The sequence below is a fragment of the Nicotiana sylvestris genome, chromosome 2 (genome assembly GCF_000393655.2).
Source record: "Nicotiana sylvestris chromosome 2, ASM39365v2, whole genome shotgun sequence".
Classification (NCBI taxonomy): domain Eukaryota; kingdom Viridiplantae; phylum Streptophyta; class Magnoliopsida; order Solanales; family Solanaceae; genus Nicotiana; species Nicotiana sylvestris.
Window position 1 is genome coordinate 33,982,024 of NC_091058.1, and position 72,089 is coordinate 34,054,112.

A 72,089-nucleotide genomic window follows, 5' to 3' on the forward strand; every position below is an offset into this window, starting at 1 on the left:
GTTGGCTATTGTGTTCTTGTATTCACTTATTAATATAAGTTGGGAAGAAATTTCTGTATATCGTGTGTGCCTTTATTTACTGTTTTTGCTACCTATTTTCACTCTAAGTGAACGTCCCTAAAAGTAAAACTAAGTGTTGGAAAGGCTGAAGTCAAGGTTGGGCTTGACTGCCGCACAGAGGTGAACCTCGGGCTAAGTTTGGGTGACTCAAATCAGCCCTGTGACACTTAGTATGAAGGGATTTCAATTCCAAGAGTTCATTGTTGACCTAAGTGTAACATTATATTTTTTAAGTGACGTGAAAACCTAAATTCCTATGTTTAGATCAGGCCCCAAGCACAAGAAAGTATGCCTTATCTTCTTCTTTTTTGTCCTTTTCTGAAATGCACAAGAAAATTTGTGAGATCTACATTTGTCTATTACTTAATTAAGTGATACATACTTTGATATTGTCAATCTTTTCTTTTAGTTGCCTTTTAGCTGTTACAGATCGATACCCATTGGCTAAATTAACATTTTTACTAAATTTTAGTGTGTGCGCTTTAGATACGCCACTAAATCATAAAATTATTGCTATGTAAAAAAGCGGAACACCTTAAAGGGTCGTTTGGTATTAGGTATTAGAAGGTATAGTGCTGCTATAAAAATTTAATACTGTCTTAATATATTGTTTGATTAGCAAATCTGGTATAAGTTATTTTGCGATTAAAATTAGTATCGGGACAACTTATACCTTCTTCTTAGAAATTATGCAATCGTCATTTTTCATACAACATACCGAATACTCAGCATAACTAATCCAGGAATAACTTATACCAGCATAAGTCGTATTTAAAACAAACGATCCCTTAAGTTAAATAATTGTAGCTAAATTTTGAAGTAAATGGGAAGGAGAACAAACAATAAATATTAGGCGCTACAATATAGAAATTAATAAGTAAATCTTTTGTGTGTAAAAAAGAGATAGAGTCATAAAATTAAAAATAAGTTTGTAAAACCCCATAAAATCATTTGACACCAAATAGATAAGTAAAGAGAAAATGGGCCTTCATAGTCATTTACAATGTTGAAATTAAGAAAACGTTCTTTTTAGATCTCTTATGTGTACAAGATCAATCTCTTATGAGCAAAAAAAAATCATGAAATTAAAAACAATGTTGTATGTTGTTTTCCTTCACTTTTTAAATAATCGAACTTAAGTCATGTTTGGATCAAATCTATTTATTACAACTAACGATTACAAGGTTATGTTGATCTATAACTTGTTTTACGTTGTTTGGTGCGTGAATAGCTACGATTGGATGACAAAAACAACTCTCCCGATCTTAGAACAACATCTCCCTAGTTTAGAACAAGAAACTAATTCATGGTCATACTCATGCGGTCAGGGAATTAGCGTTGAGGGTTGTGTATATTGGTCTCCGGATCAAGAACTTGACCAGTATGTACGTAGAGCTTATACAATCATATATTTTGATGTGAAGTCAGACGAACTGAACAAGCTTTCAACACCAAATTTTGTCGGTGTTAATGAGTTGTTTCAGTTGACTACTTTTAAAGGACGTCTTAGTTTATATGGCGGCAAATCCAACAACAACATATGGAGTAAAGAGTTAGAACTGGACATCTGGATCATGGAAGAAGACGGTTGGAAATGATTAATGAACTTCGCCACGTACCACAACTTTGCCAGCATTATTTTGTAAAATACAGTAATTTTTTGTGTTGCACAAAGAATGGTAAATTAATTTTTCGAGGACCAAAGAATCGCCGTTTTTCCATTTATAATCCTAAACAACAACAATTTATTACTACTAAAGAATATATATTCCTTGCTATCGGGTATTGTTTAACCAAAAATCTGGGTCTTTGGTCAAAGCTAAAAAGAAATTCGGGTTACTGATAACCAGGAGACAAAAATAAAATACTTTTGAGAACAATGGTAAAGAAGCAAATAGATGTGTATTTCAATAAATTCTCAATAGTATTCCGTGTCCTTACAAATGATGATACTTCTTCCTTTTATAGATAATTCTAGGTAAAGGAATGAAGCATCAGCTTTAATAATATAATCATGAGTAATAAATGATATTAAATAAGCCGTTATACAATCATTCCTATTAAATACCAATTTCATAACGTATCAAGTATTTAATAATGAATTTGGACTCCTTTCTGTCACCAGATCTTTGCTTTCAATGTCTTCTATCTGTTGGCTGTAAATAATTTAAATTGGTACGAGACTCGTATCTATACGTCGTTTCGTGCCTATTTAAATTCTTCTTCCCGTGGCTGTTTCCATCCGTGCCTCTTAGTCAATTGCTGTGCTTTGACCATTTAACTAATCCACGTGTCATGCCACATCATCTTTTAATATAAACTCAGTTTTTTTCCAATACAGATAGTCCCCCCACTTTCCATTTTTTTATCAATTAAATAATTGGGAAGTGGATCTTCATGTAAAAGGAATTTTTGCCACAATTAATGCTCATGACAGTACTAACGTCTCAGCAGTCTTTTCCATTTAATGTTCTGTCCATGTGTTATTTTCTAATTGATTCCGCTATTCATACCCTTTTTCGAGACTTCTTCATTCTCACTATTTACGAAGTGATAGCTGCCTTTATTATATGCTTTTCATCATTACACTTAAAAAGTTGACGGTTCCCATTTTACACATAACTTTGTCTTCCTTTGTCTTTTTCACAAATCTTCAGCACATACTTCCTTCTTAACAATGTCTTCTTCAAACCCTAACCGTAAAAAAGTTCCAATTCTAGATCAATTCCCCAACACCCCTGTTAGACACAGAAGAGGCGGAGGAGGTAGGCTTCGGAACAGGGTTAGAATCTACGCGAGGCGGCTCCTCTGGTTCTTCTTCAAGGAGTTCTATCCCAAAAGCCCCTTCTTCTAAAAGTAGGGAAATTCTTGATCCTTCTCAAGAACCCTCAGTTGATGATATAGTTCCCGGCGATTTGTCTTTTGAAAGTGACAAAACGTCTCTTCAAAAACAAATTAAAAATTTAGAAAGAGCCGATACTTACCCAACAATAGTAACCGAGCTTACAATCCCCACCATAAGAAGAGATTGTAACTGGAAGGATAGTCTCCGAATGTCAATTCCTTCCCCAAATCAAAGAATTTCCTCTTTTAGAAGTGGGTATTCTTCTGTTTACACTTACCCCTTCACTTTAGGTTTTAATCCTCCGATTGACCCAGTTATTCTCGATTTTTGTCGTTTCTTTACAATTTGTTTGGCCCAAATCGGTCCATTGGTGTGGAGAACAGTGGCTTGTTTGAGATATTTATCCTCCAAGGCCAATGTCAATTTCACCTTTTCTCACCTCATTCATCTATACCATCCTAACTTAATACGCCATGGGGTTTTTACCTTAACTGCAAGGAGCAAAAAAGTTTTGGTAAATCCTGAGGATGACAAAGATCGTGGATGGTATATCCGTTACGTTGCTGTCCGTACAGTGGACTTGATTGGCGAAACAAATATTCCCTTCCCTGAGAAGTGGAATTTTGAACGTAGGTTTCCTTTTATTTACCGTACCTACTTTTGAGAATTTCAAAAGAAAGTTGTTTTTAACCTCGTCCCTTCTTGGTTTTTTGTAGCAACCATGGGAGATGTGGAACCTATTCCCAACTTTCGTGGTTGGGTAGACTCACTTTTGAAGATTGCTTCTAGGGAGCAGAGAACTTGGAAATCAATTTCTTCCTTACATGGCTGGAAAGTCAAAACACATGGTATCCCCCTTTTTATATGAAATTTTTTTTTTACATGTTGAGCACTTTTTCCTCAACTTTAATCATGTATATCCATCCTTTAATCAGGATTTGGCATTAGAGGAATGACGGCTGAAGTAGCTATGGCCATTCGCATGTCTGCGAATGCTGCTCTTGATTTGGATAAGGCTCGAGCCTTGCTGCCTAAAAGGAAAGCTACAAAGGAAAGTTCTGAAGAAGAAGAGGAGGGTACCTCCCTAATTACCAGGCCAAGGGTCAGGAGATGAATAATCATTGATGATGAAATTGAAAACACTCCTGCTCGTACCTCCGGCACCGAGCCTGTTTTGATTCAATCTGATGAGGACGCCGAACCAAGAGATAATAATGAGTCAATTCAGCATCTTTTTGACAGTGGTTTCGGGAGTGGCGAGCTCGGCCCTGTTTTTGATGAAGCTCCTCTTTCCTCCATTCCTCTGCCAGCCGTAAGTATTTCTTTACCAGTTTTGACGACTTCCGTTCTTTTGCCAGTTTCTACCGCTCCTATATCCGTTCCCTTGGCTGTTTCTACCGCACCTGCTTCCGCTCCTGTGTTGGTTTCTACATCTTCTCCTTCCATTCCTTCCACTACTCCTCTTCCCTCTGTTCATCATACCGAGACAGGTTCTAGTAGTGGAAGTATGACTATGAGAAGTGTTACTTTGGAGGTTCCTGCCAATCATAGCCTCTTGAGGAAGACCGGCAGAGCTGATGTTTGGATCGAACCTCTAATTGGAGATATCGAGAAGAAGAAGATGGAGAGCCATAGCTGCTTAACTCTGATGAATGACGTAGTTCATTCTACTTTGAAGGTATTTTTACCAACAAGTTTTTGTTTAATTATCTTCAATCTCTCATTTCCATGACTTACCTCTGTAGGCTAACCTTATTGGCACAGAATTAATGGGAAGAATTTCCCTACTGGAAAGAAAAGCTCGTGAGTCTGAAAAGACTGTCCACGAGGCCGAGAAAATAGCTAGGGGAGCCCAGCTTGAAGCAACCAATTGGAAGGAGCAGTTCAAGAATGCTCAAGGGACCATAGAGGAGTTGCAAGAAGATAAAAATCTAACGGAGCAGCAAAACCGTGGTTAAACTTCTGAACTGGCAACTATCAAAGCCTCTTCAAGCCAATTGAAAAGAGACAAAGAGCTTTTGGAATGCTCTTTGTCAGAACAATTATCCAGGGCTAGTGAAGAAGTTAGAGAGTTGAAGGCACTTTTGGTTAGGAAGGAAGAATATGCAGGAGAGTTAGTGCGAAGCTTGACTCAAGCTCAGGCTGACTTACAGACTTCTTCTGACGAGATTCATGCCTTGAAGAGTTCTCATGCTTCTCTTGAAGCTTCACTTGATTCCCATTTAGCTGAATATCAAATCTTAAAAAACGATCTTGCTATGTGGGAAAAGGAATATGGACTTCTAGAGGAAAATTTTAACATAGAAGTGAGTTGGGCTTTCCTGAAATCTCGTCGTGATGCTTTGACGGAAGCTGCTCAAGAAGGTTTTGACTTGCAGTCTGAACTGGCCAAAGTCATAGATACCATCGAGAAAAGCCAACAGTCTACTGATACTCCTTCTCCTGCACTTGAAGTTCCTGGAACAGAAGAACTTTTAAATGAAGAAGTGAATACTGCAGCAATTGGGATTACAATTCCTGCTTCAGCTGAAAATGTTGCAATTCCAGCTTCAGAGGGTGAAACTTCTATGACCCAGTCTGTGGAAGTTGAAGCTTCCGTGACTCTTGTTTCCCTCATTGATCCTAACATTTCAAGCTCAGCTGAAATCGTTCCTGTTGCTGCTTCTTCAGAAGTTGCCACCGTGCCAGTGGCTGAAAGTGAAATAAATATTGCAACTTCTGATGTGCTAACCCCTTCAATTGGATGATGGTTTTATCCCTTAGTTTTTAAGGGATTTTTTGGTGAAAGTCCCCAGTTATCATAATGGGGCACTTGTATAAACTTTTATTGACTAAGTTTCTACTTAGTCTTTTTAATTATATTAAGAAGTTTTGTTAGTACTTCAATGTGTTCTATTCTTGCCTTTTCCTTACTTATTTAGGACTTATAGAATAGTTTAGCATTTTTATCCTTTGAAAATGCTTTATGATTCTTCTCATGACTTATTAACATGAGGCTTATAAAAGAGGGCCCTTTTATTTTATCGACACTTAATGAAGAAGACGTCTCAACTTCATAATGGTGTTATAATACGATGAAAGTAATAGGAAAACACACGTTTTATATGAAACAACTTTGGCAAGTTTTTATTCATAAACTTTTAACAAGTGTTTGACTGTTACATGTATTACAATACATCTACAACTTTCTCGTAACTGTTTTTCTTGTAACAGATTTGTAAATAACATAAAATAAACAAGGTTTTTCTTCATAACCTGTTTCAGTACATAGTCATGACCCTATCTTTACATGTTAAGAAGGGTTTGAGAGGTGACTTTGTTTATGAGTTTGAGAGATGACTCTGTTGTTCTCATGAATGCTGAAGACTTCGTAACTTTTTCTCAACACTTGCTTCTTTGTGGCCGATTTTTGTTCGATACTCGTATCTGTTTCTCTACACATATCTGTGTATAATATGTAGTCCCCCAAGTGTTTGAGCGGTGAAGTATGAAGCCTCGAGCACTTGTTTATTTCTTTTACTTTGGCCCTTTTCCTGAAACAGAAAGATATACGGGACTCGACGGTGCGATTATAGATGAAGACTGCCTAACTCGTGTGTATTTCCATCAGATTAATTGTAACCCTGGGCTAGGAATTTAAGAATACTCCATTTTGCCTTGCAGGTTGTGACTCATCATTTGGCACGAGTTAGGATATTTTGCCTAGCATCTAAAATCGTTAGTAAAATATTAATAAACCAAGAGAGAAATTTTAACATGATGATACCTGACCGTAGGTACTTTCTTAAAAGTAATATCTTTTTAAGTGGACAGCATTCCAATGTGAGAGTAAAACTTTACCATCCATTGTTTCCAACCGGTATGCTCCTTTTCCCACAATGCCACGGACTTTGTATGGTCCTTCCCATGTTGGACTTAGCTTTCCTGAGTTAGCAGCTTTTGCAGATTGGAACACCTTTTTAAGCACGAAGTCTCCAATTTTGAAAAATCTGAGGCGTGCTTTCCTATTGTAATATCGTTCTATTACTTGCTTTTGTGCTGCCATCCTTATCAAAGCAGCTTCTCTTCTTCCTTCAAGTAAATCTAGGCTAACCCGCATTTCTTCATTATTAGATTCCTCCGTTTCCTAATCGTATCATGTGCTTGGCTCACCTATTTCAACTGAAATTAAGGCTTCCGTACCATAAACCATCGAAAATGGTGTTTCTCCAGTGCCTGTTTTGGTCGTTGTACGATAAGCCCATAGTACTCTAGGTAACACCTCAGGCCAATTATCTTTTGAATATTGTAACCTCTTTTTCAAGTTATTGATAATAACTTTGTTAGTTGATTCTGCTTGTCCATTCCCCACTGGATGATATGGCGTAGACGTTATTCTTTTGATCTGCCAACTTCGAAGAAATTCTGTAACTTGTGCTCCAATAAATTGTGGTCCATTGTCACACACGATCTCCTTTGGTACTCCAAAGCGGCATATTATATTTCGCCATATGAAGTCTTTAACTTCTTTTTCTCGTACCTGTTTAAATGCCCCTGCTTCTACCCATTTAGTGAAATAATCTGTAAGTACAAGTAGAAATTTTACCTGACCTTTTGCTTGTGGAAGTGGACCTACGATATCCATTCCCCATTTCATAAAGGGCCATGGGGCTAAAACAGGATGTAGTAACTCAGCTGGTCCGTGCATATTATTGTCGTACCTTTGACATTTATCACATTTGGACACGAAACTGGTTGCCTCTTCTTCCATCTTAGGCCAATAATATCCTGTGTGAACTAACGTTCTTACCAATGACCGTCCTCCTGCGTGATTCCCACAATGTCCTTCATGTACTTCTCTCATGACATATTCGGTTTGAGAGGGACCGAGACACCTTGCTAGTGGTCCGCCGAACATCTTTCGATAAAGATTACCTTGATATAAACAATATCGTGCAGCTTTTTTGCGAAGCGCGTAAGCCTTTCCTTTGTCATTAGGCACGGTTCCGTGCTGTAAAAAGGCAACAATTTCATTTCTCCAATCCCATGTTAGATGATTAAAATTTACCTCGTTTTTATCAGGTTCAAGAACGGAATGAAATAGATGTATGACTGAAGCATCTGTATTGTTTGTCACGTCTGCTGCGGATGCAAGGTTTGCTAAAGCATCTGCCTCTACATTCTCATCTCTTGGGATCTGCACTACTTTCCACATTTGGAATTGCTTTATTAACTCCCGTACCTTTGCGAGGTATTCTTGCATTCGTGACTCTCTGGCTGTATAAGTCCCCAACATCTGATTAACCACGAGTTGAGAATCACTCTTGATTATAATATGTGTTATGCCGAGTTCTCGTGCCAATTCTAAACCTGCAATTACAGCCTCATACTCTGCTTCATTGTTAGTTATAGAATGATATTTTATAGCCTGTCTAATGGTCTCACCCGCAGGTGGTACGAGGACTATTCCTAAGTCTGCCCCCTTTTACATTAGATGAACAGTCAGTGTTTAAAACCCAAGTCCCTGGGTTCGCACCATTAAAAACTAATAATTCTTTTTCTACTTCTAAATGCATCCCCTGGCTAAAATCAGCCATGAAATCAGCTAGTACTTGAGACTTTATAGCGGTCCTGTGTTGATAAATAACTTCATACTCACTTAGTTCTATAGCCCATTTTGCTAATCTTCCTGAAAGTTCGTGTTTATGCAAAATATTTCGAAGTGGAAAAGCAGTAACTACTACAATGGGATGACATTGAAAATAAGGTCTTAACTTTCTAGATGCCATGATCAAAGCTAATGCTAATTTTTCTAGCTGTGGGTATCGTGTCTCAGCTTCCAATAAGGACTTACTTACATAATAAATAGGAGATTGTTTACCTTGGTCCTCGCGGACTAAAACAGCACTTACTGCGACTTCAGATACGGCCAGATAAATGAGAAGTTTTTCCCCCACCTTCGGTTTTGCCAACAACGGTGGTTTTGACAAATAAGCTTTCAAATTTCTAAGGGCTTGTTGACAATCTTCATTCCATTCAAAATGATCTTGCTTTTTAAGTGCAGAGAAAAACTTAAAACACCTTTCCGAGGATTTGGAAATAAATCTCCCCAAAGCTGCAATTCTTCCCGTTAATCTTTGTACTTCCTTTTTATTAGTAAGTATATCCGGGATTTCTTCTATTGCTTTGATCTGAGAAGGATTCACTTCAATACCACGATTAGAAACAAGAAAACCCAAAAACTTACCTGATGCAACACCAAATGCACATTTTTCTGGGTTGAGTTTCATATTAAATTTTTGCAAAATTTCAAAAGTAACAGATAGATGAGAAATATGGTCGTGAGATTGCTGGGTTTTGACGAGCATATCGTCTATATATACCTCCATTGTTTTCCCTAAATGTTCTTGGAACATTTTGGTGACCAACCTTTGATAGGTTGCCCCAGCATTTTTGAGGCCAAAGGGCATTACTTTATAACAGTAAGTCCCCCTGTCTGTGATGAAAGAAGTTTTTTCTTCATCACCAGGATCCATTTTAATTTGATTATATCCTGAGTATGCATCTAAAAAACTTAAAAGTTCAAGACCTGCGGTTGCGTCAATTAGTTGGTCTATATGCGGTCAGCTTGAAGCAACCAATTGGAAGGAGCAGTTCGAGAATGCTCAAGGGACCATAGAGGAGTTGCAAGAAGATAAAAATCTCCTGGAGCAGCAAAACCGTGGTTTAACTTCTGAACTGGCAACTGTCAAAGCCTCTTCAAGCCAATTGAAAAGAGACAAAGAGCTTTTGGAATGCTCTTTGTCAGAACAATTATCCAGGGCTAGTGAAGAAGTTAGAGAGCTGAAGGCACTTTTGGCTAGGAAGGAAGAATATGCAGGAGAGTTAGTGCAAAGCTTGACTCAAGCTCAGGCTGACTTACAGACTTCTTCTGACGAGATTCATGCCTTGAAGAGTTCTCATGCTTCTCTTGAAGCTTCCCTTGATTCCCATTTAGCTGAATATCAAATCTTAAAAAACGATCTTGCTATGTGGGAAAAGGAATATGGACTTCTAGAGGAAAATTTTAACATAGAAGTGAGTTGGGCTTTCCTGAAATCTCGTCGTGATGCTTTGACGGAAGCTGCTCAAGAAGGTTTTGACTTGCAGTCTGAACTGGCCAAAGTCATAGATACCATCGAGAAAAGCCAACAGTCTACTGATACTCTTTCTCCTGCACTTGAAGTTCCTGGAATAGAAGAACTTTTAAATGAAGAAGTGAATACTGCAGCAATTGGGATTACAATTCCTGCTTCAGCTGAAAATGTTGCAATTCCAGCTTCAGAGGGTGAAACTTCTATGACCCAGTCTGTGGAAGTTGAAGCTTCCGTGACTCTTGTTTCCCTCATTGATCCTAACATTTCAAGCTCTGTTGAAATCGTTCCTGTTGCTGCGGCTAACCAAGTAGGATATTTTACCTCACGGATTGATCCGATTTTTAATAATTTTTGGATTTCCTCCTGAATCACCTGGTTCTTGAAAGCACCTTGTTTTCGTTTCTTTTGCTTTATTGGTGTGAAAGAAGGGTCCTCATTGAGTTTGTGAGTCATCACATTTGGTGGTATCCCTGTCATATCAGCGTGGGACCAAGCAAAGCAGTCTAAGTTAGCTTTTAAAAATTCGATTATCATACCTCGCATGTTCGTGCTTAAATTGGCCCCGACATAAACCTTCCGTTCAGGCCATTGATCAAATAACATCACTGCCTCAAGCTCTTCAATTGTCGTTTTGATGCTTTCATTTTCTTCAGGTTCTTGAATTGTGTCAGGTCTTGAGTCCAAATCCGTCTTTTCCTGTTCATTTGAAGTTTTTTTTTTTTTTACCTTCAACTGTTTCTTGTAATTGCTACTTTTCTTTATTTTCGGCGCTCGTACTTGTTACAGCGTTGACACTTTTAGCCATTTGCTGATCCCCACGAATTTGGCAAATTCCCCATGGTGATGGGAATTTAATAACATGATGTAGAGTTGATGGGACAACGTCCATATCGTGTATCCATGGTCTCCCCATGATCATATTGTAGGCCATTTCCATATCAACTACCTGAAATTTAGTTTCCTTCACAACACCCATAGCAAAAGTTGTTAGAAATACCTCACCTTTTGTTACTACACTTGAATTGTCAAAGCCTGACAAGGTGTGCGCCTTGGGTATCATTTTGTCTTCAGCTTGCATTTCTCGTAGTACCCTTAGTAATATAATATTTACAGAACTCCCTGGATCAATCAAAACTCGTTTTACATTAGTATCATGTACAAGTAAAGATATTACCAGTGCGTCATTATGTGGAGTTGTCACTCCTTCGGTATCTGCGTCATCGAACGAAATACTTTCATTTTCAAGGACCTGCCGCACCCGTTTCCCATGTGTAATTGTTACCTTAGAAACCTTGTTGGAGGCTGTGTAGGTTACGTCGTGAATGTCCTCTCCCCCGCTTATGACATTCACTGTCCTCTTGGGTGAAGGAGGTTGTGGTGGCTCTTGTCTGTTTTTCATATAAGCTTGTTTTCCTTTCTCACTAAATAACTCAGTGAGGTACCCTTGCTTCAATAAATGATCCACTTCACTCTGCAGGAATCTGCATTCTGAAGTTTTGTGCCCGTGATCGTTGTGAAATTCGCACCAATGATCCGGATTGCGTCTACTTGGATTTGACCGCATCTCTTTTGGCCACCGTACCTTATCTCCCATGCTTCTTAAAACAGCTACGAGCTCGGAGGTAGAGACATTAAAATTATATCCACCGAATCGTGCCTTTAAACTCCTGTCATCATCTCGTGATTCTTGTTTGTTCCGATCATTCCTGAACTTTGAAGAAGAGCCAGAATCCCGGTTCCTTGATTTTTGATCATATTGCTGGTTATCTTGCTTCGACCGTGGGTCCTTTCCTGCGGGTCCCATATATGGATCGTACCTGTTTTTACCTGATCTTTTTTCGGAATCTGACCTTCGGGTACCGCCCCTTTCTTCATGATGGAGCTTAGGTACGGTATCTTCTTCGATTCGCAGCTTCGTGCTATACCTGTTGTAAACATCATTCCATGTGGTTGCAGGAAATTCTCGAAGACTTTCTTTGAGTCGTCTCGTGGCTTCAGAACTTTTGTCATTTAAATTACTTGCAAAAGCTATAGCAGCCCAATTGTCAGGCACACGAGGTAGAGTCATTCTTTCACGCTGGAATCTATCAACGAAGTTTCTAAGCAACTCCGAATCCCCTTGTTTGATTTTGAAAATATCTTCCATCCTTTTCTCAATCTTTTGTGCTCCCGAATGTGCTTTAATAAAAGAATCTGCAAGCTCAGCAAAAGAATTAATAGAATTTTCAGATAAAAGAGAATATCAGGTTAATGCACCCTTGGTGAGTGTTTCTCCAAATTTCTTGACCAATACTGATTCAATTTCTTGTTTGGTCAAGTCGTTGCCTTTTACGCCGGTTGTAAATGCAGTCACGTGGTCACGTGGGTCTGTAGTACCATCATATTTCGGGATGTCAGGCATTTTGAACTTTTTCGGAATTGGAAGGGGAGCAGCACTAGGCTTCCATGGTTGTTGTGAGTATTTGTCCATGTCTACTCCTTTTATTACAGGTGGAACTCCAGGGATTTGTTCAATACGCTCATTTTGTTCCTTAAGCTGTTTCTGCAAGGTTAGTACTAAATTTTGCAAATACGAATTATTTAAATTACCTGGTCCCCCTTCTTGTGGTTCACTGGGGGTTGCTCCGTTTCCAGAATTATCAAGACCAGAACGGGGTTCTCCAATGTATTATTATTAGGAGTTGGTGTAGGTGGCGCAACAGGCAATCGACTAACAAGTGCCTGAAGAGCTTTGCCGACCTGTGCATCAATTAGCTTTTGCAAAGCTTCAGTTGTAACTCCTTCAAAATGTTCAGATTGCTCTTGTTGATCAGCACGGGATTCAGTAACAGGAGTGCCTTCACGAGATTGACGTGGTGAATTTAGAGGAGAGGGAACCACGTTATCTTGATTTTGATGTATTTGATTCTCATGGTTTCCCAATGTGTTATTACTATTGTTGTCGGCGTTGTTGTTTGACATGGTGACGCCAATAGGATAAGATATAGCTTAAAAGGAAAGATTATCAGATTCCTGGTAACGGAACCAATTTGTTTAACCAAAAATCTGGGTCTTTGGTCAAAGCTAAAAAGAAATTCGGGTTACTGATAATCAGGAAACAAAAATAAAATACTTTTGAGAACGATGGTAAAGAAGCAAATAGATGTGTATTTCAATAAATTCTCAATAGTATTCCGTGTCCTTACAAATGATGATACTTCTTCCTTTTATAGATAATTCTAGGTAAAGGAATGAAGCCTCAGCTTTAATGATATAATCATGAGTAATAAATGATATTAAATAAGCCGTTATACAATCATTCCTATTAAATACCAATTTCGTAACGTATCAAGTATTTAATAATGAATTTGGACTCCTTTCTGTCACCAGATCTTTGCTTTCAATGCCTTTTATCTGTTGGCTGTAAATAATTTAAATTGGTACGAGACTCGTATCTATACGTCGTCTCGTGCCTATTTAAATTCTTCTTCCCGTGGCTGTTTTCATCCGTGCCTCTTAGTCAATTGCTGTGCTTTGACCATTTAACTAATCCACGTGTCATGCCACATCATCTTTTAATATAAACTCAGTTTTTTTTCAATATAGGTATGTGTATAGTCTTGTATATCCAACATGTTTGGATAGCTTATGTTTTCCTAAAACCAATGTCATGCACAAGAGGAAGAGGAAGCAACTCACTCTATCAGAATGATGGTCATAGCTCGATTTAGAAAAGACACTTTTGATATCAAAAGACCGACAGCGAATTTATCAAAATCTGTCACGAGTAGAATCCTTTCCCCCTTGTGTCTCGAATTTGAACCATGGGTATGCCTGATAAAAGCATTTCCCTCTTTAGATTTTACGTGGCGCGAACCCAAGTTAGTTATCTACTCTTTTTATAACGATTGTTGGACAAAGAAAACAAGTTCCCGTTTCAAGTAGTGGCACATGATTTCTACTCTCTGGAGATTAACACCGAGGATTGTATATATTTTGGTCTTTGGATCAAAGACTCGTAGGGCCAAGCTTCTCAAGAGGCTAGAAGAGTGTTTTGTCTCAAAAGCATTTTTTTCCCTAACATGAGGTGTTTGGCCAAGCTTTTTTGAGAAAAAAGTGCTTTTGGGAAGAAGCAGAAGGAGATAAAAATAGTTTCTTCCCAAAAGTAGAAGCAGTTTTGACTTTTCTTCTTATCAAAAATACCCTTAACAAAATATAGTAGATACCAAAATAATCGTTAAACCTGATACTTAGGATATTATTGTACAAGTACTTCTTCTTATTTTTAGAATAGCTTTCTAATATATAGTGACTTTAGGAGTGAATGCTTTTATATTTGTTTAATGATTTTTAATATATTTAATTTATATTAAAAGAATTAAGTACTTTTTAGTTTTAGTTTTATATTTTACGTAAATAAAATGAAAAGATTTAATTATTGCTTGTAATAACAATTTTTTGAGAATATTTATTTACTTATATATTAACAAGTAAATCTATTCATGTCCTTATTCGTAATTTGATATTTAAAAATACTTTCTGAAATACTTTGTCAAATACAAATTATTGCTCAAAAGTGTTTTTCAAAGTGATTAGCCAAACACAAACTGTTTCTCTTCAAAAGTACTTTTTTCAAAAACACTTTTAGGAAAAGCACTTTTCAAAATAAGTTGATTTCTCCGGGCTATTTATCGATTTGTAGGTGAGAACTGTTAGTAGAAGATTAAAGTCTATTCTTTAGTGGATTTTAATTAGCTTGTGTACTTAAATTACAGCTGTGCATCAATTAATACATTTATTGAAAGCTTGAATTTAAAGTATTATTTGAATGTGCTAGCAACTTGTAATTGTTAAGTATTATTTGAATGTGCTAGCAACTTGTAATTGTTAAAGGCTGATATTTATTTGATTGGCATTTTGCCAAAGCATGAAATAAATAAAAAACCAAAGATAATCTTTCGACCTGATCTGCTGCCCCAAAGACAAGCTACAAAGACGTAAACTGGCCAGATCTCGTTAAATCCTTATGTTAGTTTTTCTCCATTTACTTTGTGTGTAATTATGTGTTAGTTAAACACGATCTTCCGCAAGAATTGGATTTATGTTATTTATTTTTATCCATTTACTTTGTGTGTGATTATGTGTTAGTTAAACGCTTCCGCAATAATTTCCAACGCCAAATTTTATACGTGAGATAAAAGTAAAGTCCGATTCTATAGGTATATCCTAGTCTTTTGCAGAGTAGTTTATCATGATTTTGTAATCTAGTATTTAGGAGAAAGCTCTGTGGATACTTCCTTAAATTTGTTATGTTTTTGGCTTATATAAAAACTACAGATGCAGAGTTCTAAATAGATTAGTAGAAGCAGTTCCTTGTATCTCATCTTTGTTTACTCTCCCGACTCTCTGTTTCACTTACAAGAACGAGTTATTTTGTTGGACTACTTTGCAAAGATGTCTTAATTAATAGGCTCAGTAATATTAACATTCTTGGCAGCATATTAATAAGCTTCAATTCCAATTTAATATCTAATAGCCAATATACTACTGTCCATTCATTCGTCAACTTAAACTCTATAAGGAGAAAAGTAATATAGTAACTTCTTTAGTAGTAAGTAGTAACAAAGTCCTCCTGATCTAAGATAAAGGTCCAAATTCAATTGAAACCTTGATGACTTCTATGCAGCACAACTAGGAGCGTACAGAGAAAACCGACAAACCGCACCAACCCGATAATCCGAGTCAAACCGAGAAAAAAAACCCGACTATGATTTGGTTTGGTGTTGAAAAAAAACCCGACCGTAATTGGTTTGGTTTGGTTTTAACTAAAGAAAGTCAAACCAAAACCAAACCAACCCGACATTACATATATAGAAATTTTAGATATATTTAATATATAAATATAATTATTGTGATGTAATTTATAAAGATTTCTTAAAAGATTTCATAATTTTATCTTTTGAGAAATTATTTTAAGGTTGGACTTAGAACTTTTGAATGTTCCAATAAGTTTTTTAGCCATTAACATTAGTAAATTAAGTAGTGCTAGCAAAAGCCCAACCAAAATCAAATCAATACTAATGCTAACAAAAGATATTCAATTCAATACTACGAACGAGAATGTATTAAATATCTATTTTTTGTTTTGCAATAATTTAGATAAAAATGCATAAGCTATTTTTATTTTTCCTTTAGCGTTTAATCATATAATTAATACTCCCTTATTAGTCTACTTATTTTAGCATGACTTAGTACTTTTAGATTATGTTTATTTTTATTATAATATTTTAATTAGCAATATTTATATTACATAATTTTATAGTCTTTATTGTTGAATATTTTAGGATAATGCCATGACTATCTCATATTTTGTTTAGTAGGACTAAAAAAATATTTTGAGCACAATTTATATGTTTTATTCTACGAAGATTTTACCGGGAAAAAAAGAACCCGAAAAAATTCGAATAACCTAAAACCCCGAGGAAACTCGAAAAAAACCAAGAGTGAAAACCCCGAGTTTTATTGGTTTGATTTAGTTTTTAGATTTAATAACCCGACACAATTGGTTTGGTTTGGTAATTGTAAAATCCGAACCAACCCGACATATGTACACCCCTAAACACAACAATAAAGCTCTATTTGGATTGTTATTTTTAGTCATAACTGGTAGCTCATATTCATCAGCAATGGATATTGAGACTCAGCCATTTCATTCCATATACATCAGCCGAACATTTACAGATAAACGTCCATACGTGCATTCTGCGAGTGCCTGTAACTGCAAGTATGCAATTTAAGAATTGCTGAAGGAGCTGGGGCTAGGAAACAGATGGACCTTAAGGGAAGGGTTTCATTCTAAGCTCTATGATTTCACAAAATAATTTCTCACACGGAAGCTGAAGTGCTGAGATCTGGTGGTGGCGAGCATTTTGCCTGAACGGCCAAATTCTTCACAACATGTCGACATGGATCTCCAAATACAGCATTGGAAATGCCGATGGTGCAACTATTTCTTCCCTTACAAGCCTGTAAAGAGATGAAACTTTGATTAAGAGACTTAAGTATTTGACAGATGAAATGAACACCTTCTGCACCAAACTCAAACCACCACCCGTCCTGTTTTACAAATTTAACAATGTTTTGCAGTCAAGCAGTAAACATATTGCTCTAATACGAAGGAATATCTCTAACTCAAAACAGTCAAGTTATCATACATCCTTTGATCGCAGAGTTTGGATTTGAAGCATACTAATGCATACAAGAACTGATAATTTATAGACAGTACAAGTACAAATATATAAGCAGCAAAAACTCTAAGTACATAAGCACATGTACAATTTACAAAGCGCAAATGTTAAACCTATAGCTGCATATTTATATGTGTACTAGAATTGCACATCAACACTAACATATAATTCCCAGTGTTTTAGTTTACTTTGTTATTGTCAGAATATGTCCTAGGAATAGAATAAAGTTCCTAATTGGGCACCAAAAGAAAACCAAATGTGCCTATTTTTTCTTTAATTTGAGGACAATAGTTTCTAAAGATACAAACAGAGTATTTAGGCACTATCTACATGCCAAAAGTTCACTTTTGGCTCACCAAAAAAGTTAACAGAGAGGAACTAACCTAAGCATAGTTCTCTAATAGCAAGAATTTACAGAATTATATTCCAAAATCAGTAGAAGAACAATACCCCTCTGCCGAACTCCAAATAGTGACAGGGCTTGTCTACTAAAGACAAAAAAGCCATAGGATGATAGATCTAGTGAAAAGGTAGGAAGGCTTGCAAAGTAAGGTTTCTACTCATCTGAGAAGAGAAAATAAAGCACACGAATGTGTAATTTTATGAATTGTCTAAAAAACTCTGGATTATACCAACTGATCGTAGAATTGATTGTTTGGACCTTCCAACTCATAGATGTAGATCCTAGACCCAAGAATAATTACTGCTTTTGAACATTTTGAAATTAGAGTTATGCTTTGTCGTTCTCTTTAAAGTCAAATCAAATTCATACAAATTTAAAAAATCTAAGGAATGTTGAACATAGGAATGACTCTGAATCCTCATTTTTACAGTTGTATCTATTCTAATAAGTTATTAAAGAGCACCGGTAGATCAATTTGATAGAACGTGGGTCTCCAAATCCCAATGTCATAGGTTCACAATTATTTACTTGAGCGAGCAGTCCAAACTTCAGTTATATTATCTTGCACTAGAGGATCTTTCAAATTGGTCAAACCCTCTAGTTTATAGCCACTTCTTTTTGGTACCAATTTTTGCTTCGCTCATAATTTCTCTATTTACAGAAGTATTTTGGTGGTATGTTTAGGACGTTATTTAGCTTATCAACATAAATGTAAAAGATCTTCCTTTGGTGGTGTTGGGTCACTTGATTTTCAGAAAATTTGTTTTTTCATCTGTTAAGTCTGGCATATTCAGCATTTGTGTCCCTCACCATCCACTTAGCATATAGCTATGACTAACTAAAAAAATTCATCCGGTGATGATCAAAACCTTTTGAAGAAACTCCTATGCTATTTATAACAACAACATACCCAGTATTATCCTACACCGTGGGGTCTGAAACTCCTATGCTATTTGCAGCTTTTAATTGTAAGGGTTGACCGACTTGTCCAACTAACTATAACACAATCATGAAATTATTTAATATCTGCAAAGACTGCAGTTTATCTACTCATTCGCAGTCAACATATTGTAAAAAAGACAGGTGAACGTGAAACTCAAAATTTTTAAAATGAAAAAAAAAAAAACATACCTGAGACACAATAGACAAGGAATTTGCAGCATGGCATTTGCCTTGAGAGAACTTTTGACAGCTGCCTTTCGGATTTCCATAGCTCGCAAATTCAATAGAGGAGATCATATGGCCTTCATCACATTGCAAGTGCATTTCTGGTGTTTTATCCATCAGAGACAATTTTCCATCGAACTCTGAGTGAGACCACATACGTAGAGGCGGATAGTGCTTTTCTGATACTTGAGCACATATGGTTTCAGTAGAACGCGTAGCAATGGAAATCTCAAATGGAGTCTTATCTGTTTCTTCAAAGATAACTAGTACATTATTATAAGTCTTTAGCCATGATCTAGGTATGTGATACCTGGTTCGCCAAAAAAAAAAGAACTTTATAAGCAACAGAATGTACCAGCTCAGATCCATTTCACAGAACCTACACATGACTTGATGCCAGGTGTGGCCGGAACAACCATGAAGCCAAAAATCCTTCAAACGTAAAATAAAATTTCAGCAAGAGGTCCATACCAGGCCTGAGTAAGCTCTCCACAGTTTGTCCTACATTTATCAGAGTTGTAAGCACCACGATAATCACAAGTTCTTCCACATCCATTTTTTGGTGCAACCAAAGTCCAATATCTTCCTATATGGTTACCATTAACCCATGCCTGACCTTTTCCCATGCTACTGAAATCAAGGGCAACTGGATCTGTCCCGCCTGGTGCATCAAACTTCGTCTACTCAACCAATGAGACAAACCACTTAATATCACTCTTACACCAGCGAAGACAATCATCATATATAGAAGCAAACATAGAGAAGCACCTGTTCCAAGAAGTAGCATACAAAAAAAAAAAAAAAACGTGAAAGGGTCGTAGAGAGTTCCTTCTGTATGAGCTATTAGGGACCTATTCTCGAGAAGGAATGCAAGGGCTGATTTTCCTTTTTCCTAATAACATCTTAATCTACAACTAAGAAATAGGAGCATCTAACCATTAAGTAGCAATCTACAGGCGGAAAAGTCAAAAGCGAAATTTTCTTTGCTCCGCTCTTCGTCATAGAGGAAGTAAAGGATCCATATATGCGATACCAATTAATTGGGATTAAAGCTTAGTAATCATTAGACACATCTCAATTTATCCAAAAGTAGTCGTAGTTGTTACACTTACACTTGGTGTGGTGTTTATTAAAAGTCCTTTTATTCTGGTTAGAGACTTGTGTCGGTGTAAAATTGGGAGATTTTGATAATCTTTAACTTTAGAGAACTCCTAATTTTCCTTAGAAGATATTGTGAGAAGGCACAGGAGAAAATATGATATATTGATATTGTGTGTTCAATACTATACAAGAGGTCCTTATTTATAGTTATACTATACAAGGACATACTACTCCTATTCCAATGTGGGACAATACTACATTATGTACATATTTAACACTCTCCCTCAAGCCGGTGCATACACATCATATGTACCGAGCTTGTTACACATGTAACTAATACGAGAACCAGTAAGAGACTTAGTGAAAATATCTGCTAGTTGATCATTCGACTTTACAAACTTTGTAACAATATCTCTTGAAAGTATTTTTTTCTCTGACAAAGTGACAGTCGATCTCAATGTGTTTAGTCCTCTCATGGAACACTGGATTTGACGCAATATGAAGAGCAGTTTGGTTATCACACACTAGTTCCATCCTGCTGATTTCTCCGAACTTTAACTCCTTGAGCAACTGCTTGACCCAAACTAACTCACACGTTGCCATAGCCATGGCCCGATATTCCGTTTCGCCGCAACATCGAGCAACTACATTTTGTTTCTTGCTCTTCCACGAGACCAAATTACCTCCTACTAGAACACAATATCCAAATGTAGATCGTCTATCAGAAGGTGATCCTGCCCAATCAGCATCTGTGTACCCAACAATCTGCTCGTGGCCTCGATCCTCGAATAGTAATCCTTTGTCTGGAGCTGACTTTATATACCGAAGAATACGAATAATTGCATCCCGGTGACTATCACAGGGAGAATCCATAAACTGACTTGCAACACTAACCGGAAAAGAAATGCCAGGTCTAGTCACTGTGAGGTAATTCAATTTCCCAACCAACCTCCTATATCTCGTAGGGTCTCTAAGAGGCTCCCCCTGTCCAGGCAGAAGCTTAGCATTCGGATCCATAGGAGAGTCAATAGGTCTGCAACCCATCATTCTAGTCTCCTCAAGAATATCTAAGGCATACTTCCGCTGTGAAATAACAATACCTGAGCTAGACTGAGCGACCTCAATACCTAGAAAATACTTCAGTCTGCCCAGATCCTTAGTTTGGAAGTGCTGAAAGAGATGTTGCTTCAAATTAGTAATATCATCCTGATCGTTGCCAGTAATAACAATATCATCAACATAAACCACCAGATAAATACACAGATTCGGAGCAGAATGACGATAAAACATAGAGTGATCAGCCTCACTACGAGTCATGCCGAACTCCTGAATAATTGTGCTGAACTTACCAAACCAGGCTCGAGGGGACTGTTTCAAACCATATAGTGACCTGCGCAATCTGCATACACAACCACTAAACTCCCCTGAGCAACAAAACCAGGTGGTTGCTCCATATAAACTTCCTCGTCAAGATTGTCGTGGAGAAAAGCATTCTTAATGTCTAACTGATAAAGAGGCCAATGACGTACAACAGCCATGGACAAAAAAAGACGAACAGATGCTACTTTAGCCACGGGAGAGAAAGTATCACTATAATCAAGCCCAAAAATCTGAGTATATCCTTTTGCAACAAGACGAGCCTTAAGTCGATCAACCTGGCCACCGCGGCCGACTGTGACTGCATAAACCCAACGTGTATTCTCTTCTTGAATCAACTTTTGTGTGCATGTTGGTGTGTAAACATTTGTATTTAGCCTTGACACTCTAATATACATGAAGGAGGTGCTGATTCTTAGATTAATCATAAATAACAACATGATGCCGAACTACGATCTAGCAAGTACCATGTCGTTTCTAGTCTATCTCTTTCTATTTCTTTTCTATATATGGAAAGTTCAAAAATCATCATATAATAATCCAGAAATTGCAATAGAAAAGAAATAAGGGAGGTTTGTGATGATTTTTCAATCTTTTCTACTAGGTAATCTAGTATCCTTATGCATGAAGATAATCAATTCGGTCGTTGTGGTCGGACTCTATTATGGATTTCTGACCACATTCTCCATAGGGCCCTCTTATCTCTTCCTTCTCCGAGCTCTGGTTATGGAAGAAGGAACCGAGAAGAAGGTATCAGCAACAACTGGTTTTATTACGGGGCAGCTCATGATGTTCATATCGATCTATTATGCGCCTCTGCATCTAGCATTGGGTAGACCTCATACAATAACTGTCCTAGCTCTACCATATCTTTTGTTTCATTTCTTCTGGAACAATCACAAACACTTTTTTGATTATGGATCTACTACCAGAAATTCAATGCGTAATCTCAGCATTCAATGTGTATTCCTGAATAATCTCATTTTTCAATTATTCAACCATTTCATTTTACCAAGTTCAATGTTAGCCAGATTAGTCAACATTTATCTCTTTCGATGCAACAGCAAGATCTTATTTGTAACAAGTGGTTTTGTTGGTTGGTTAATTGGTCACATTTTATTCATGAAATGGCTTGGATTGGTATTAGTCTGGATACGGCAAAATCATTCTATTAGATCGAATAAGTACATTCGATCTAATAAGTACCTTGTGTTAGAATTGAGAAATTCTATGGCTCGGATCTTTAGTATTCTCTTATTTATTACCTGTGTCTACTATTTAGGCAGAATACCCTCACCCATTCTTACTAAGAAACTAAAAGAAGCCTCAAAAACAGAAGAAAGGGTGGAAAGTGAGGAAGAAAGAGATGTAGAAATAGAAACAGCTTCCGAAATGAAGGGGACTAAACAGGAACAAGAGGGATCCACTGAAGAAGATCCTTATCCTTCTCCTTCCCTTTTTTCGGAAGAAAGGTGGGATCCGGACAAAATCGATGAAACGGAAGAAATCCGAGTGAATGGAAAGGACAAAATAAAGGATAAATTCCACTCTCACCTTACAGAGACAGGCTATAATTGTAATTGTGAATTAAAAAAAACAGAAAATAAGGAATTTGATTCACAAAGTTGAAAAGAGTAAGTAATAAACTAATAAAAAGATTGAAACATAAGCTAAATACAAGAAAAGATAAGAAGAGATGCGTCCGCCCCCTATATATTTGATACCTTCTCCTACAATGAAACTAATAACCCCAGCTACCCCATTTTGTTGAGATGTGTACGGACAAGATGTTTGATAAATAATCCCATGAGATTTCATAAACTGCTGAAATGGGAAAGACAAATACTCTCGGGCATTATCACTACGAAATGTGCGAATAGAAACCCCAAAGTGATTTTGAATTTCAGCGTGAAAGGTCTGGAAAATAAAAAGCAACTCAGATCAATTTTTTATCAAAAATATCCAGGTGCACCTAGAATAGTCATCAATGAAACTAATAAAGTAGCGGAATCCTAAGGTAGAACTGACCCGACTAGGACCCCAAACATCTGAATGGACTAAAGTAAAAGGTGACTCTGCTCGATTATCAATACGTCGAGGAAAATGAGAGCGAGTATGCTTACCGAGCTAACAAGACACACTCTAGAGCTGACAAGTGAGATAAACCAAGCACCATTTTCTGAAGTTTTGACAAATTAGGATGTCCCAACTGTTTATGTAATAAATTTGGTGAATCAGTAACAGGACAAGTTGTTAAAGGAAGACAAGATGTGAGTCCATGTGATTTAGCAAGGATAAGGTAATAAAGTCCATTTGATTCACGTCCGGTACCAATGATCCGCCTTGTACTGCGTTCCTGTATAAAAACATGGTCATCAAGAAATAAAATGGCACATTTAAGTGATTTGGCTAGGCGACTAACATATATGAGATTAAAAGGACTATTAGGGACATAAAGAACTGAATATAAAGGTAAGGAAGGAATTGGGCTTGCTTGACCTATTACAGTTGCCATGGTTTGAGACCCATTGGCCATTGTGACTCTTGGAAGAGATTGAGAATCCGAAATAATAGTGAAAAGAGATTTGTTACCAGAAATATGATCTGATGTACCTGAATCAATGACCCAAGACTCAGAGGATGAAGATTGAGAGACACAAGTCACGTTATTACCTGTTTGAACAACGGAAGCTATCTCAGAAGATGTCTGCTTACCTGCTTTGTACTGAAGAAACTCAAAATAATCCACTAAAGAAACCATCCGACTATTCAAGTATTGGTTCCCATGTCGCTACATTAATAGTAATAGGGTTAACTTGAAATAGTGAAAATTAGTAACTCCTTTGGGAAAACTGAAGAAATCACTGAGAAAACACTGTTTACAGCAGGAAAACAGAACATTGTTATGCGCCGGAAAACACCGTTCAGGCCAGAAATACTGTAGCTCTCGGAATATTACTGTAGCAGCCGGAAAAAATTCAAATTGGTCAGAATGAAATAAAAACAGTAGGGGTAGGATCGAAATTACTAGACGACCCAACTGTTCTGAAGAAACTTTTTCAAAAATTGGCCGGAAGTCCATTCACGCCGGAAAATATAAAAGTGGTCGGAATTTGGTGTAACCTGGATGGGTAGGCTCGGAATTGCAAGGGGAACAATCTGTCTTGAAGAATCGTCGCCAAAAAATGGCCGCAAAGTGGCCCACGCGACGTCAGAACTTCGCCGGAAAATTTTCTTCCGACCGCTACACTACCGCCGGAGATTTTCAGTGGGGTTTGGTCGCCGGACAGTGACTACTCTTGTGGTAGTATTGGATTTTGCACAACACTAACCGAGACAAAGCAGACGCAAAACAACTTTGAAAAGTCGCCGGAAAAAAAGGGTTTCGGTGACTGATTTCACTTCCCGGAATCGCTGGAATTTATACATAGAGATAAATCTTTCACGATAGCTCTGATACCATGTGAGAAGGCACGGGAAAAAATATGATATATTGATATTGTGTGTTCAATCCAATACAAGAGGTCCTTATTTATAGCTATACTATACAAGGACATACTACTCCTATTCTAATGTGAGACAAGACTACATTATGTACATATCTAACAGATATCTTATCACATATTGTAATGAAATGGACCTGAATAGAACAGAATGGATTCAAAGAATTACTTATAGCCGACTCCAACTAATTTGAAATTGAGGCATAGTCAGTTGATTGATTGAAGTGAGAATGACAGGTCCTTTATTGATTGAGCAATTTTCCATTTTGTACTCCCAGATTTCCGTAACAAAAATTGAAGGGAAGTCTTAATAAAAAGTTAATCATAAGATTCTTAATATAGAATGTAATGAAAGACTTAAAATACGATCACAGCAATTGACCAAACAATACTGAACATCTCTTCTAGAGCAAGTCTTTCTAGTAGTATTGAATATGGTGCTTCCTTCACCCACAAATAAAAGATAGCTTAAGGAAGACAATAAAGGACATTATTCATTCAATAATTAAGGCATCAATGTCATAGATATGTAACTTGAGTGACTGAACAATGGTCATAAGCACATCTAAACAAAACAATTGAGACATTAATTTTAAGAAACGATATTGCCAATAATTAGCAAGTTTTCCTCTATGCTAGTGACAGCTGAATCTGGAATGAGTTTTGTCAACTTACCCTGTACCAGGAAAAGACTGATGGAATTGCATCATTCGGCAACTCAGTCCATCCTGCACTTTCAGTACTATTGACATCATATACTTTCAGGAATTCACCTTTGAGCCCCACCTGTTGAACAAATAACTAAAATCAGGCTTCCTATATTTCAGTTGTATAATGAAATGTCATTGTGAAGTTTAACGATCTCCAACTTCACATGATGATAATTTTTCTTCTTGCATGTGGAAGAAATGGTACTCTTTTGCAAGTTGATTCTGTGTGCATAGCCTGAATTATATCAAGTTTTGACGTTTCACAAGCAGAGAACAGACGGATAGAGAAGCCTTGGGATTTTTAATCTTTTAGTTCATTTAGTAGATATAGCCTGATATTCACTGAGAAAGGATGCTTATTAAAAGGCTTATGGGCAAAATCTACCAGGAACTTTTTCTACATCTTATCCACAATTCTATCATCGATTTGTTCAGCACCATGAACACTCTTCAAATACCACTAATGAGTGAAAAGTAAACCCACTTGTCCTTCCAGTCTAGAGTAGTTTCTCATAATTTGGTTCTTCTAATTGGTCTATTATTTCAAGTTACTTGCATATGCACATAATTAGAGCATGGGATATCAGCCTCTGCAACACCTCCCATAAATGAGAAGTTTAATCTTTTATCATGTGTGAACATCGAGATTCATTTAAGGTGAAGAAAATGAGGTACCTGGTAGGTCCATAAGGATGTTGTGAGATTAATATCCCCATTTCTGCATCCTGTAAGCTTCAGCTGACCTTTAAAACCTGCCCCATCCTTCTCTAAGAAGGCACCATAATTCTGAAATTGTGGCAGAAAAGTATTTTCAGCTTAGAGGTCAGTTTGATGAAGCTGAGCAGCTTTTATGGGTACAACAACAACCCAGTAAAATCCCATAAATTAAAAATTTGGTAAAGCGTAAAGCGAATGGAAATTAGTGAGTAACATGCATCGTCACCAGTGATTCAAGGAAGGAAAGAAATAAGAAAGAGAAATGGAGGTAAGGGTTTCAAAATATGGAGGTTGGATAATGGGAGAATTTATCTCCTTTTTCCCCCCTCTGATGAGAGTATGAGATGACAGAGCTTTAGGTTTCACCCAAAACTAATATCACCTTTTCCAAATTTAAGATAATACTTCAGATTTAACATGGTCCTCATTAGGGTAATTCAACTTCTAAACTAGCTTTACCTGCAATCCCACCGTCTCAGACAATAGCAGTATGTCATTGTATCCCTGAACCAGCTTAACTGGTTGAACCACCTTGATCCATTTTCCTTTCATACTACCTTCACTTGCAACAGACACATAACAGGGTAAAAGGGTAAGGAATTGGAGATATAAGGAGAACACGGGAAAGAAAAGACTTCAATAGAATGACCAGACATAGGGACCCTCTCAAAGCTAGCTTGGCTGATGTTTTAGCCTCGTGCACTATAAGCACAAGATTAGCATCACATGACCTGTAGTCATAGTATTGCTTCACCTGACATTCCTAGCATACCTACAGCCATCCTATTCACCTCACTGCTCTAAGTGCGAGATGGTGGGAAGAAACCAGTATTAATTTCCTTTGTTTCTGGTGTGAACAGTGTCAGAAACAGGGATTTTTGTTTCAGTTCTAGTCTGGGTTTATGGTTTGTGATCTTCATTTAGCTATAGCATACAGGTTGCTTAGCTTTAGGCTTGTTATCACTTTGCTGCTTTCTTAATCCCTGAAATTCACTGCACTATATTTGGTCTCACTTTGTCCATTTAGCAGCTCTTTTCGTGTTGTCGAAATGACCTAGTTGTTGTTCAAATTTTGACAACCCTATTTTAATTCACTCTTATTAATTTCTCCCTTTCTACATAAGATACCTTCATTTTTTATCTTTCTGTGGCCAATTCCAAGAGCCTTCAAAATAAACTGAGGCAATAACAGAATTTCTACTCGCTATTAACTGATCACCCTGATCTATTTAATATGTCTCCATCTAGTAGTGAGTATTTGACAGGTATTCAACGACAATGCATCAGACCGTCCCTATGCTCGGAGATGAAAATCATATTCATGCAAACCAAGAAAAGTTCAATGGTTGAAGTAAACTTTGACAATGCCAGCTGAACTGACTGCTAACGGAGGATTGAGTGCTAGTTAACACAAAGAGCAGAATGCATAATAAAGATAGCACAAAGTAAATCTAACCAAATACCTGCAAGCTGGCCATTAACAAATATGCGAACAAAGTCACGCATGCTATCAATATCAATTGTTGGACTAACATCATTTTCCTCCCAAAATGAGACGTCATCATCAGAAATATATATCCTGCATTCACCAGAGATTGCAGAGTAAATCATCACAAGTTCAGTTTGCAACCAATGACAAAGGTTATGAATAAATTTGAAACCAAATCTTGCACAGTGTTTCTGGTGTTTGTGTTCTGTGCCTATTCACTTGTTAAAGGAATATAAAACACGATCTGAGGAGAACCGGGAGACAACAGAAAATTAAGAGAGTGACATTATTACATGCGGCATCATTAATATAGTTTCCTACCAAGCAATTCATCTCAAAAGCCAAAGGTACCAAAAAGGTTTGTAGATTTGTAGATTCTCGTCCAAAGAGGCTTGACATTGTTAATGCCAAACTATTCACAAGCAGACTCCGAACCAAATGCAAGGATAACAAAACTGGAAGCTCAGAGATATTATGCTCTGTATGTCCTCAAACCTCAAAGGAGTTCAGTTTTCTTTATTTGATATTTTAATATTCCCTTCAGTCCTCAAATTTGAAATCCTCAGACTAAAGGTTAAGTATCACATTTCTCTATTGATTCAAAACCCAAAGTAAAGGGTAAAAAGGGAAAAGAGCAAACAAACACACAGAGTCACACACAAACAGTGGCAATACAGGGACAGAGAACAGTCTGGTTAAACCAGAAGTGTCCGGCCTGTAATTTTTGAAGTTAGTTTTACGTCTAATGTTAAGTTAGCAACCAGCAGATACCAGAGTGGTCATGTAAAGTGCTTGGCTTCTATGGGTATTTTCTCGTGTTTGAAGTTGGTCTCAACTCCAGTACAGATGTCATCCTGAGAATGTGGTATAAGCGGTGAGGTTTTAAAGCTTTATCCTGAGAATTGGACAAATCCTATTATCATGCGGTTCCAAATTAAGTGAGAGTGAATGGGGATCAAGTCATTAACTTGCATTATATTCATTTTAGTTTAGATCAAGCTCCGCATCCAATCGAATACTGTCATATGAAATGGGATGGAAAGAGTGTTAGACATTATAAAGGTAGTAATCACTGTTCAGTCTGATCCTAACCTCATTTACAAGTTTGAAATACCTGGTCAGATACCACAGGTAATCAGACTCGTCTTTTGTCACATTCAGATGCTCCAGTATCCCTTTAGAAGTGAAATTCTTGTCACCCCACACACCAAGTGGCTCCTTCAATGTCATCCAAGATTGTGAAATACTTCTGAGTTTGCTTTTAATCCTTAATTGCGGAAACAAGGAATTATTCCCAACTGAAACAGAATCAAGGCCCACTGTTTTGATTGAAGTTTGTGCCCCCACCTGTTTAAAGAATGCAAGAGAAAAGAAATTAAATACATCATTAAAATTAATCACAAAGTACTACATCGTTTTAGAAAGCGTTCTGGTGATGGGGTCACTATGTTGTACTTGAAAGAGAGTGGATCCTTGTTAGTTACTATATGATGATGAAGTTACTAAAGCAAGAGTTTAGCTTTAGTAACCAGGATAAATTTCTCTATCAAATAACTTGTGGTAGTAGGTGAACACTGTAGCTAATTCACAACACATCTCTAGGTCATATACCGACAGATCATAATTTACACATCGCTAGGTCATATACCGACAGATCATAATTTCTGATGAACTATTTGCCAAAAGGGTGGTAAACATTTGCTTTTCAACCATTTTTTCAGAAGCTATAAGACACTATTTAGCCTGCAATGGAAAATCAACAATCTTTGTTATCGACCATCATCCACACAGAAATGGAATGATTGCAGCCTCAATTTGTGGAAGCCACACATATGAAAGCATTATCAATACAATATAACAAGCTGGGAAATAAAAGAAAATACTGAAACAAGTAGACATGCAAGCATTGACAGCAATCTTTTGAAGTTCAAACTTATAATCTTTCACCTGTGGGAACATCGACAAACCTTAGCTGTGTTAAAAGCTGTGTTTCTGCAATCTGGCAGAATACTCACTGACCATGGAGGTAAAGTATACTCTTGACCATAAAATTTCACAGTTGCTGATTCATGTTCATCAATATTTGCAATAAATGCTGAGCACAAGCTCTCATTCAAGGACAGATATTGGCCATTGTTGTGGGGTGTTCCATGATAGACATGTGCCTGAAGTAACATGACAAGCATCAAATACAGAGGTGTGAAAAGGGTAAATAAGAATTACGATGATTCACAAAATAAATTTTAAGGTGAGAAGAAGAGAGTAACTTTATCCTAAAATCAAAAGATACAAAATCTCATTCGTAATTCACAAACTTTCCCCAAAGGAAGGGATTATGAACAAAAACTAAATAATTCTGCAGATTAGATTGTGTTAGATTCTGTAAATTACTCAATGGTAATTAATTTCCTGATCTGAAAGATAAACTTCTTTCCTCCTCCATATTAAGAAATCAAATCAACTAGATTTATCCATTGACCAGATTAATTTCCTGGTTAGAATGACAGATTTTCCTCCTATGTTTTTTTGATTTGCACCGGGTGTCCGAGTCTCTTCGAGCCCCGACTATTCCCGGGGGTGCATAGGCCCTCGGCAAGGAGTTTCCCGCAAGTACACCACGGTTAATTCAGGTTTTACCCAGTCCGATGGCCCTCAGAAATTGTTTGCACCCAGTGGGTTTCGAACTTGAGACCTTGAAAGGGAGCAAACCCCAAGGCTCAAGTCAATTGCCACCAGATCTTCCTCCTATGTTTCTGCTATATATGGTGTTGTAAATAGCTTGTGATGATAAGAAACAGTACAGAGAATTTTCTCACTGCTCTTATAAGCTTTTCTTCAGAAGGACGATAAAAATAGGTGGTATTTTTTTTAATCAAGTAATTTGTAAATGTAGGTGATATATTGTTCGTTCTGTTAGCAACAGATGACTGCAACCTCCTCAAAAAGCAAGAATAACAATAACTGTGCTGTGCTCCATCAAAGACATTATTAAGTGAAGCATCATAATAATAACTGATGGAGTTTTTGAATTATGAGATATGTCAAGGCATTTTGTAGCTGTCCCAGAACAAAGTAAAAGCATGATGCGCCTTTCGAAGTTAACAAAAAGTAATTGATACCTCTGTAAAGGTAGTCTGGCTAAAATATATTCAACAAACGACATTTTATTTTACATTTAACGACACGTGGGTGGACTTACAGCAATACCCACTGGGATTACTCAAGCCCATAACTGACCTCTTGTTTTGGTCCCAGTTTAATATACTGAGGTGAATCAGCAGCAACAAGAGCAGGTTCACAAAGCTTTATAGCAGCATGCAGATCCTTCAAGTGGCCCCATTTAGGTTGACGCAGTAGTCCTATACAGTAGGGTGACCATGAGAAAACAAGAGAGAGAAGAGATGTTGATTATTTGATGATTATAATACACCTATTTATAGACGTAATGTGGGACAGTATCTTATTTAAGAACTCGGCACTTCTAATATTTTAACCTTAAGGATGATCCTACCACTAACACTTTAACATTCTATCAGTGAACATTTTAACAGAGACATTTTACATAAGATAAATATTAATGTAGTTATTAAGGCCTACTTAATGATTACTTATTGAAAACAAAGATAAGCACCAATGTACACCTGGCTATCGATTTTTTCCTTCGTAAGAATGTTCCTAAAGTAACAATACATAATACTCAAAAGTTACCATATTCATCAAGTGGAGCATCATAATCATAGCTAGTGATTTGAGTTGGGCCTCCTGCAGTCCGGCCAAAGTTTGTCCCACCAAAATACTGGAATTACAAGATGAAACAGCCAGTCAGCGAGTAACTGATTGTTGCCTGGAAATGAAACGGGAAGGGCAGAGATCTAAGTTACCAGTATTTTTGCGTCAAATTACTGTAGTAACAGTTAAAGAATTTCTTACCAGAAACGGATTTCTTGCAAGAAGTGTAGGAAACTTGAAAGGAAATGGTTCCTTCTTATTTAAACTATCATCAGGCTTGAAAGGAAATGGCTACTTCTTATTTAATCTATCATTTTCCTCTCAAACAAACACGTGCAAGAAAAATGATCTCTTGTTTATTTTCCAGCAATTTCCTCAAGAAATACACTTTCTAGTGACTTTCTTGACATTCAAACAAACTTGAAGATTTTGCCCAGTACCAGTGAGTAACTTCAAGCCTCTCCAGTTCACATAAATTGGTAATCAACATTTAGCCAGATAAGTAAAGGGTCTGTTCCTACTTCCTAAACTTTTCAACAAACAAATACTGGATATTGAACAAATTATAGTAATCAAGAAAGAGATACAAAGGCGGAACAGGAGAATCTGCTATCAGTTTAACAAGAAAATTTCCAAAAACAATGCAAGTTAGAAAGGTCAGCTGGAATAGGAGAGAAGTATGTTTAAGGCACATGCCTTATCTATATCAGACTTGGAAAGTAAACTTAGAGCATCATAGGTATCAAAATTACCATATAATAGTTCTGCAAGCTGCCCCCACGCTGAAAGAAACGAGCAATTGCAAATGCAATGTCCTCGGTAGGCCTACGCGGGAGTCTTTCCCCCCAATTTGCAAACCTGCAGGAAAGAAAAGAATAAAATTGTCTTTGTTTTCCTTTTTCTGGATGTTATTGACTCCTCAACTTAATTCAAAGAGTAACTAACTGATCCTGCTTTCTTTTTTGCAATTGTATACACCAGAGAGAGACATAGAAACATCATAAAGAGCATTATATTAAGGGATATGAGCTCAACTATACCAGGCTTCCTGGATCAGATTTCTTGAGTTAGATTTCAGTAGAACTATAGAGACATGATCAATATAAAGATCTTTAGCTCACAGATGAATTTCTAATACCAATTTAACTAAACAATCCACTGATCTAAACCTGACAAAGAAGCACTGTTCAAGATCTAACAGCATATCCTAAGCAAGCAAAGCACTCAACCACCATCCTTTAGCAACCTAATTTAAGACTTAAAACTCGTTATCCTCCACCTTGTATGATTGTCTATCTTTCATGAGAGTAACAGATTGATTGAGCAGCGGACTCTGGGCACCTTATCTTTCTTGGATGATCTGACACTCTCAAACTAAACACGTTTCTGCTGATCAAAGGCATCCATCATTGCCCTTCTGAAATTATGATGGACCTCATATGCAGAGGGACAATTACTAAAGGGGAGTAGAAGGCTTCCCTCATAATCGTAGAACTTTAACAAATCGAGTGCTTATACTTCATACATTACCGCATTTATGATTATATACTGGTTCATATCATTCTTTGAAGTTCTACAATACCTTTCTAATCACTTCTCTAACATTTGTGTCTTGACTCTTGTTAATATTCTCCTTCCATTAAAAAGTGATTTCACATATTTAAGCCAGTTTCAGGACTTCAAACATTATATATGAGAGAGATAAAAGGAACATTCACTTATGAGATGGAACACTTATATGTCCATACTGCCTTTCACGTAGATTTGCCATTATTCTAAGCTTTCCGAACGGAGGAAACATGAAAGAATAGAAAGTTAAGCCCTAAAGGTCAGAATCTGCAGAGAACAATTCTCAAAGTAGGTGCTTCTGGCAAGCAAGGAAATGTAGATTTTTAGTTCGTGATCCATCCAGAAGTCAAGTCACCTATAAGATCAGATCATATAATCATATTCATATCACTAACAAGAATCTAAGGATTCCCGGAACCATGCACATACTGGTTCAGAATTCAATGAAACGAGAAAGGACCTAACAAACAAGAAGCGATTATCATACCATCCATCCCAATTCTCAGTCCAAATTTTCGGTTTCTTCTCAGAATTTGGCCTGAACCCATCACAATAGTATGCATTGCAAGTATCTATCTGTCAAAAAGAAAAATTCAATAATATAACAGGATAAAGAAAAAAGTACCCCAGCCCTTTAAAGGAGGACTAAAACAGAAATAAATAAAACAGAGAGAACTCTGCTTCTGAGTTATAAATTTAATCCAAAAAGCTTGAGAAACTATGGCTTCGTCATTTTAGATCAGTTTACCTCACTTCATGAGTTCGGTTAACTTGGAAATTCAAATACTTTATTCGTTCTGTATGATAAAGAGTTAAATTTGTAAGTCAAATCAATTTGTTTAAAGAAGCTCAAGAAACATGATCGCATATTCGCACATAATTCTATGCACTGGTATTGTGCAACTGCTTCAATGAAATAAATTGCATTTAAATAAATTATCAAATAAATCTATCTTTATCAAAATTATCAGACACTAACTAGACCAGTTGGTCGTAATTAGAGAAGACCAGGAAATCAAGTGCATTACAATGTATTCTGGAGCATCAGCTTGCTTGCACATGACCCATGGAACACCAGCGCCAAGACCAACTGCCATTTCAGCAGCCCATGTCATATATTTCTTCCCGTTTGGACCAAATGAGCTTTCAATATTTCCATATTCATTTTCAATCTGACAAGAAAAAACATCAGACGAAGACATAACGTCAGTTTAACTCTACAAACTTACATGCAGAAGCATGAACAGAACATATGCAGAGAGAGGGGGGAGAAGGGGCTAGAGAAAAGTGACAAATGGATCAGTGGCTGCAAATTTCATCCAGAAACTGGACATCCAAAGTCTCTGTCAAAAAACTGGACATCCAATAATCATTTCAAGAGGAAACTCCTCACTCTCAGTTGTAAGGTGCATAATTCGTTCAATAATTTCAAGCAGTCTTTTTAGAAATTTTCCTATTTGTCTTACAAATAAAGTGCAGATGTCAGCGTTACAGTAATACTGATATTCTAGTTAGTGATTTAGAGTAAGAAATTTCAGAACCTGCAACAAAATGATCGGACCACCTTGCCATGAAAAGAGTGACTCTGCCATCATAAGATCAACTATCTTTTTTACAAAGCGCTCCATCTCCTCCTGGGAAAAGTGTATGAATTTTTCAAATTACAATCCTCTGGCAGCCAATTATTTCTTCAAACTATCATAATGCAATTTGAGCAACGAAGTGTTGGGAAGCAAAACTTAAAGTTAGCTTATTCAATCATCAATCAACTACGCCGCAATCCCACATGAACATTAGCTAATACAGATAAAAATTTCTACATACAAGGAATGCATCCAAAAATGCATGGAGTAAGCCCTTTAATTAGTGATCCCGATAATAACAAGGATGCACTTTCCCCAACAGAGAAACAAGTTGATAAGAGCGGCCTAGCCATTTGCTCCTAGGGAATATCTTGAGGGGGGAGGAAGAGAAGGACAGAACTAATTGTCTTCTCTCTACTTCTATAGTAACTTAATTCACTTGAATTACAAGAGACACCTAATTACTGGTGATAAAAATATTGTAGAAAAAAAAAGTGCATGTAATTAAGAGAATACTAAAGATCCGAGTCAACAGAATTTCTCATTCTGACAGGGTATTTATTAGATCAAGTGTACTTAGTCGATCTAATAGATTGATTTAGCCGGAGAAAAACTGATACCAATCCGAGCCACTTCGCTAATAAAACGTGACCAATTTACCAACCAACAAAATCTTTTGTTAAATGTAAGATCGTCATTTTATCAAAAGAGATAAGTGTTCTATATTACCTTGAATGGTGCATTATCCGTTCGAAATTCTATTCCAGGTATGTCACGAAGCCATACAGGGAAGCCCCTGCAATACAGGCAGTAAATCACCTAGTGAGATCAACAGAGAAGCACTCATTCGTAACACGAATGTGTTAATGCCCTTCTACTAAATTCTGTTATTGACTGCTCTACTTTGTTTCTTTACTTTAAGGGATCTTCACCTTGCTCGGTGCTACCTAGTCAGCTGTTGAATTACTAAAAATTCTCATTTCTACATAGCACCCTTCCCTGTTGCTGATCACCTTGTGAGGTCAAAACTAGTGCATTTATCCAAAAGTTGTTAACTTTTTGCTTTGAAATAATAGACTAGATTGTGAAGCATGAACAAACACATTTTACATGAACTAAGGATAAAGTCAAAACTGAGCACAACAATCATGAAAGAAGAACATTACCCGAAGTTCCACTCCGCGCAAGCATAAGGACCTATTCGGAGAAAGAGATATAGTCCATGAGACCCAACTAGCTTTGCGAACTTGACAATATCATATCTTCCTTCAAAGTTATACTGAAAAGGGAAGCATCGAAAGAGAGAAGCAGTTCAGAAATATCAAGAACTAAAACTAATCAAGGTTAAAGAAATTATATAGCAGAACATACTAAAGATTCAATTGAATACAAGACCGACAAAGCAACAAACACCAAAATGCAGGGTCTTTCAGGAAACGAATACCTGTCCTCTCATTGGCTCATGGCCGTTCCAAAATGTATAAGTCTCAATCACATCTGCACCACCTTCTTTGCTCCTAGATATCAATTGAGGCCACATCTGACATATATGACATGCAAAAGGCTTATATAAACTCCAAAGATATTGTAAAGGATATAGTGCTTTGAAGTTCGTACACTATATTCTTCAAAGGAATATAAGCAAAACCAAATAGATAAGTTCCGCTAACATACATCTCTTTTGATTGTTTTATTTCAGACTTTTATGAAACATTAAACTTAGATTTCTATTAGGTTCTCTAAAACTTCAGGAAATTACTGTTCCAAGAAATGCAGAAACTCTAACAAGAGCATATCTTTCGTTTGATCTCTGTCAAGATATTAGAATGATTTTTAGCGGAGGTAAAAACAATTGGTGATCTCTTCTCATCTGTCCAAGCCTTGGTGGACAGAGTTACCCGGTTCTTGTGCTGGTATACTTCGCTTTAGATGAGGTGCGTGCGAGCTGGCTCGGACATGACGGTTATCAAAAAAGATATTAGAATGATTATCTCCTCATTAGGGGACTTGAAAGTTCAGATGTTATCTCATTGAAGCACAATTTTAAGAAATTTGACAAAGCAAATTAATGTTTCCCTTGAAATTTATTTCAGGAAAATGTTTTAAGAAAAATGTTTTTTACCATTATTTCCTACTTAGTTCCCCATGATTCCAAAGAATAATCCACATAGCAGCTACTTTTTACTTAATCTTTTTTATTCTTTTCAATTCCATGGAACTATAACTCATCACTCCAATACAACATACTCCACATTTCTTTGTTTTCTTTCTTTATAATCGTGGGGTCAAGGCAAGCTTGCGCGCACCTACACTAATTCTACAGGCCGCTACCTCTCACCAGTACAGCACTCCACATTTCTTTATTTGGAAAGTATTTACTTTTTTAGTTTCCATTTTAGCTCTTGATTAATATTCTTAATATAGTTATGAGATAGTATGTTGAAGTATGTTATATATATATTTAAACTATGTGCCAAATGTTTGCTTCTTTTTTTTCTTTTTCTTTTTTTTTCTTTTTTCTTAAACTCCGTCTCGGTCAAACAACACAATAGAGCAGCAAATTCAGAGAAAAAAATTAATAACAAAAACCAAATAAATTTAGGGAAATATTAAAGACCTCAGGAGTGGCGCGAGGGTAGTGAATGCCAGCGGAGATAAGAATACGGCGTTTGCCGGCGATGAGGAGAGCACGGTGATCGTAGGTAACATTGAACGGCTTGAAATACTCGCCGGCGACAATCACGAGGTGTAGAGTTAACGCCGTTAACATCCATAAGAGACTGAGAGCTGCTTTTCTTCTGATCACCATTTTCTGTTTTGATACTAATTTTTGTCTCAAATGAGAATGGATAAGAGTAAAGCAAAGTTTTGGCCAAATACATAAACATGCCATTAAACTTTCCCAATTTTTCATCCATCTTGGCCTTCCAACTCCATTTCTTTTATTCCACTTTAACAAAAGCCCACTTAAATTCAGAATTTAAATACTATGAATTCAATTTTAATATTTTTAACATTGAACCCATTATATTTTTAAAGTTATGGGTTCATATATATTATTTTTATAATTTTACAAAAATTTTACATATAATTTTTTACTCCGCGTCGAAAGTTATGTGTTCAGTTGAACCCGTAGTTATTAATGAAAATATATATATATATATATATATATATATATATATATATATATATATATATATATATATATATATATATATATATATATAATATTTTTCTCCGAGGGAGGGAGGCAGAAAAACGAAAAAAATAATAATTTTAAAATTACAAAAAAAAGTTTTAAAAAAATATTTTTTTGGGGGAGGGGACACGGGTGGGGTGGGGGTAACAGCTGGGTATTTGCACGCGCTGCATTTTTACCCTGGGATAAAAGTTTTTGTGTTAAAGTGGAACAAAAGAAATAGGGTTGGAGGGCCAAAATGGAACAAAAAAAATAGTGTTGGAGGGCCAAAATGGAATAAGACTGAGTTAAAGTGCTAAAATAAAAAATTAGGCCAAGTTTAATGATCTATCTATGTATTTGGCCTTTTTTTTCTTTCTCAAAATATATATACATTTGGGCCAGGGGGTGGGGTAGGTGTGGGGTGTGGGGTGTGGGGTGTGGGGTGTGGGGTGTGGGGTGTTGGGTGAGGTTGCCACGTTACTATCATAGTATTCAGCCGAAGCAAGATTTCAACCTTATGAAAGACGGGGGTTCTAAAATTAATATTTTTTATACGTATTTAATGAGTTTTTAAAATACAAATATATTAAAAATTACTGAGTTCGGCTAAATTCGTAGGCGGTCTAGCCTGTTCTCACGAATTGGGTTTTTTTGGTGTTCCATTATTTATTTTGAGACTCGCTCCGAAAAGTCTTACTTTATAAAGTAAAGTATTCTTACCAAAGACAATTTGAGAAACTTAAATTCGAGCTTACTTATGAAGAATAAAGGAATGCATATTATAATTTCAGATAAAATTTCACCCAAAGTACTCATGTCATACTCTTAAACACATTATTTAAATTTGTCGCTAGGTGTTAAAAAGTTGGAGCGTAAATGAAAAAATGTTCAGGCAAAAAGTGATTTCCTCTTTTAATAGAATTATTTCGAATTAGTCTTTGATTATGATATTAAGTTCAATACCCAAAGTAGAAAAAGAGAGAGCAAAAAATTAGAGTTATGGTGTTTGAGGGAGAGAAATTTAGAATCCAGTTGAAAAGGTGGTTAATATCTTGGGAGTTATTTGGGTTGGTTTTTGATCAATTTTCACTCTTTCTTTAATTGGATCAAATTATTATATAATCTTCAAAGGAAAGAAAACAAGTCGAATAAACATATCAAACTTGCATATCAACTGCCTTAATGAATTATCGTGCTTCATCATATAATTTTTTGTCATTTTGGGATCTTAATTATCCGTCACGTAAATAAGCTTTGGAAATAAGTAAATTTAGGATTTCTTAACCTAAAAGAAAAATCAAAACCTCTTCATATTTAATACTAGCCGCACTTTTAAATAGATACTCCTAATTGATAATTGTGGATCATGCACAAACTTGTTCTAATTTATAACTACAACAACAATAACAAATTCAGTGTATTCTCACAAGTGGAATCTGGAGAAGGTAAGAGATATGCAATCCTACCTTTATAGGAGGACGGAGAGTTTATTTTCGATAGATCCTCGGCTAAAGAAATAATGAAAAGAAGTAATAACGACAATTAGTAACAATAACAAGATACTAAGAAGACTGAAGTCAAACCAGCAAGTTATTACAGCTTCTTGCTTTTCCTTAACTTTTTCCTTTAAAAGCAACTATTTTTTAACAAGTCTATTTAGATAACATTTTTAGTTTCATTTCTCCAAATTTTATTTCAATGTTAACCAGCTTATGAAAGTTTTAGCATCACTAATAATCTAATTAACCTTCCTACGTGGACAATTCCTACCAGTCGATCTGACTAGATAAATATTTGTTGAACTCGATCTTTACATTAAATCAAATAATCTTAATTAGCAATTAAAAATTAGTGTAAGAATATATATCACTAATTAATTATTGATCTCTAATTTCGCGGTGTCAACTAACTCGTGTCATTTCTCCTTCTCTAACTTTTTTCATAAGTTGGTTAAGGTCTTTCTGTAAAATAAAAACTTTCAAGGTCCAATACCTAATTTTGGAGCAAATATCCTGGTAATTTTGGAAACACAATTACCCAGACCTTGTGAGCTACAATTGTAGGTTACTTGCTACTATAGATAAATATAACTTGATAATGAAAAAAATTAAGTCCATTATTGGCATAGTAAAGGAATCTTAAGTGAAAATAATTAAAATAATCAATTAATAATATAAAGATAATTTCATTTGTATCTTTATAATTAGTGCTAAAAATGGTAACGAAATAATATCCACCAAAAATACATATACACTGAAAATTCAGTTATTGTTTATCTTTATATTACAATTTTCGTACTTTACTTTTTAGAAATAGTAAGTATAAATTGTCGTAGTTTAATGTCACGACCCAATTTAGGATCGTGACCGGCGCTTAGGAGCTAGTGCTCCCAAGTAAGCCTCATCGGAAATTTTACAGAAAATCGGACAAAGTTTCCTTTGTTTTTGGACCATCCTAAAAATTTTCTTGTCTCAAATCAGCAACCAAACATCCTAATAACAATTCAAATGACAATGACTTTATCAATTAACTAAAATAAATATCTACCTTTAACAGTCCACCCACTAACAACTAGAAATACTACTTTATCTCCAAATTTTTATAAGAATGAGCGTTACTCAACATAAGTCTATAATAACAAAGACTACTCAAGACACTAAAAGAATGACCATGGAGCGACTCTAAGAGTTCAAAGAAAAGACCATAACAATAAATAAAATCTTCGCCCACGCGAACAAGTGCGAGGCTCACCAAGAATTCTCAACATGTGCGCTCTAATTAACGAAATCCTCGCCCGCGTCAACTGCTGTCTCTGGAAAAAATAATTAGCGGGGAATGAGTCGCTAGCTTAGTGGGTAATAACACTTAACCACAACCGTTTTTATTGGGGACAAGCCAGAAAACATGCTAGTAGCTCAAACAGATAACATCAAAATGCCCTTTCAGAAACAATAAATAATTTTCAGTCTCATCATGCTTTTCTTGTAGTATAATACAATTAACAGTTGAGTCATAAGTTCGGTAACCACTGTATAATATCAATATTCACATTTGGGAGGCTTCAATGAACGGATCATGTAATCGGTATAACTGTGGACTTCTTCGCAAGAAGTCAAATATAACGGTAGTCTCTACTCGAGGGAAGTCAGTAACAGTATGCTAGTTCTACCTTCCCACTAGCGAGGGCTATAACGGTAATCTATAATTACAAGGTGCACCAGGTCTAACGAACCCGCCGTTAGCTACGGGATTCTTCAATGTCTACTCCCATTTATACTTGTCTCTGTAATCCGTATATACTCGTAGAAAATATTTTAAAACAATATAGGACATTTTGGTTCTTATCAAATCATATAATTTCTTTTCGATAACAGTAAATTCAAGTAACGGTAAAACAGATCTAGTGACAATGAAAATATTTAAAACCACGGTATTCATCTCAAATAACTATTTCAGTATCATATCAAGTAAAAGACTTGTCCCACATGCAACTCAAAACAATCGGTAACATATTCATATTAAAAATCATGTGTAAATCATGCAAGTTATGAAAACACAAATTGCGGTAAGATTACTACTCACAGTACTCGTGCCGAAATACTAAATGTTTCGCCTCGAGCAATTCGTACAAATTCCTCCAATCAATATATAATTACATAATATCGATCTCATGTTAATTGCCTCATTTAGGCTAAATCCATCACTAATTTAGAATACCCAATCATCGGGGTTCACGTTTGAGTCTTAGTTTGTGGATTTATATTTAATCCTAAAACTAGTCCATAATTATATCAATTTCAAACTATTTGGTATAATTTATTCCTCTAAAATTAGACCTATTAGTGCTTAAACCAAACCTTTATAGCCTCATTATCTCCATAGTAATTTTATATTTCTTTTTATATAAGAGAAAGTTGATATTGAATTCTTTTGTACTACATGAAATTGCATAGATGCGGTGAAATAATTCAATAGATGAGGGGAAGAAGGTTAATCTCTTGAGCCAAAGGAGAGCTTTAATACTTTCAATTTCAACTCACAATTCTTCTTAAGGTCTTTGTCCAAAGCTTTCTTCTTCTTCTCTTTTCCACCTTTTTCTTTCTCTGTGCGTTTTTCTTTTGTTTTGTCGTTTGAAGCTTTCTGCTTCTTTTCCTTAGAAGGGTGCAGATAACCTTTTTTAAATCTTGTATGAGTTGTAATGGGCTTCGGCCCTTTGTCTTACATTCCTTACTTTTTTTTTATTATTAGTTCTTATTTTATTTTTAATAGATGGTTGCTTATATTATATTATATTATATTATATTATTATTATTATTATTATTATTATTATACTAGTGACCAATACACTCTTATTAAAAATATAGGATATTACATCCTCCCCCACCTTATGAAATTCGGTCCCCGAATTTAACTCAAGTTCGTACCTGTAGACTGAAACAAATGGGGATACTTCGCTTGCATATCTTTTTCTACTTCCCAAGTAGCTTCTTCAACGGATGATTTCTCTATAAAACTTTAACGAACACAATTTCTTTTGACCGTAGCTTTCTTACTTGTATATCAACAATTGCCATCGGCTCCTCCTCGTAAGACAACTTTTCATCAAGCGGTATAGCAGGTGCTTCAATCACCTGAGATGAGTCTGATATACATTTTCTTAGCATTGAGAGGGCCTATGTTGTGAGAAAATATTTGATACTGATTATGAGGCCGAGGGCCTAAGATATGTACGCCACGATGTGGCTTGATTGATATGACGCTGAGGGCCTAGTGATGATGCCACGGTGTGGCTAGATATTGGGCTTGGGCCGTAAGGGGCCCCTCTAGGAGTCTGCACACCCCCAGTTAGTACAGGTACCTATTGTAATGTAAGATTGAGCCCGAGGGGTTGGTATTATTCTGAGATGTTGCCCGAGGGGCTGATACTGTTCTGAGATGTTGCCCGAGGGGCGGATTTGTTGACACGGTGCCCGAGGGGTGAACCTTTATGTGTTTATCTTTTCTAAATTGCATGTTAAATTACCTGTTTAATCGTTGAAAAGGCTTTTCATGAAGTTAAAGGATTTTTTTACCTATCTTTCACTAGTTTATTGTTTTAATGGTTTTACTGCTTCATTATAACATGCTTTGTGCCTTACGTGATTTCCTGCTTTCAGTCTTTATTTATGATTATTACTCACTGAGTTGGAGTACTCACTTTACTCCCTGTACCCTGTGTGCAGATTCAGGCATATCTGATCCCGCTCCCGAGTGCTGATTATTTTCGGCTCAGACGGATTGAGGAGTCTCTAGGTAGCTGTTGGCGTTCACAGCCCAAAGCTCTTCCCTATCTTACTTCTTCATGTTCTTGGTTTTCTGTATTAAACTCTGTAGTTGATTTGGAGTATTCCATTTTGTTAGATGCTCATGACTTGTGACACCCCGATATCGGGCTGTGTTGGGTTATTTTCCGCGATTTATGTTATTAACTGCTTAAACGTTGGTTTATTTGATCATGCCTAGTCTGTTTCTTAATGTTTAACTGTTAAATATTAAAATGGGTAGTATCGGCTGACCTTGTCTTTACGAGAAGCGCCATCACGACCGGGTCCGGGTTTAGGGTCGTGACAGTAAAGTACCTGGTCCTCTATGAGGTTATGTTGAGAATGCAAGTAAAACTGTAAGTGTATGAGACACAGGATTTTTACGTGGAAAAATCCCAAGTAAAGATATAAAAACCACGACCTACACCTGTAGGCTTTCAACTTCACTAACTTGTAAACACCTATTACAAGCCACTTTGTAATAACTCTATTACAAAAGATTCAACTCAACTAACTTGTGGTACTCTCACCATAAGCCACTTTGTCACTCTCTAGTTACAAAGACTTTAACTAACTTGTGATACTCTCACCACAAGCCACTTTTTTCACTCTCTACTAATAAAGACTTTAACTTATGACTAAACCTAGTCACAACATAAACTCAGAGAGTTTACGGATTTTACAAGATAGTTCCTAATCAACGCTTCTGGCTAAGCAGTTTAGGAGATACAATAAGAACAATCACAAAGTTACAACTCAACCAAGGACAACAAAATACTAACTTTAGGAACTGGTCCGTAGTAGCATTTAACTTTGTTCTTCAAGCTCGTGAGAATTGATTTCTCTATTTTGCAAAAGGCTTGAATGAGAAACAGAAATGTTCAAGTGATGTTTTGATATAAACTCATTGTTAATACACCTTGGTGACATCACTTGAAATGATGTAAGCACTTTAGTTGGTCAAGGAATAAGTGGGCACTGGTACAGTGCAGGCAGAAACAGTGCAGTGTAGGCAGAAACATTGCAGGCAGTCACGTCGCTTCCAGCTGTGTCTAATTGAGTTTGTACTGCTATGGGGGAATCCCAAGGGTATCAGGTCCTTGTTTGGTTTCCTATCTCCTGAAGCTATAACAGTTCACATTTAGCTGGAATTCGTTAATCTTGCAGTATAGTCCAAGCGTGTCAGGTTCCCTATCTGGTCCTTGACAGTAAGTTTGTGAGATCATCAAAACATGAGGCAAAGACATTTAGAACCTATCAATTTCCCCCTTTTTGATGGTGGCAAACTTAACATTGATAATATGGATTTAGAACAAGGAGAACTAGATTAAGTAACAGTAATAGGAGAACACAAGTTCCCCCTGACTTTAGAATCTTCTCTCCACAAGTTCCCCCTGACTGTATGCCTTCCTTATTTCTCATTATCTACACTTTATTTGTTCCCCTTTTTGGCATCATTAAAAAGACACAAACAGATAAACAACATAAAGAAGTCTAGCCGAGCTAACTCATGCCACATATGTGCACACAACATGATAGAGAAGAGAAGCATAAAATTTAAGCAATGTGATAATAAAAAAGGATAGATTTTATATTAATAAGATTTAATATGCCTTTGCTTCAACATTGGACTGTTAAGGCGGGAGTAGTACTGTTTCATCCCAACCACATAAAAAAAAAAGAAAACAAAACATCTGCCAAAAAAACAAAAAAAACTTAAGAGAACATTTCCAGAAACTGGTCACTTAAGGGGTACTTAGGGGGCACTAGGAGTAGAGGGCTTGGAAGCTGCATCAAGTGTTTGGAGAACAAGGCCTATTAGGGCATTGACCGACTTTTACTCATGGAGCAGTTCTGCTTTCAGGTTCTCTACTTCGCCCTGAGATCAGCATTCTATTTTGCCAAACGAGCTACTTTATCATTTGACATCGGAACCCCTTGGGCTTGCTGACCTTCCAGGATAGCATTCCTAGCCTTCAACCGACGAATCTCCTCAGCTGCATTATTTTGAGCATTAATAAGTTGTGAGACGGTTGATGTACTTCCTACCCCCATTCTTTTCTATGCACTCACATTCTTCCAATGTTGTATGTGAGAAAGTCTGCTTCTTAGTCCCCAACTTGGCTTGCCCCAGTGGCACCTCAAAGAACTTAAACACTCGCGTAAGCAAAAACCCATAGGGAAGGCCATGATTGCCATCTTTGAAGGTGGCTACCTTTTGCATGTGTTCAATCATAATAGCAGGCAGGCTCACAGGAGTAAAGCTATCCAGTTGCTCCATTAAGAACAGGTCAGACTTGGAAGTTACTGACCTCTTCTCAGCTTGAGGCAATAGAACTTTGTTTACCAATTCGAAAAGCAGCTGATAGATAGGGAGTAACACCTTTTTATGGATCTGGTCCCCCTTTTGGTTTGCATTTCTGAAGTTAAACTAACACACATCCTTTACAATGGACACACCAACTGAAGGAACTTCAAGAATTTCTCCAAGCAACTTTACATCGAATACGACATCTACTCCATTCACCAAAGCACATATATGATCGGTCTCAACAGGAAAGAGGCTAGTAAAGAAGCTTTGTACCTCATCCTCATATTCCTTAGGTGCATCTGTTTGGAATAGGTACCCCTATTGTTGAAACTCAAACATTTCAAGAATTTGTCGCATACCAGCCATCTCAGAGATTGCTGGGTCAAACGTACGACCCAACAAAACCTTTTGGTGTCTTAGGTGTTCTGAACCAAGGTTGACTTCACTTCTCATCCTCTTAGAACCAGGTTCTTGAACAATTTCAGACTTTCGTTTGCCGGAATTCCTACCACTTGATTTCTCCTTTCTCTTGGATTTGACTAACACATCCTCATCAGACATCAAAAATTCACTCACAACATCCTTTAACTTGGAACTAGGGGTTGAAACTATTTCTACTGAAGCAGGCTACTTCTTCTTCTGGGACCGTCTCACCAATGAACCAGGTTCATCTGGTGTTTCCTCTTCCACCTCTACCACAGGGATCGCCTTTTCATTTACGGGAACACCGTCTTTCACCAGCTTCCTCATTTGCTTCTTACTACCTTTTATGCTCTTTTAAAGGGGCAGAGTCGTAGGCCACCTTAGCTTGCAACCTGGTAGCAGGTCATTTGGTAGAAGACTCAGGAGTGGACACAACCCTCCGCTTAACTATGAACGCATCGAGAGCCAGGTTATCTAGGTCCTCCTCATCACTGGACCTCATCTCAAGTGCCTGTATGTCCAAAGGCACAACAATGAATGCATGAGCAAAACTGTCATAGGAATGAGAACCCTGAATTGGGTCCTCCAGAGAGGGGTCAGGTTCCTCATGTGAGGGCCCAGTAGTTTCTGCTAGTGCAACGCCTTCAACAGTTACAATGGCCCTTTCATCCCCATACCCTGTACCTTGTTTTTCTGAGAGATGATCTCATGCAGTACACCATCAACAGACACCACAAAGACGGTTACAACATTTTCTTCCTCAATTGGCACTACTGCCACCATGGAATCTGTAGCAACAATGGCGGAACCCTCTGTGACCTCAGGGTTTTGACCTTATTCTCCACTTGTTCTTTGATTAGTGGGAACCTCAGAAGATGGAGAGGACAAATCAACAATTTTAGGGGTTTCTGAAATGGAGAGAGATGGGAATCTGGGTGAGGTGTGATTTTAGCGGGAAGGGTAAGGTTGGTTAACGAAGGCTCAGTAGGGGCGGAGGACTTCCATAGATTTTTTAGTAACAGGTATGACTGAGGCAGGGAGGTCGGAGTTTGTATCAGCCATTGGAAAGATGGAGTGAAGGTGCTTTGGAAAGTTCTAATAGAGGACTTATGGTTTATGGAGAACAGAGGGGTTTTTATTTAGGAATGGATAATTATGAAGAGAGAAAGATAGGTACCGGTTGTGAAACGGCGGTTGGGCGTGCAGAAGTGCAATGTTTCAGAGGGAGATGGAACGATTTGAAGTGAAGAGATGTGACAACAGAGTTTGAAAAGTTGGATGACATGGTAGTTATGTTTTGTACCTTTTTAAGACGTGTATTAAAGAATGCACAAAACTACTAACCTTTGGTACAAGAACCAGGTTATTGACCTATTATTTGAAAGTATCAATCCTTTTTTATCATTCATGCACTACATCTACAACTTCTATACTCATCATGCGTGTTTACCTGCAACGACATTGAAGTGAGTTACACATGGCCAGAAAACACTTTTAGCCAGTTTTTCTTGAAGGTGATTTTTCATAGCCAAATAGTGACGAATCTGGTTCTCAATTGGGCTTTAAAAGCCCAACTTTACTCTATTTCCTTCAAAATGTTCCCTACTTAATGCTTTGGTGAAAATGTCTGCAATTTCATCTTCTGTGCTACAGAACTTCATACATATCAACCCTTTCTCCATATTGTCCCTCAGAAAGTGATGCCTCACATCAATATGCTTGGTCCTTTTGTGTTGAACTGGATTCTTGGCCATGTTGAGTGCACTGGTGTTGTCACATAGAAGGGGAACACTCTCAGTGAGTACCCTAAAGTCCTCCAGTTGCTGCTTGATCCATAAAAATTGTGCACAACAGGATGCTGCGGCTACATATTCTGCTTCAGCTGTTGAAAGAGCCACTAAGTTTTGCTTCCTTGTGCCCCAATAGATGAGACATGAACCTAGGAAGTGAGACATTCCAAAAGTGCTTTTCCTGTCCACAAGATAATCTGCATAGTTTACATCAGCATATCCAATGAGATTAAAATTGTCACCTGAAGGATAATAAAGGACCAGGTCCTGTGTTCCTTTAAGATATCTTAGAATTCTTTTGGCTGCCTTCAAATGAGATTCCTTGGGATTTGATTGAAACCTTGCATATAGCCCTACACTGAAGACAATATCAGGTCTAGTGGCAGTAAGATATAGAAGAGGCCCAATAGTGCCTCTATACATGGTTTGATTCACAGGAGTCCCAGTTTCATCCATGTCCAGTCGAGCGACCGTAGCAATGGGAGTGTCAATCACCTTTGATGCTTCCATGTAAAACCTCTTCAAGAGCTCCATGATGTATTTTTGCTGACAAATAAATGTACCCTTTGGGGACTGTTTTACTTGAAGACCCAAGAAGAAGTTCAGTTCCCCCGTCATACTCATTTCAAACTCACTTCCCATGAGTTTTGCAAATTTTTCACACAGAGAATCAGTTATTGCCCCAAAAATGGTATCATCGACATAGACCTGAACAATGAGCAGGTTCCTTCCCCGTTTCTTTAGGAATAGGATATTGTCAATTTTCCCTCTTTTAAAGCCATTTTCCAAGAGGAACTTTGACAGTCTTTCATACCAAGCTCGAGGAGCCTGCTTCAGCCCATACAATGCTTTATCCTGTTTAAACATATATTCAAGGTGTTCATGACATTCAAACTTTGGAGGTTGCTTCACATAGAATTCTTCCTTAAAAAGTTCATTCAGAAATGCACTTTTGACATCCATTTGGAACAAGGTGAATTCCATATGAGATGCAAAAGCGATTAGAATTCTAATAGCTTCCACGCGAGCGACTGGAGCAAACATTTCATCATAGTCAATCCCTTCCTCCTGATTGTAGCTTTGGACCACTAGCCTGGCTTTGTTCCTTGTGGTATTCCTATGTTCATCAAGCTTATTCCTGAATACCCACCTGGTTCCTATAATGGTTCGATCTGAGGGTCTGGGTGCCAGGTGCCAGACATTATTCCTTGCAAACTGATGTAACTCGTCTTGCATGGCGTTAATCCAATCTGCATCTTTCAAGGCTTTCTTGATATTCTTGGATTCTATTTGGGAGAGAAAGGCTGAGAAGGCAAGTGAATTTCTGGCTTTTGACCTGATTTATACTCCGGAATCTAGAGGGGTAAGTATGTTGTCAAGAGGATGAGAGCTTTTGTATCTCCAGTTAGACGTCTGAGGTTCATTTAGAGAGAATGTGGGTATATTTGACTGGTTTTCCCGAGTTCTTCTCTCAGGTGCTAGTGGAGTACCTTGAACTGCATTAACCACTCTTTCTTCAGCTTCAGTGGTTGTAATTGAAGTACCTGGTTCCATTGAAGATGAGACAGTATTTTCTTCACTCAACTCTTTTACTTGACTCATCATATCTGCCTTTCCATTTGTCATGTCAATAACTTCACCAGGGATTAGTAAGGGTTCTCCATCTTGATCTTCTTCAGCATTCTTCTCACATGGATAAGACTCATCAAAAATAACATGAACACTTTCCTCAACACATTGAGTCCGTTTATTATATATCTTGTACGTTTTGCTTTGAGAAGAGTAGCCCAGAAATATTCCTTCATCACTCTTGGTATCGAATTTACCAATCTGATCCTTTACATTATTAAGAACATAGCATTTGCACCCAAATGTTCTTAGGTGAGTCAGCTTGGGTTTCCTTCCATTCAGCAGCTCATATGGGGTTTTATTCATGAGGGATCTGATCATGCACCTGTTCACCAAGTAGCAGTCAGTGTTGACCGCTTCAGCCTAGAAGTTCTTTGCAATTCCACTGTCGATTAGCATTGTTCTTGACATCTCTTCTAGAGTTCTGTTCTTCCTTTCCACTACTCCATTTTGTTAAGGAGTTCTGGGAGCTGAGAAGTTGTGGGTGATTCCATTTTCATTGCAGAACTCATCAAATTTGGCATTGTCAAATTCTGTTCCATGATCTGACCTAATGCATGTGACTCTAGACTCCATCTTTACCTGGATTTTCTTCATAAAGGCCATAAACACCTCAAAGGTTTCATCTTTAGTTCTAAGAAACAGAGTCCATGTGAATCTGGAGTAGTCATCCACTATCACAAAAATGTGTCTTTTTCCTCCTCTACTTTGCACTCTCATAGGACCACATAGGTCTATATGCAAAATCTCTAGTGGCTTTGAGGTGCTCACGTCCCTTTTAGACTTAAAAGAGGACTTCACATGTTTTTCTCTAGCACAGGCATCACAGATTTTTTCCACCTTGAACTTTGACACGGGCAGACCATGGACCAGGTCTTTCTGAATTAGTTTGTTCAAAAGAGAAAAACTTGCGTGCCCCAGTCTTCTGTGCCACAGTTCAGCATCATCATCAATAGCTTTGAAACAACTCAGATCACCACTTTGTAAGGACTCGAAATCAACAACATAGATGTTCTTGTATCTTTTGGCCACAAGTACCACTTCACCAGTTACTAGATTAGTAACTCTACATATCTTGGACAAGAATTCAACCTTGTTTCCTTTATCATAGATTTGAGAGACATTCAAGAGATTGTACTTAAGGCCATTGATATTCCCAACTTTTCCAACTCCAAGAATGTACCCCTTTTTCCCATTTCCAAAGGATACACTCCCTCCTTGCAGGGCTTTTAGTGAAAGAAAGTCCATGGTGTTCCAAGTCATGTGCTTTGAACACCCACTATCCATGAACCATTATTGCCGCTTCCTTTCACTGTTCCTTGCACAAGAAGATCAAAAGTTAGTTTTAGGAACCCAAGCAAGTTTGGGTCCCTTGTAGTAGGCAAGAGGATGAATAAGAGCTCTTTTAGTCCATGCAAGTAAAGTGCGCTTTTTGTGAGTGGAACCTGGTCCCTTTTTTGTAGTCACTTTTTCAACAAACACTTTGTTTTTCTGAACAGATTGAACCCTGCCTGACAATTTTCTTTGAAGTGCCCATTGTTCCCACGGTGGGTACAAAGCTAGTTATCAGAAATAGTGATGTATTTGCTGTGAGGGTTGTAAGGAGTTTTCTCCCTTTGGAACCCTATTCCTTGCCCATTTTCACCATTATTAGTGTATACGACAGTGATAGCTTGTTTACCGTGAAAATGGTAACAACAATTGAATTTGTAAAGGGGATTCTAAAAATAAGTGATCTATTTTTATGCTAGTTGTTAGAGTAGATGATGCTAAGAATATGAAGTTTGACGATAAAATACAAGCTAAAATGGGGCAGTTATCAAACCGAGGGACTTGCTGGCCTGGCTTTGGAATGGTCGATGGAGGACCTCGAGGTCGATATATAGGCTCGATCTCGAACTATTGGGGGTAATCGGGAATGTGATAACAGTTAAGATATGATTGAACAAGTCTCTTTATGGCTAATACCTAGCAATAAATGAAGAACAAGCGAGAGAATAGTAAATGCTAGAGCGTCCTCGAGCTAATAAGGATGAGCAAGTTAGAGAGAAGAAAGAGAGAGATATGTTATTGATCTTATGGAGAAATAGTTGGAGCAATATCAGTCATTTACAAAGTAGTGTAGGTTCCTTTTATATAAGAAAGGAACCCGGTTATAGTACAATATGCATTAATTGTAAAGTATGGAGATGGGACGACGAGATGTGACGCTTCAGTATGGGCTCTGGATAGTCCGGCTCTATCATACTTAGCCGTGTGCCTTGAGAACTTCCCCTTCCGTTCTAGCCTAGACCTTCGTCTTCTTCGAGTCGGGCCTCGACGAGCCTCGAGGGAGGGAACTCGGCAATAGCTCCACGTCCTCCAAGTCTCGAGGCATTCTTCCAAAATGGCTAAATAGCGAGGAATTAAATCCTTTGATTTCACCGCGTACAGATAGTCTTTACATTTCCTAGAACGGAGCGATGGGAAATGATCCTGACGCCTGACTCCTCGAGCTTCTTACGGTGACGTCATACCAATGATGCAACCTGTGGCGTGAGCTTTTGTGGCACCGGGGTTCCCCATGGACTTGTGCATTTTGACATTATTTAATGCACTGCCGATTCCCATTTTCCAAGATGAATGTACCTCCCTTGATTCGGTTGCTCAAGAACACAGTAATTGCGTCCGCCAGTCAATCTTCCAAAACCTCGATGGCTATGTTGTTACCCCCTATAAATGGGGGTGCCTTGGTGTTGTTTTTTTCTATCCCAGTGCCTTCGTTGGCCATTTCTTCCAATCATCTTCCTCTATCCTTGAACACTATGGTTGGGGCTCATGGCCTCAAGGTCGTTTGGTAGAGCTTCCGTAGGCTGTGTTGTGGATTGTTGCCGGAGCTTCCCTTTGTCGAACATGACCATGATGTCCTGTCGCTGCTGTGGTTGTTATTATGTTTGCCGTTGTTGTTGCCGTTGGCCCGAGACGATGACGGACGGGGAGTCGGTTTTCCCCTTATATAGACAGTCATTCGGACTATGCACCGCTGCTCACTCTCCTACCTAGGCCTGGTGTGGAACTTTATCCCTTGGGGTTTTCCTTTCTCAAGGGATAAAATGGCACTACAGGTCGTTGAGGCTGGGGCCAGCTGAATCTTCAACCTTTGGCTTTGGCAGGTCATTTCTCTTTTCTCTGCCTCCTCTACATCCCTTCCTTTTCCTCTTCTTCATCTTTTCCCTTGGCGGGGGTCCACCGGGGGATTGAGTTGGGATCCTAGAAGAGGTGGCGGTCGAAGGAATCGCTCTCGAGGATGTGTACTCGAGGGGGCGACGCTCGGGGATGTTGGCACCGAAGATGGACCTTCGAGGATGGACCGGGCTCTCGGGTTTTATCACATGTACATCCTTCTGTTCCTCCGCTTCTGTGTAGAGATCCTTTGTAGGCTTTTGTAATTATATGTAAGGACCCCTCGAGGGCTGTTGTACATGGATATTTATGAATATGAAGATACTTTATTGATTTCTGTTTTTGATTCTTGCCCCATTATTGTACGCTTTCGTGCCCTTCGAAGCCTTTGAATGTTCCCTATTAACTTGGATTCGAGCATTCTTTTGGATCTTCTGCCGACTGACATAGCTCTTTTCCGAGCCCATTGTCGCACCTCAGACCGAGCCTGAATTGATCTGATAGGCTCAAGCTGTCGAGCCCTCCGAGTTACGTGGAGATAGTATGCTGAGTTTTGGAGCTTTCGAGAGTGGCATCCTGAGCAAAGGTCAGCTTCGGGTACATGGGGGTCTGCTTTGTACTTGATGCAAGTTGCCTTTTAAAGCATAGTAGATAGATTTCCGTTGAGGGGTTGCCTATGCTTAGGCGATGCCTCTAGCCCTCCTAGGGCCTTCATAATCGGAGCTTCACGCGCTTTGTTTTCTTTTGAGAAAGGGAAACTATGAGGTCGTGTACCGCCTCAAGTTAAATGATGGCGTTGAAGGCATCTTAAAGCTTGGCTTCTCTTTTGGCGGACATCCTCGAGGTCGGGCACTACCTCAAGACTGGAGACATTACAGTTGACTCTTTGAGGCCTAACTTCTTGTCTATGGATGCCTCTAGGGTCGGGTACCGCTCCAGGATCTGTATTGAGGTCGTTGGCCTCCCGGGGCTTATTCTGGACAGGTGAATCGTCGCTGTTTCCTGCATATATGTGGGGTGGATTTTGTTTCTTTAGGAGATCTCATTGTTCTAGATAGCTATCCCTCCGCCTTGGCATTGGGTCCTTCATCTCTTCAGGCATAAAAAAGCGTTGGAGCACATCTTTGCCTTAGTCTGTCAATTCTATCTTAGCCATGGTAGCTACTTCGGGGCCAGCCCGACAGGGAGGGGAAAGTTCCACTCTCAACGTTCAGGATCCGTGGGAGTTCACTCTAAAGACTGTGTCTTTGATAATAGAGGAACACCTGGAGATGGTGAGGAGATACTGCAGATGGAATAAGGCGACAGCGCTGCAGGTGCTTTCCTCGGATGAGAGTATTACGGACTCTGCTGATGGATTTTTGAATGAATACCTATATCCCTTCGCATTTGGCCCCCTTGACAGGGTCGTGCTTGATTTCTACTTGAAGTATCGGGTTGCTTTGGTGCAGATACACCTGTCGTTCTAGAGAGTGGTGATGATGATGAGGTTCTTTGCGGAGAAGGCTGGGCTTGAATTCACGCTCAGCCACCTCGTCAGGCTGTATCGGCCCTTTCATCATCGAGGCCTGTTAACCTTGCGGTGCCATTCGTCTATGCCCTTTGTTGTCGATGACGGAGAAGATGGGGATCAAGAGTGGGTCAGTCGATTCACCCGGGTCCGAACGACTGACATTATCCCTGTAGAGCTCTTGCCGTTTCCTGAGGGATGGAATTATGCGCGTGAGTGGGGTGTCTTGCTCCTTTTGATTTGCTTATAGTAAAAGCCAATTGGATAATCGTGCCTCTTCCTGTTTTGTAGCAACTTCATGGACGCCGGGCGAAGTTCTCGATTTGCTCGGGTGGGTCCAGAGGTTGGCGACCCATTCGACTTGCGATGAGTGTAAGTGGCGAGCTGTGTCCCGTGATAGATGGGAAGCGAAATACCAGGGTATGCGCATACGCTACTGCTACCCTGGTCTTCATATATTTGATATGACATTTCCCTCTTTATTTTGTACCGGCTTTGCCGTTGTAGGTGTCGGGCGGTTCCTTGGGGCGAGGCAGTGCTCTTCCAGAGAGGGGAAGGTGTCATCGGCCTCCTAGCCGAGGGGTGATGGCGATAAATAGGATTTGCACCCGCAGTGTGGTGGAGCTTTTGATGGGGCTCAACGGGCCCGTGCCTTCGAGGAGAGGACGTCGCCCGAGCCTGTTGTTCCCGAAGTGTTTGATTCCAGAACGGTGGTTCCTCCTAGTAAATATGCTTTGCCCGAGGTTGGTTCTTCCAGGGTCGAAGGGGCAGGATCAACAGGAGTGTGCTCCTGCTTCGAGGAAGTCTGTCGGCTTCACTTCATGGTGAGTTTCGGCGCAGTCCTTCTGTATTTCGTGCCTTCCTTTCTTTATCGGGTTTTTCTTTGCAGGCCTTTGATAGGATCAGGTCTGAGCTACTCCATTACGGGGCCAGGCTTTGGAAAGCTCTGGACAAGGGCGAGTCCCTTAGGCTATTTAGCAAAGAGAAGGAGGTTGAGTTGATGTACTGGCGATATGAGGCGTATCGGGGCTCGAATTACGAATGCTATTTGCTGGAGCAAGTAACCTTTCATAGTACGCACTCCGCTCTTTTTGACCCTTAAGGTTAACCCTTTTGCCTTTCCTAGCTGCAGAAAAAGAAAGAGGCTTTGGAATACCGTAAGGGCGAAGTCGACCGCGTCAGGAATGCTTGTGGCGAACTGAGTGCTCAGGAGGCTCAAGCTTTATAGGAGAGGGTTGCCTTGGTCAAGGTTCCCGCCTTCGAGGCCCAACTCCGCCTGTCTCGTGATAACGCTGCGGTTCAGGCGGATATGATCGGGAAGCTCGAGTCCGATCTCTCGAAGATCAGGGCTGAGATAATCGATGCTCGGGCTGAAGCATCATTAAGTCGAACCAAGGCTGATCAGGAGATGGTGATTTGTATGAAGGACGCTGCTGATGTACATGCCGAGTTGAGCGGACCCTCGACCATGAGAAGAGGATCGAGGAATATGTTCGTTGCCGATCCCGAAGAGAGGTACTCAAGGAGATCGGCGCTAGGGGTTTCGTTCTCTCTGAGGAGTTGGCTCGAGCCAAATCGGACGCGCACAATGCTTGGTCCCTTCTTGCTGACGTTATAGAGAGTAAATCTGGGGCTGGCAGGCTATAGCCTTTTGAAACAGAGTTTAGATTTCGTCGCTTTTCCATTTTGTACTTTGATATTTGCAGAGCATGTGTTGTAGATGGAGAACGCGTCTTTTGCGAATGTAAATAAGAGAAAACTTGAAGTTTTGTCTTTTTTGTATCTCTTTCTTCATTGCTTTTGACCAAGCAGGCTGGTATTAATGTTTGGCGGGAGCCTTGTGGATCCGGAGCTTACTAGATAGGACCGGAGGCTCTTAAGTGTGCTTTCTAACATGAGTAGGCGTCAGGGCCTTTGCGCTTTGCCCAACTGTTTAGGCCTAGTCTCTGAGTTGGGCCCTTATTTGAGCTTACCTGTCCTTCAATCTCTCGCGCCTGCCTGGGCGGATGGTAAATGTCCTTATTCCTTGCCCTTGGGCATTTATGTTCCAACTATCTCGGGTCCAATATCCGAGTTGCGTTGCGACTTGAGCTTTAATTGATCCTCAAGTTTTTTCATGCCTGCATGGGTGGGTGACGATGGCCCTGGTGCTTCAGGTCGAAGCAACCTTTTAGGTGTATAGCCCGGAGGCTTGTTCGGCTGGCGACAATGGCTCTTATGCTTTTTCCCGTGGGCATTTTGTAGTTAACTATTTTGGATCCGGTCTCCGAATCGAGTTATGACTCGAGCTCATTTTAATCCTTAAGTTTTCAATTTTTAGGCCGGCGATAGTGGCTATTACGCTGTTTGGTCATTGAGACCTTATAGTGTGTGGCCCGGAGGCTCGTTTGGCTGGCGACAATGGCTCTTACACTTTTTCCTGTGGGCATTTTGTAGGATTTGTTTTCCTCTCGTTAACGTCTTTTTTGAAATGATTTTTCCTGACCCATCGTCGGTTCTGGAAAAACCTCGATTTTAAGTCGTTAGCGGCTATGTTCAAGCACCTCAGAAGGTTCTTAGCTCGTAGGCTGAGTAGCTCGAAGCCTTGTGATTTTTGAAGCTAACATGGTCAAAGCTCATTTGCCTGTTGAGAGAAGCCTATTTTAACCGGTTCTTTTCGAAGTATATTCGAAGTAATGGCCTGCGATTTTGTTAGCGATAGTCGGGCATCCCCGAGTCTCGTTAATTTGGCTGGAGGAGCCGTTTTGACCGTAGTCATATGTGTTTAGCTGGAGCCATTTTTGATCCCGAGTGATAGATTAGGCATCTACACTGAGGGTATGCCCTTTCGGGATTCTTACGAATACGACGTATAGCCTAAACTTCGGGATTGAGTTTTACGCTTGTAGTAAGGTCTTACAAAATTTTCATGCCTGTTGAGGTCTTACAGTTTGTCATGTCTGTTGAGGTCTTATAGTTTTTGTTGCTATGTAGAATAGACCTGATTATACCGAGTCTGCCCGCTTGGGGTCTTACGGCCTCGGGTTTTCCAGGGTGCGCGATTGGCTACAGTCTCTGAGTCATCGAGTTTGCTTCAGCTCGAAGGCCGTTATTCGTGAGCTCGGAGTTACCTTGATGAGGCTTTATGAGCCCGGATTTCTGACGCTAGGGTCGTGCGGGTGCCAAATTATTGACGCTAAGTCTCCGAGTATTTAGAGACGCATTTGGTGAGGGGATCCCTACCGAGGGTGTGCTGAAATTCCTTTTCTTGGAGTGTGAGATGCTGAAAGATATTCTTTTATTGCTTAGCATAAATACATATCGTTTCGTTGTTGTGAGTTCGGCGCCCGCGGGCGCGGCCCCTTGGACCGTTTGGCCCGGTACATGATTCCCTATTGAGGCTTAGTCTGCCATTCCCCGGCCCTTCCGAGCCGACGGTGCCTTCAAGAAAGGGGGGGATGTCCTTTATCGTTTGATTGCAGAAGAAGGCATGTGATCTTGTTGGATCCTCTTCGGGGGTACGTTGCTCCGCTAAGGACCTTACTGGTGAGACCCTCTTTGGGGCAGAAGTCCGGCCAAGGGGAAAGAGCGTGGCAGTTTCTGTTAAGGCCTTGAGGTCTCCGGGCGGAGTTAGAACTCCCGAACGCTCTAACCCAGTGTCTGCATACAGGTTAGTGAAAAATAACGAAGGAGGGAGGTAGTTTTTCTTTACCGCGGTATGTGTAGGCGATGTTCCGTAGTTTGGCATATTCCTGTTGTTTCGGGGTGTGGATTCTAGTATGGCCCTCCGCTGTGTTAATCGGGCTTGGCCAATGGCATGGTTCTCTTACCCTTTGACTCTTTCGAGAATTGAGATATTGGTGCCGGTGATGAGTCATATGATACGGGATTTTCCCTTGTCGCGTATTTCCTCCTGCCGATGGTATTAATTACATCCCTTGTGTGGGATTTCATGCTTTTGGAAAAATAGGGGCAGACTTGTCCTCGGGCGATGCGCCCGTGGTCATCTGGATAAGGCGTCTATGCCTTGTGCCTCCTTTGATGATACGGAACTCGGCGTTCCGGTCTGGGCTAGTCATGCCATACTGAGAAGATGGTCTTTCTTCTTGTCGTAGCGATTGCCATTTGGAATCTATCAAAGATTCGAGAGGCGGTTGTGTTTTGACCGGGTGGTCCGAGCCACCCTATCATCCTTGGCCCGTTAGTGCTGATCGAGCCACCTGCACTCATGTGTATATGTTTTATTTAAAATGGATCGAGTGAGGAAGAAGGTTACCAGTGCGTCATTGCAGGGTCGAGACGGGGTCTCGGTACCTTCTTTGCTGAACGTAAAGGCGTCCTTGGGGGTATATCCTCAGATCTACCTTTCTCCAGTGGAAAGGAATTTTTCTTTCCCTTTTACAAGTTCTTGGAAAGGGTCATCGCTCCTCTATTATCGCAGTAATGTGCTACGACTCACTTGCTTCATTCCTTCTGGACGCCTTCCGTACTGGGGACGGAATTCAAATTTGGTCACTCGTCAGTTCTCGGGGGTGATTTTTGTTCAGCGGCTTGGCATCTTTCCATCGGAGCTGGTAGCTATCTTTGGTCTCGCGGTCGCACTTGCTATGTAGTTCCCGTGTTAGGCTATGATTCCTTTGAGAGAAATTTGGCCGAGTTGGTCCGAGCCATTTGACGTCTCCGGTTTCTCCTACGGCAAACATGATGTTTGGTATAGCGATGTGGAAATTGTACTCTGATAGGTGAGGCACCCTTGCTGGCCATGCGTCCTCATCAAATTTGGCTCCATTATTGATTCCTCGAAGATATTGTCCTTGGGTCATCATCTGATCGTTGTGAGGTAGATTGTATCTCGGGGCATTCCCCCTGTCTGCGGCGCATGGGCGGTACCTCCCTCTGTTTGGCATTGGTTTCTTTGCCAGGAGCCTGTTTGAGTAAGGTGAGCCCAAAGGGGCTCCCGGATGGCCATCCACGACCCTGATTTGCGATCGATACCGAGTACGGGCATCCGACCAGGTTTTGGTTGGGTACCTGATCAAGTTTTGTTTGAACTGCCCTGAGATCGTTGGTCTTGGGCTGTTTAGGCTATGAGTGAAGGCCTGTGTTGCCCAGTCATCTGAGGTCGGGGGCAATCTCGTTCGTTCCACCAGGGAATAAGGTGTGAATTCCTATGGCATTTTATTCTCCCTTTGTTCGGCTCTAGATGTGTCGGGCTCTCTTGTCGCTGCTTCGATGGCATCGGCGTACGTCTTTACGGAGGAATCTGCCGGTATGGTAGGCGAGTTTATGGGATCGGGCGCTAGGTTATGATGCCATATCATGGTTCCTTTCGAAAATGTTTCTCCGAACCTCTTCGATAAGGCTGGCTCGAACTCATCATCCTGTGGGTCGTTGCCTTTTCCCGCGCATGTATAGGCGGTGACGTGTTTATTTGGATCTGAGGTCCCATTGTACTTATGGAGCTCTAGCGTTCTGGACTTCTTTGAAATGGGTTCCGGGGCTGCTTCCTCGGGGAACGACCGTTGCATGAACTTCCACGAACCTGACTCGATCCTTTTGGAGAGATTCCCAAGCATCTTTTCTATTGCAGGGTCGGTTACCAATCCGTTGTTGCTTGATCTTTCAGGTACATGCTCGGCGGGGGGAGCTATTTCCGGCGCTGCTATGCTGGGAGTCTTTGGATGGCTTTGTAACCGAGCGATGGCCGACTGTTGTACCTGTAACATTTCAAAGATAACATGAAGGCTAACCTCCTATTCTTCTCGGGCTGGGATTTTTTGGGCTTCCTGTCGGTCGCTATGCAGCATGCTTCTGTCGGTGTGCGAGGTTTCGTCGACCCGTGGCGCATTTTGCGTAACCGCATCCGCCGAAATTGGTCTAGGTGCGTTATTCTGGGTTCCGCGGTGTCGCGCCAGCGACTGGAATAGCCATACCATTTTCTCCGTGGTTTTCGAGGTTGTCGTTCTTGATTCTATTTACCGAGCAAGACATTTTGACCTGAAATCAAGAGATCTTGGACAAGAAAAAGTGTGAAAGATAACTTGCATTTTTGTAACGAAACCAACAAGAAAATAATCACTATTATTTTTAGCCCCACGGTGGGCGCCAAACTGTTTACCATGAAAATGGTAACAACAATTGAATTTGTAAATGAGATTCTAAAAATACGTGATCTATTTTTATGCTAGTTGTTAGAGCAGATGATGCTAAGAATATGAAATTTAATGATAAAATAAAAGCTAAAATGGGGCAGTGATCAAACCGAGGGGCCTGCTGCCCTAGCTTTGGAATGGTCGATGGAGGACCTCGAGGTCGATATCTAGCTCGATCTTGATCTATTGGGGGTAATCAGGAATGGGATAACAGTTAAGATATGATTGAACAAGGCTCTTTATGGCCAATACCTAGCAATAAATGAAGAACAAGCGAGAGAATAGTAAATGCTAGAGCGGCCTCGAGCTAATAAGGACAAGCAAGTTAGAGAGAAGAAAGAGAGAGAGAGAGATGTTATTGATCTTATGGAGAAATAGTTGGAGCAACATCAGCCGTTTACAAAGTAGTGTAGGTTCCCTTTATATAGGAAATGAACCCGATTATAGTACAATATGCATTAATTGTAAAGTATGGAGATGGGACGGCGAGATGCGACGCTTCGGCATGGGCTCTGGATAGGCCGGCTCTATCAGACTTAGTCATCTGCCTTGGGAACTTCCCCTTCCATTCTAGCCTCGACCTTCGTCTTCTTCGAGTCGGGCCTCGACGAGCCCCGAGGGAGGGGACTCGACCGCAACTCCACGTCCTCGGGGTCTCGAGGCATTCTTCCGAAATGGCCAAATAACGAGAAATGAAATCCTTTTATTTCACCTTGTACATAGCTTCTGAGGACTAGGTCCAATTTAGGAACTTTTCAAGATCATTTTTTACTCTTTCCAGATCAGTTTGGAGGTGCTTATTTTTCTCAGTTTCAACACACATCCTAGTTCTCACAACTTTCAACTCATTTTCAAGCCTAATGTGTTCCTCACCGGCTATCTCTTTTCTTTTCCAGAAATTTCAGGTTTTGAGTTAGTCTCTGGTCTCTCTATTGTTTCCCTTAGGTCTGCAATTACTTCCAAGAGATCATTTCTTTCTTCTTTGAAGTTTTCAATGGTTTCTTTATGGTCAATAAGTACAACCACTAAGTCATCTCTAGTTTGTTCAGCTTCTCCTAGTTCTAAGGTCAAGGAATCCTTATCCTCCACAAGACTATGATAGGCATCAATCAATACACTAGTGTCGCGCCCCTTTTTTCCTCCCTTTTTTACGGGGAGAAGTCCGGGTTTTGACATTCACGGGGTGTAATGACTCATTTCCTTTTAGGAATTGTGTATTTGAAGAGTCTCCACCTAACGGATTATGGTGCGTTAGGGAACCTAGAGCGATTAACTCTTGGGTTGGTTTGCATTACCAGAGATTGAGGTAAGGGCTCGAAGTAACCTTGATGGGAAGGTGTTAGGCACCCCTTTTGGTTCACAACTGTGGGTCCCGACCAAACTTATATTCACAAATTAGTCCATTACAAGTAAATCTCAAATAGGTTGCAAGTAAAGCATGTTAGAATAACTCAAATGGTATGATAAAGGTTTGGACAAGTTGTAAAACAAAGGTTTAAATAAAGAAGGAATTTGGTAAAGATGAGTCCTAGGTTGGTTATCCTATAGGATCACCTCACGCAATGTCCGGTAAACATTCCTCAATGAGGGGCTACACGTGACATTAACGCGTAGTCGTCATATCCCATATCCACCCTTCCTATCCCCTTATTAGTCATGCAAAGCGAGTGTTCGGTCAACGGTTTTTATTGCATGCTGCTACCCGTCCCTTCTTAATGGTCCTGGAGGGAGTTAAGACCTCTACCTACAGGTGGTTCTAGACGTACCCCCTAAGGTTTTAAAAGGTAAAAATTCTAAGGCGACATTCAAAAACACTTAGGACTTTCAACACATAAAGGGAGCAATCAGAGGCTCAGAATTTCCTCCTTAAACGAACACATAAGCATCACGACTCAAGCATAGTTAAGATCTTTTATTAGACAATGTCTTAAAGCAGGATATCTAAGTAAATATGCAGAAGACAAAAAACCTCTTTTAGACTTAGAAGTTATACCCTAGCAGTTGCCTATGGACTCTTTTTAAAACCTGTTAGGATCTGAAAACATTGAGCAATAGAAACAGTTTTCAGGAATGCAGTTTTGAAAACGCCCTAAAGGCTTGGCAGAATACTGATGTCTATATTAATACAGAAACAAAGTAGGTTTTGAAATGGATTCCTTTGATACCTATAGGCACGATATCTAATGAGATTGAGGCGGTTAATAACTTGTTCCAGAAAATACTTAATACTTAATAAGGACAATTCAGAAATGAACTAGGCGTGATCAAGTTGATTATTTAGACTAAATTAGATTAACAGACAGAATTGCGAGTAGGGCTCCCTATAGGCATGATATCTAAGCGTAACACTGATTTTAACGATTTGCAGGTATAGAAACATACATAAATACTCGTTGTAATTGAATTTGGATCCGGTCCTATAGGCATGACATCTATTATTAAACTGATTTTAAGACATGATTGTTTGGAACCTATAAGCATGGTTTCTAAACATGACAGAATGTAAAACCTTATAGACATGGTTTCTACTTGGTGAGGCGCTCAAATTTAAGCAGGAAGTCCTTGGAGCATGATTTCTATTGGAAAAACAATCAAATTTAAACATAAAGTCCTATGAGCTTGATTTTTACTTAGTAGGGCAAACGGATTTAAAAGCAAAGTCTTATGAGCATAATTTCTACTCGAATTACCCCATAAAACATGTATCTATCCACCCTTTTCACTAAATACCCCAATATCTGTTTACAAATTATTACAGGATAATGAATGAATTACATAAGTAAAAATAGAAAATCAAGAAGCTATTCTATAGGGAGCCTTCAATCAGGCCCAGATTTCCCAAAGCCTCCAATGGCCTCATATGCCTCAGTTCCATAGACAAATCAGAGTCTAGGTGCATCAAAGTTCCTTAAGGATCTCAAGGATCCCGGGCAGTGCTTACACCTAGACTTAGTAACCAAAGATTGAACAAGTTCAGTATGAAAGGTCCAGCTTCAATATGTCAGAGTTCAGAGGGTTCTCAAAGGATCCCAAGGCAGTATATATACTAGGGGGACAGAACTTATTGACTAAGAGTATAGTGAAAAGTGATGGACACAAGTTGAAAGGTTTTAGTAAGAAACTGTATATAACAAAAAAAATTGAAAGTAATTTAGTAAAGCAACAGAGATTGTTTGAAAAAGAGATTGGAGTAGTTAACAAAGTCCAAACACCTTAGGATAGGTTCATACACAGCGAGAAGTCATAGCATCAAGCCAGGTTTGGTGATCACAAACAGGGATAAAGGGGGTTTGGGAATACATATGACACACATAGGTAAGCAAAGACCTGAGAATTAGTAGTCATGCCCAGAAGTAGCTAACTAGACATAGTCACAAAATCAGATAAAAAGAACAGACTCACATGTAAGGGGATAGGGATTTGGGACATCCATGGTAGTAAACATATAACAAGTAAGGGATGATTAGTGCAGACATGCTCAGAGACAAACAGAAGGGGAAATATACTGATCTCAAGGGGAGGGGAAAACATGATAACATGCTAATAATGTAACCCTCAACTACAAGTTTCACAACAGAACAACAAATAGAAGCAAACCATAAACAAGAGGAACTGAAACAATATGAGAATCGTATTGTTGTTGGAACTTTGAATTGACACTAGGACATACCAGTGAAGAGGACAGTAAGCAGAGTGAAAGAATAAGAGAACACAAAGTTCCAAGTGAGAGAGCAGAAATTTTTAAGTATGAGAGATAATTTTTTGAACCAAATGTTCGTGTGTTATGTGTGTTAATGAGAGAGCATATATATAGTTTGAAAGTAGGTAGTAAATAAGGTAAAAAAAATCATAGTCTATTAGTAATTAAGGAACTTGAGATCAATCAATCAAGAAATCAAGGTAAGTCCCATTTAATTGAGGAGTTAACTTTGAACAGTAATAGACATATGCCCAATAAGGAAAGAAATCATGTAAGGGTGGACATGCCAATCAACGATATATTTTCTGCATAGTACAAGAATACAATATGTAATAGAGGCGAAGTTCAGCACACATAAATCAAGGAAAGACTTGAGCAATCAATTAACATTATAATTGACCATCGAATAAGGTTAGAAAAATGTTCTACACGGTAAAAATCAGTAAAATAATCATGAAAGATCAATCACAAATATTCAGGGATGCAAGAATAGGAGGTAACACTGATTTAGCACCACTCTATAAGAACAAACACATGATAAGCAAAATCAGAACCCTAAAAGGTCGAGTAGGACAAGAATCACACATAAAATTAGGGATTCATGTAGAGCATGATCCGAATTAGCAAGCTAAGCACGATACAGGCAGGAGAAGTGAAGAATCAGAAACATTGGTGAACCAAATAGGCAAAATCACACAATAGGCAGGGATAACCACAAATAAGAACCATAGCAAACAAACGTAGGGCAAAAAAATCATAGAATCGTAGAAACATACAGATTACTGAACATATTATCAAAACAAAACTCAGAAACCCAAGGCTGAGGCTAAAAAATTGGGCTTTCAACATGGACAAGTTTAAAAAGGAGTAAAAGCATAGAATCGTTCGAGATATGCAAAGAATAGAAGTTAAAACATGAAGAATCGATCTAAACAAAGTGTAGAAGAAGTTCCTGAAAAACCTTAATTTTAAAGAAAGAAAACAACTTGAAATCGATGATTTTACAAGAGAAGTTCAAGAGCAGTGTAAAACATAAAAGGAGCAGAGCTGAATCGTTTAAAAATAGCCCAAATCTAGGAGGTGCAAACAAAAATTAGGGTTTCAGAAGAAACCCAAATAAAAACGGAAGAACTTGTTTAGAACTTCAAAGATCGTAACAAATATAGTGTAATTTTGCTCAAAATCACACCGGAGAAGCCATGAACAACCAAAACAGCAACCCTAGACATAATCGGCGTGGCCTAGGGCCCTTGAAGGCCTCAGAGAAGATGAGCAAGGCGATTGAGAAACCATTGGAGGCTTGGGGTTGAAAGGTGGTCACCAGAGAAGACCGGAGAAGGAGGCGGCGGTTGAAGAGGGATTAGGTTAGGTTGAGAGAAGACAGGAGACGAGAGCATCTGAAGTCGGCAGGCTGTGAAGAATGGCTAGGGTTATGGTGGTCTTAGGAATTAAAAAAGGAAAGGGGTCGTGTGGACAGTTGATCTGGGAGATCAACAGTTAGGATTTGACCGGGTAAATGTGTTCCGGGTTTGGGTAGGTGTTTATTGGGTCTGGGTCAGGTTTATTGGGTATGAAATTGGGCTGGGGAGTGGGTTCAATTTTGGCTACAATTGAAAGCCAAATCTGGCTATAATTTAAATAGCCAATTTTCCCTATTTAATTTATAATAAATAATAAGTAATTTATGAAAAATAATTTAATGTGCCAAAATAATTTAAAATATATAATTTCCATTTAAAAATATAGGGACCAATTTTACGCACATAAAATGTAATTATACACTAAATGTGCTAACATTGCAATTATATGCAATTTAGGTTAAAAAATACCAAATGCAATTATAAAAAATGCATAAAAATAGATCAACCATATTTTAGCATAAGTATAGAGATTAAATGAATAAATCATCATAACAATAATTTGGGAAATAATTATTTGAGATTTTATGAATAAAAGGAAAGAAAATAAATCAATTTAAATCCTTAAAATTATGGAAAAATTATAAAAACCTTGTGCATGCTTATATATGCATATATATGCTATTTTGAAGGCATTTGTGTATGTTTGAAAATATATACAGAAAAATTAGGTATCAACAACTAGCTAAAGACATGAGTTTCTTAGGAGAGTAGGATTTCAGATTTCTCTGAACATCCCTGAAATTTACCTCCTTGTTATCATCTTCTTTATATCATCTGATTGGGCCATCAAAGCAAAGGTTGAGTCATATTTATTTTCCTCGCCTTCAACTGCCATCATGGAACAATCACCAACATCAGTTTCATCTTCAGACTCACCAGAGGAATCTCCCCATGCGGCAAGAGCCTATTTCATCACATAGTCAGCAGATCTCTTTCTTTTGAAGTCCTTAAAAGGAACTGGGTTCCTCTTAACTGCTTTTTCAGGGTTGTTCTTGGATAATTCTTGCTTCAAGAGAGGACACTCTTTGATGAAGTGTCCAGGCTTTCCACACTTATGACATAGATCATAATTTTTTGGTTTGCTAGAGCTGCCCCTTTTTAGCATTTCTTCATTTCTTCTGACCATCTTTAGAAATCTTTTGGTTAAGTAAGCCATGTCACTGTCTTCCTCACTTGAGTCATTTCTATCAACTTTGAGTACCAGGTTCTTTTCTTTCTTTGGTTCTCTTCTTTCACTGTCTATCTTCTTCTTCATCTCGTAGATCTTCAGATTTCCAACCAGCTCTTTTATGGTCAGCTCCTGCAAGTCCTTTGATTCAGTAATAGCATTCACCTTGCTTTCCCAAGGGCTAGGCAGAATACTAAGGATTTTCCTCACTAGCTTATTTCTAGGAATGGTTTCACCAAGTGAGTGTACCTCATTTATGATGGAAATGAAACTTATGTGCATATCTTGAATAGATTCATCGTCCTTCATCCTAAAGAGTTCATACTCGATAGTGAGCATATCGATCTTAGACTATTTTACTTGGGTGGTTCCCTCATGAGCTGTTTGCAAAGCTTTCCATATCTCCTTAGCAGTATCGCAAACAAAGATTCTGTTATATTCTTCAGGTACTATTCCACATACTAGAATCTTTTTGACACAAAAATTCTTCTCCACAGTTTTCTTGTCTGCGTCGGTGTATTCTTTACTAGTTTTTGACATTGAAAATGGAAGTTCTTCCAATACCTTTGTTGGAACATAAGGACCATCACATATGATATCCTATAACTCAGAATCCTCAGCCATGATAACTTCATACATTCTTGTTTTCCACCACCCATAGTATTATCCATTGAACCTGGATGGTTGGTATGTAGATTTACCTTCTTCAAAATTTGGTGGAGCAGCCATAAGGATCCTTCCTAGGTGTTAGCCTGATAGGAGGAACCCGCTCTGATACCAATTGATAGTTTCTATGAGTCCACCAAACAATAGAATACCTGGTCCTCTATGAGGTTATGCTGAGAATGCTAGTAAAACTATAAGTAAATGAGACACAAGATTTTTACGTGGAAAAATCCCAACTCAAGGGACAAAAACCACAACCTACACATGTAGGCTTTCAACTTCACTAACTTATAAACAACTATTACAAGCCACTTTGTAATAACTCTATTACAAATGATTCAACTCAACTAACTTAGGGTACTCTCGGCACAAGCCACTTTGTCACTCTCTAGTTACAAAGACTTTAACTAACTTGTGATACTCTCACCACAAGCCACTTTGTCACTCTCTGGTAACAAAGACTTTAACTTATAACTAAACCTAGTCACAACATAAACTCAGAAAGTTTATAGATTTTATAAAACAGTTCCTATTCAATGCTTCTAGCTAAGAAGTTTAGGAGATACAATAAGAACAATCACAAAGTTACAACTCAACTAAGAACAACAAAATACTAACTTTAGGAATTGGTGCGTAATAGCATTTAACTTTTTTCTTCAAGCTCGTGAGAATTGATTTCTCTGTTTTGCAAAAGGCTTGAATGAGAAACAGAAATGTTCAAGTGATATTTTGATATAAACTCATTGTTGATACACCTTGATGACATCATTTGAAATGATGTAAGAACTTTAGTTGGTCAAGGAATAAGTGGGCACTGGTGCAGTGCAGGCAAAATAGTGCAGGCAGTCACGTCGCTTCCAGCTGTGTCCAATTGACTTTGTACTGCTATGGGGGAACCACAAGGGTATCAGGTCGTTGTTTGGTTTCCTATCTCCTGAAGCTATAATAGTTCACATTTAGCTGGAATCCGTTAATCTTGTAATATAGTCCAAGCGTATCAGGTTTCCTATCTTGTCTTTGACAGTAAGTTTGTTAGATCATCAAAATATAAGGCAAAGACATTTAGAACCTATCAGATTAAATCCGGCTGAAGTAGCAGAGCAACCCCAGAAATGGAAAGAAGCGCTAATTGGGTATGTGCTAGGTGGAACTCCCTCTTTTAAAGAAATGTTAAAATTTGTGCGTGGTGTATGGAATTTTATCAATGCACCACAGCTATTCCTACATAATGATGAGTACTTTATATTCAGATTTAGATCTGAGGAAGATAAGAGCAAACTCATACAACAAGGCCCATGTCCATATCATAATAGACCCACGATACTAAAGCAATAGGAGCCTAATTTCTGGACAAGTAAAGAACCGACTCGTAATATACCAATATGGGTCATCTTTCTAGGTTTACCAATCCAATACTGGACAAAGGAGAATTTGGGGCGTATAGCCAGCTACTTAGGAAACCTATATGTTCAGATAAACTTATAGCAGAGGGGTATAAGATTTCATATGCGCGTATGCTCATTGAAATGGATGTATCACATGATCTACCAGATAAAATGCTCATTGAAGAAGCAATGACAAGTATAGAGAATGAGAATTGGACTATGAATGGAAACCTTCCTTTTGCAAGGAGTGTTTTCAAATAGGGCAACATGATGAGAACTGTGTGAAGGCTCTAACAATGAGACAACAAAAGCAGACCAATGCTAGCAATTGCAAAATGGAGAAAACTGATAAAAAGCAGCAGAGGCAGGGGAAAGAAGCTAAGAATCAGAACAGAAAACAACATGCTATTTAGTGGAGAGTGAAACCTGCTGTTGAGCAACCACAAGTGCAGAAGGAGAGGAGTCCTGAACAACTACGGAAACAACAGGATACTCCAGTTATTGCAGAGCCAACTACTGAGCAAGAAGTAGAAATACAACCACTTCAAAAAGCTAGAGGGAAGCAAAAGATGAAAGCTTAAGGACTTACACAACAGAAAAGAGCCTTAACTGATACTTACTTGGAGAATATACTAAAAAGGAACAGATATAGTCCATTGAAAATACAAGAGGATAGCAGCAATGGAAAGGTGACTAAAAGGATTGGCCTCAATGAGGAAAATCCACCATGATTATAAGCTCTTGTAAATATAAGAGGACTGAACAAGCCCTATAAGCAGAAAGAGCTCAAGGCCTTTCTGCTAAAACATAAAATAACTTTACTAGGCTGCCTTGAGACAAAGATAAAGCCTAGAAATGTGAGAAAAGTTAAAAGGAAATTCTGTAAAGACTGGAAAGTATACTCAAATGAAGTTATAAGTAAATATGGGAGAAACTGGCTCTTTTGGAAGGAAAACATGGTGCAACTCCATATACTGTTGGCAACTACTCAATTGATACACTGCCAAATGAAGGACAAGGGATCAAATTTTTCAGGTTACATAATATTTGTATATAGGAAGAACAAAATAAATAAAAGAAGGGGCCTATGAAAGCAGCTCAGACAAATACATAGTAATATGCATGAGGCTTGGCTGGTTATAAGAGACTTCAACAATGTATTTTCTATTAATGGTCAGATCAATGGGCAACCTATGCACCAAGCTGGACTTGTGGATTTTCAAGAATGCATAAGGGATATTGGACTGGGGAAATTAAGTAGGAAAGGCTGTCAATGATCATGGTATAATAAAAAAGATGCAGAGAGTAGAATATACAGCAATATTGACTGAGCTTTTAGGAATGCTTCTTGGCTTACACATTACAGTAGCTTAGAGGCAGTTTTTGAAATGCCAGGAGTATCTGACTACTCCCCAATTATTATTAACACTGATGTAGCCAAAAATCATCTGCCAAAGACTTTTAGACTATATAATGTGCTGCTAAATCATAAGGAGTTTGAAGGACTGTTCATGAGGTGTGGAATCAACAAGTACATGGGCATACTATGCACTCAATTTGGTTAAAGTTACAGAGGTTGAAAGACAAGACAAAACATATGAATTGTTGATACCCAATTTTTTCCTGTATATTTTTAATATACAAAATACTCTCAAAATAGCATGTATGTGCACATATAAGTATGTCCCAAGGTTTTATTATTTTTCTCTTAATTTATAGATTTTTTTTAAATCAATTTATTGCCCTATTTTATCAAGAAAACCCCAGTAATTATCATTTTAGGTGATTCATTTATTGTATTCTCATATTTATATTAAAATATAGCTAGTATAATTTTTCATATTTTTACAAATTTATTTAGTATTTGTAAAGCTAAATTGCATATAATTGCAATACTGGCCTCTTTCAAGATTTAATTGTAATTATATTTATAAAATCGACTCCAATATTTTTAATTTGATAATTATATATTATTAATTATTTTAGTACCTTTAATTTATTTTCAAAAAATATTTTACTATTTTTTATAAAATAAATAAAGGAAAAATGGCTATTTAAATGTTAGCCCATTTGCATTTCAATTTTAGCCACATTTGACACCCCAATTAAACCCAATTTCAAATCCAATTACCCAACCCAAATCCTAAATCTACTCGATCCACTACCCTTTAAAATAACCCGCACGGATTCCCCTTTAATCCAGGCCGTTGATCATTTTGATCAACGGCCACCCTTAACCCCTTCCTTTTTTAGCCTGACCTAACCCCTAAACCTAATCATTTCCCTTCTGTAGCTACCCTTGAATCCCCCTCTTTCTCCCAGTTCTCTCTCAAGCTCCCCTCAAACCCTAGCCGCCTCCCTCCGCTTCCACCCTAAAATCACCGGAATCCATGGCTTCCAAGGCCGTTGAAGTCCTATACCGGCCTCTTATAACTCCTACATGCCTGGTTACTATAGTTTCAAGGACTTATCCTGAAGAAGCTTGGCCCAGACTTTGTTCGATTCGAGTTCTATGGCCATCTCCGACCTTGCTCCCGCCAGCCATAGCTATTCGAGCCTGATCTCGACTTCTCCTGCTTAGATCAATGACTTTTCAAGCCTTTCTTCATCTAAAACCCTAACTTTTGGGGTTCTTCTGATTTCTTTGGACCTGTTCTAGATCCGTGTTTTCCCTAAACTTTCAAACGCTTTCTCAGTTTCTATCAAAACTCTACTTTCAAAACCTTTATCTTTTCCGATTTAGGGTTTTGGCAAGATATTTAGAAGTCTCTCTGATCTTTAGCATGTTCTACTGTGTTTCTTATGTTGTTCTTCTACTATATTTCTTATGTTTATTCTTCTACTGTGTTTCTTTATGTTAAAGTCTTAAGTTCTTTCTTAGGGTTTCTGATTTTATTTTCTTTGTTGATATTTTTGCCTGATTCTCTTGTCTTTCACCTCTACACTCGATTTATGAAAAAAAACCCTAAGATTTGGGGTTCATTCGAGTTCTGATATTATTTGCTATGTGATTTGTTTGTTCCTCATCTCCGAACTTGTTTGGTTTCAAAACCCTAAGTTCTTTGGACCTATTTGAGTTTCTGAAGTTGTTTCATCTGTTGCTCGACTGAATTTCAAAATCTTTTGTTTCTTTATATGATTCTGAATCCCTGCTAAACTCTTCTAAGGTCTTTCTACTGGACCCTTTGTATGCTATTTGATACTCTCTCCCTTCTCCATTGCTGAGTTACTGAAACTGACCTATGTGACTACCATGTTCCTATAGTCCACTACTTACTGATTTTGCAATTGCATGACACTTTTCTTTGTCCTAAATTCAACCTCGCATGCCTAATACTTGTGTGCTCTTTATATATGCTGAGCTTCTCCTCTAAAATGACTTTCAATTTTTGACTGATTTCAGACCTCCTTGTGTAAGTGTGATTGATTTTTTCCTTGTTTTACTAATTTCCTTATATTTTGGTCTGATTTGAAAACTTTCCTTAGCCTTTCTGACTTGGTTTATTCATGAACCAGTAATTTCGAATCTTTGACTCCTTGATTTACTATGTACTGATTGATTCTTGCCTTATTATGTTTAACCGTGTATTTCAAAGATCCTTCACTTAATTAAACTCCTATGTATTTACCCCTAATTGTATACTTTGCACAATATGCTTATTTGATCTCTTTCCTTAAATGATTTTTGTTTATTACCGTTTAAGTTTGAACTCTT

At 38.5% G+C, this 72,089-nt stretch overlaps 1 protein-coding gene across 1 annotated transcript; it reads right to left on the bottom strand.

Annotated features, from left to right (window-relative positions):
* Window positions 1-16,615: 16,615 nt before the first annotated feature.
* Window positions 16,616-37,469, bottom strand: LOC104233248 (beta-galactosidase 9). Its single transcript, XM_070167821.1, has 19 exons — window positions 37,212-37,469; window positions 36,039-36,134; window positions 35,761-35,873; window positions 35,324-35,390; window positions 34,553-34,645; window positions 34,040-34,183; window positions 33,499-33,587; window positions 32,195-32,300; window positions 31,422-31,509; window positions 30,951-31,072; window positions 29,681-29,878; window positions 28,828-29,060; window positions 27,688-27,803; window positions 26,684-26,781; window positions 26,183-26,293; window positions 25,473-25,583; window positions 19,288-19,496; window positions 18,781-19,126; window positions 16,616-17,025 (listed from the first exon to the last, which is right to left on the bottom strand). The coding sequence occupies exons 1-19, from the start codon at window positions 37,401-37,403 to the stop codon at window positions 16,885-16,887; spliced, it is 2,673 nt and encodes an 890-aa protein (XP_070023922.1). The 5' UTR covers window positions 37,404-37,469; the 3' UTR covers window positions 16,616-16,884.
* Window positions 37,470-72,089: the final 34,620 nt, after the last annotated feature.

Bases quoted from the DNA above. Each gene is read 5' to 3' on its own strand.
- LOC104233248 (XM_070167821.1), bottom strand. From the start codon at position 37,403: ATGGTGATCAGAAGAAAAGCAGCTCTCAGTCTCTTATGGATGTTAACG. The intron at 32,301-33,498 runs GTATGATAATCG...TCTTTCCTGCAG, and splicing joins ACTGAGAATTGGGATGGATG to GTTTGCAAATTGGGGGGAAA. The intron at 26,294-26,683 runs GTAAAGCTAGTT...CCACAATTTCAG, and splicing joins CTGAGACGGTGGGATTGCAG to AATTATGGTGCCTTCTTAGA.